The following is a 72,089-nucleotide window of genomic DNA, read 5'->3' as shown; positions in this document are numbered from 1 at the left end:
ATCTCAAAATAAATAAATAAACAAACAAATAATAAAGATACTACTGTTGACACATATAATTAGTTAACATAGCAACTATACAAACAATCAGATCAAACTTGATAAGAACAGTCTCATTCTGTGATTAAGAACAATCCTTATGATTATTACAACCATAAGTGAGCAATATTCCAGGAAAAATTGTGAAAGACTTTGGAATGGGTGAGAAGAGACTAATAAATTAGTAGATGCACCCTTCTAGGTAAACTGACTTTATGAGAGTCTGACTTTCATTGACTTTGAGCTACTTCACATTACTGAGTTGTGGAAAACCAATGGTGATTCCTATTTTAGAAATACAAAGAGTTTTATCCAGTGAAGCTACAATTGATTCTGGCCCCTGTATCCATTAGAAAATTCATTTGGGTATCCCTGATTACCTTTGTGTGTCTATTTGAATTCTCTTTCATTTTGAAACTATTATTTTTATGTTCCTGGTTCCCTCAATAATAACCAGTTAAGTATATTTCTTGACATGTGTTAATTTAAATTTGTATGATTTTTTAAAAATCCCTTATTACAACCAGTAGGGAGAGGGAAATGAAAATGCTTATCTTCTAATATTTAGGATTGACTTTCCCTAGCTTTTTCTAAGTTCAATTCCACATATAAGAAGGCTCTATATTAAAGTAGAAGGTAAATTTGGTTATTTGAGAAATTTTGGTGAATTGTTTGTTGGAACTTCTCTCAAAATTTGAGAAAATGAATATAAAGTGAGTAATAAGTGAACTTTCAAAATGAGGTAGTTCCCAATTCTTTTTTTTTTTTTTAAATATGTCTTCTGATAGACCATTAAACACGTTTTAGTAATAGATCATTATGTTCGTTTCCTAGGACAGCTGTAACCAAATATACCACCAGTGTAGCTTAAAACAATAGAAATTTATTATATTATAGTTGCAGAGACAAAAAATCTAAAAGCAAAGTCTCAGCAGGGCTGTGCTTTCTCTTAAATCTGTAGGGGGAAATCCTTCCTTACCTCTTCTGGCTCTGGCATGTGCTGGCAATCCTTGGTGTTCCTTGGCATGCGGGTGTATGACTCCATCTCTGCCTTTGTCATCATCTGCGTGTCTTTTCCCTATGTATCCTCAGAGAATTTTTGTGTTCAAATTTCCCTTTTTACTAAGGGTACCAGTCATATTAGATTAGGGGCCCACCCTCCTCCAGTGTGACCTCACTTTTAACTATACCTGCAACAACACTGTCTCCAAATAAGTCATGTTCTGAGGAACTGTGGGTTAGAACTTTGATATCACAAGTTTGAGAGAGGGAATATATTTTAAAGTATAATAAGGAGAAAGAATTCTAGAGGAAAGAAATTGCTAACTCATACCCTAAGAATGGACCAGAAAATTTGACACTTTTCACCATCTCTTCTTTTATTCAGACACAGAGTCAATAGAAATTGGGGTCTCAGTTGGGTCCCAGAATATTTATCCCTTGCTCGAGAACTGTTTGGGTGGTAGGGTCCACCAGAAGTGTAATTCTAGTTTAGAGGTGGTCTGGCAAGTAGGGTAAAGGCAGTAGTAATGTCTGGGTGACCCAGAAGTGGAGATGGGTGAGTCCAGACACAGTTGAAAAGGACCTTTCTGCTCTAGACTGACTTCCCAGAACATCACAGGAATTAGTTCCTACTGGACCTGGGAAGAGTGCCTTCTTTCCCAGTAGACTTTGACCCTCTCCTTCCAGAGTCACAGATTTATGAGTTTTCCTGTTGGTTGCTTTATTTTCATCTTTCTAGTTGCTTAGCGGAAAATCAGGATAATTCTGAAAGTAGAACTTTCAACCCAAGCTTTTTTATTGCTCCTAGGTTTGTGGTTTTGGGTATTACTCATACATTTACACCCACAAAGTAAGCTTGAGCTGTTGAAATGTGGTCATTAATTAACCAATTAATCTAAGTAAAACCTTCCCTGTTAGGCATTTCTTGTCTCATCTTTCCAGTGAGTTTGAAACCAGATTTCCAATCATTTTTGATCATGAAGGTTCCTCTGGCTTAGGATGCATGGTAGAAAAGTTCATGGAAAGCCCAGGGTGTTAACTTCTTTCCTGGCTGTCTTCCAGCTGGTTTAAACTCTCTTTGCTTGCTTTGGCTTTCCCACACTACCTCTTTATGTGGATGTTACAAGAACCTTCCTCTCAGTGTCCAATAAAATCCACCTCTTCCCTTCTCAACAAAAGGTTGGAAAAAACCTGATGGTGTTCTTACTTTCATTTAAGGCCAAAGAATCGAGAGAGATATTGAGGAGGATGGAGTGAGGAGTGGTTGTCATTTTTCACATTGAACTGCTCCAGTGAGGAGCAGTCAGGAAAGAGCTCCAGAGAACCTCCCATTCTGTAGTGAGCCCTCTGGAGGAAATATGAGTCCCGTGAGAATTTGAGGTTCACCTAGCAGTTTAAGAAAGGATTAGCAATTCACAGGAGCTAAAAGCCAAGGGCAAAATGAAATTATTCTTGTGTTGTGGGTGGTAAAATAGCCAAAAAGCTATGGAATTGTCTATAGGACATATATAGCAATGAGGGAAAAAAAGGAATTTCTAAGCAGACGTCATACTACAAAGCCATCCAGGAGAGTGCTGGGTGTCAATGGGAATGCTGCACTGTAGAGAGCACCCTCCTCAGAGTTCAGAGATTGGGGTTCTTCTCTGTTCTGCAGTGGACTAGTTGGAGGACTGAGAGCAATCCCTTAGCCTCTTGGGATCTTGCTTTTTTACTTAATACCCTTTACCATTACCATTACTTAATACCTTTACCTTTTCTACTTGTTCTGATAACTTTTCTGTGGATCTTTCCAGCTACTTGAAAGCTCTTTTGAACAAAACTTTGTTAAAATGCCCATGTACTTAATTAAGAGGAATACTGTGAGAACTGATATTATACTGTTATGGGAATTGTGAAATGGGGGTGATTGTGCTGGGCACCACAATTTGAAGGCTTTCTGTTACTTTCTTTAATCCTCCCAATGACTATATAAAAAGATATTATCATCATTGTTTTCATTTGCAGCTGGGAACTGAAACTCGGGTAGGTCATTAAAGTGTCCAAGTAGAAATGGATAGTTAAAAAGCATTCACCAGTGAACAGTGGAATGAGACTCACATAAGTTTGGGGATATTGTAAAAGTAGGAAAGTTCTCTGAAGGTGGTCCAGGAGGGCCTTCCTTGTAAGGAAGTTGGCAAAGTAAGGCATTTGGGGACAGATAAGGTTGCTGACCATTTCAAAAAGGGCCAAAAGACATGAAAAAGTATAGATAAGGAAGGTGCTAGAAACAAGATTTTATTTAGTAAGAATTGTTTTTACTTCTCTTTTTGTTTTTATCAAAACAGCACATGTACACTTAAGAATAATCCAGTGAGGCCCCAAGCAGATTCTGCCTGAAAAGAAAAAAATAAAAAAGGGCTGGGTCAATTATTTTATTACATATTACATAACTGGGTCAATTATTTTATTACATATTACCTTCTAGTTTTTGCCTATTTAATGACTCCTTTTTTCTCAAGTTGCAGTCTATTAATAAATATTTTCCCATATTGTTGGTCTTTATCATTATTTTACATGGCAGCATAATAAGCTGTCTTATTTTATGTAATTATTCATTTCTCCATTGTTGACATTGAGAGGCAAGTACTGAGATGGATAATTTGAGGGAGCCCCTCTTGGCCTACTTTCTTGGGCTCATCTACGAAATTGTTAAAAAAGAGAATTAACCAGTATATATTCCATCAGTCATTTGTAGATGATGACTACTAGAATTTTTAGAATATAAAATTAGGTTTATTTAAAAAAATAGAATTAAAAAAAGAAAGAAGTAAAAGGTACTTTTGGGGTGTCAAAGAGAGTCAAAGAGAACTTTAAAGTATTAGTAGAGAGATTAGCGAGTATAATATTGTTTTTCTGTGTTCTGCATAGGAAGGTACTCAGCATGGTCTATGCAAAATGAAGCCTGAACTTCAAGTAGAAATGCAATAACTTTAAGAAAACTTTTCTTGGCACTATAAGCTCACACATGTATTTTTATATGCTACAAAGTTGGAAAAAATTTAAAATTGTGAAGTTTTGAGGCCACAGCTATAAAAAAAAATCAAGGTTTTAAGCCAGATTTGTAAGAATAAGAAAATATGTGTTACGGTATGCTAAATGCTATTCTATACAGTACTTTTTTCATCCTGGCAACTGTTTGACTTTTGCCAATGTGAACAATTGTTTTTGCTGGCAAAAACGATTCAAATAAAAACAGAAGCAAGACACCATTTCTTAACAGAGTAAAGCTGAAAACGTCAAACTTTTAATGGAAATCATTTACACATTTATTTCATTGCTATTTAAAAAAAGTAGTAGGAATTCCATGAAAATTTGTGTTTGCAATAAAAGTAAATTGCTAATAATAAATATATTTTTAAGTTAGAAGTATGATTAATAGATGATAAGCTAGGAAGAAACCAATGTATCTATTTTTAAAATATTAGTGTCAGTTTTGGCCTTCTCTGACCCTCAGAGACTAGGTAAAAGTCTGGAAAAGACAGAGTGAGTTAACCTACCAAATATTCATTCACTTCTTTTTCTCTTTCTTTTTTTGTTCCTAGAGAAGGATCCCGGGGCTCCACACATGCTAGGCAAATGCTTTTCCACTGATCTATATCCCTGCCCCCACTTCTTTTCCTTGTTTAAGAAACTGAGTTTTCCTTAATACATCCATGGGTCCCCCTAAAGTATTTTCCCAGACTTGCTTGTAGTTCATAGTAAGTACCTGACATCTCAGCTAATGAAATAATTGAAGAATTCTGCTAAATTCTAGTTCTTTATTCTTTCTTCCTTGGCCTTGCCAGAAAGTGCAGTAAAGTTGATGGTAACAGCCAACTTGAGACTATCCCACAGCAAAGATGAGACATTGTCAGATAATAAGAAGGGCAGGATGAAAAGGAAGTAGATCTTGGGATTCTAATGACACCATGCAGTCACTGGGCTGCTTGCCTCTCTCTTCTTTCTCTGTGAGGCTGTTTGGTCAGTCTAAAATCCTTAATGATGCAGAGCCTTGATATACCCTTCTTCTGTGTACCAAAAATTATTTATAAGCTAGCCATTATGGTAATGATGTGTTTAGTGATCCTCAAATCCTCTGAACTATTAATTTCATTAATTAGTTAATATTTATAAAGTATTTCCTCTCTCTCATATTTAATGCCTAATATGTGTCTGATGCATTAAGTGCATTTTATAAATATGTATTTCCAGGTAATTGGAGAGTTTTTTTCACTTAAAAATGTACAACACACACACACACACACCCTAATGTAAATATACTTATGTGGAGACATTCTGCATAGTTATAAATTGCTTTTAGACAGTTTTGTGGATTTAAAATGCTCACACATGAAAAATGCATTCTGTGAAGGTAATTGCCACTATTTATTTCCTTTCCAACTAGAATTTGAATATTGTTGTAATAATGGACATTTGTGTGCTGCAATGAACTCTCAGATCTTGGGGGAACTAAAGAGTGCTGATATGACTGAGAAAAAGATAAAGAAACTCAGTGCCTCTGGATTTCCTCCAGTAGCATATGCCAGACTTCCTGAATAAGCACTTTGTAAAAACAAAACTCACAGCATTTTAAACTCAAATAACTTTGGGAGAATATAGTATATTATACCATGGTGGTTCTGGGGCACCTTAAAATTGCCTGCAATCGAGAAATCTGCTTAACTCTGTTTAATTCAGCATTTCTCAATCTTGTGTGATCATGGAACCCTCTATTTAAGTTACATATATTAATATCCAGTGGAAAATGTTGTTATGTGACATACTCTCTGGAAATCCTATAATACGGGGGTCAGAAAAAGAAATATTACCACTATTCTTTAATATTGATCTATAATATTTAGTGTCATTAGCGATCAGATGTGCACATATGACTTCTGGAGAGGGGGAAGAAAAGGCTTTTCAGAAGATAGAAATTTCAATTTTGCCATGAAGTCAAGACATTCATCTTTTTACTTATTTTATCTTTGGTAGCTGGAGTACCTATGCTAACACATAGGTGCTCAATAAATAACTTGTTGAAAGAAGGAACATTTGATGGAAGGAAGAGATGGGAACAGAGAAAAGAATCTCATAGGAAATCAGTACTCCAGAGAGGCACTTGGGAAAGCCGCCCAAGAGTCATAGTTTTATAAGCTTCTCAGAGACCTGAATATGCCTCACAAATAGCTTTTTCTCCAAATTCTCATTATTGGAACTTTCAAACATTTTTTACAACAATGATAGAAAAATATGTAAACTTGATAGCTATCTATCAGAATCCTTCTTAATATAGGAAGCTAGGCAACTACTACCCATTGTTTGGAGTAGGCTAGAGAACCAAAATACAATTGCCATCTCTAATTAAACCTTTAAATTCTTTTTTTCTGGCCAAATAGCTTATAATAACCAGCTTCATCTCTCTAGCATTCTCGGAGACAGATTATCTTCTTTTTTATTTCTTCAAACATGGTTGGGGTGGTTTTAAAATACCACCAATTCTTTAACCTTTCTCCTTTCCGTAGGTGGAATTTAATTCCTCTTCTTTTGACTGTGAATAATATAATGACAGTGAAAGTGTGACACTTTGAAGGTGATATAAAAGGCACAATAGCCTACTGCTTACTCTCTCCCCACCTCCTTCTTCCTCTCCTCCTCCTCCTTCTTATTCTTTCTTCATCTTCTCTTGTCATAATTCACTGAGGGGGAATCTAGCTTCCATGCTAGGAAAAGTCTTTCAGGAAAGGAAGTGAGACCTCCTGCAAATAGCCCTGTGGGTGAATCATCTGCAAGTGGCTCCTCCTGCCCAGTTAAGCCTTCAGATGAGACGGCAGCCCCTGCAGACATCCTAACTGCAACTTTAAGAGAGAGTCTGAGCCAGAGCCACTCAGGCCACTTTGGAATTCCTGACCCACCAAAACCAAATAACACATATTATTTTAAACCACCAAGTTTTGAGAAAATTTTGAAGCATAAGTGGATAACTAATACACTGAGATTAAAAACTGTTAAAGAAATAGAACTCACTGGTAGTTCCTTTTAAAACTCACCACCTACCCCTTTCCTTCCTGCATCACCACTTTGGTATGGCTAGGTTAGCCAGTTGTTCTTTGGTATTTTTTTTCTTCCAAAGCAAGGTAAGAAAATCCTTTTTATAAAGGGCCACATAAGGAATCTTTTAGGTGTTGCAGGCTATATGGTCTGTCAGAACTACTCAACTCTGCCATTGTAGAACAAAAGCAGGCAAAGATTAATATCTAAATGATCAACCATACCTGTGTCCTAATAAAAATTTATTTCTGAACACCAAAATTTTAATTTCACTTAATTTTCACATTACAAAATATTATTTTGATTTATTTTAACTACTTAAAAATGTAAAAACCCTTCTTACCTAGTAAGTCACTTAAAACCAGGCAGTGGGACAGATTTGGCCCATGGCATATTTAGCCAATTGCTGCACTAAATTAATAGAATTATTGATGTTTAGCTGGCATATGAATACTTAAAATAAAGACAACATTTTTTTTTCAAACTGTGACCACATAACAATGTTACAGGTAATAGGATGTACGTAGAAATGATATGTACAAATTCTGATTTTTTTTTTATGATACTGGAGAATCCAAGGGAACTCTACCACTGAGCTACATCCCCCTTTTTAATTTTTTTTTTTTAATTTTAAGACAGGGAATCACTAAGTTCCCCAGGCTGACTTTGAACTTGTTATCCTCCTGCCTCAGCCTCCTGTGTAGCTGGGACTACAGATCTGTGCCACCACCAAGGGGAAGTGTTGAATTCTTCTTCTTTTCTTAGCCTTTTCCTGGTTCTTGTTGGCTGGAACAAAGATCATCTTGGACTGGGTGGATGAGAAATGTCCTTGGGATGGTGAAAGAAATAGGAAGAGCCAGAATTTTTAGCTCTGGACTGTGTGTAACCACACTGTTATGAGGACGACAAAAAGAACTACAACATTGTTCAAATCTCTAGTTTTAGAATCCAATCCCCTTCACACATCACCAAATCTATATTTTAACTAATTCAGCTGGGTAGCCTTGGGCTAAGATCTCTTCTTAATGTAATAACAAGTTAGCATGTTATATTTTCAAGAAGTGCTGTAGACAGTGGTTAACAGCTATGTGTGGAGTTAAAAAAAATTCATTCCTGGTTACTTACCAAGTTGGGATAGTTTGAATATAGGATAGCTTTAACTTCTTTTTTTTTTTTAAACTAGAATTTCTTAAAAAATTGCAAGCATTGGTCTTTCCTTCCAATTGTTAATTTCCTTGGATTTGGAAGTGAACAAATGTGCCTTTGTATCTTTTTTTCTCTTACCTCTATCATACTTATGGCCAAGGGAGGAACAGTATTAATTTGGAGAAACATAAATCACTCCTTATAATCTCTGAGGAAGAATAAATTCACATTATTCTTTGTGGAGCTTATTTATATAAATGAATGAGCTTAAAATTTTGCCCCAGAGTATCTCATAGTTCCTTGGGCATTCACATTAATACAATGGGTGAAAGAAATTATAGTTAAATACTATAGATAAAGAAATTATTTTTTTTATTTTATATTTTCCACAGTAGAACTTGGGGGGTCCCAGGCTGTGAACAACAGTTAAAAAAGATTCCACAGTTCCAAAGTCTGCAAAACACTAGGAGAATCATCAACCATCCCTTGGCAGCACAAAAGCGCAAAGCATTGTCCAAACACAATGGTTTGAATTTTTGTGCTGACACAAAGTATTTCCCATTCATTTCTCTCCCCCTTTCTCTTCCTCTTTCTCTCCTTGCCAAAAACCCAACTTGATTTGAGTAGGCACCGTCTTCCAAGTCCTGGCTGTTAGTGTCCCTCTGAGGTTTCAGGGAGAAGCAGTTTTGGCTGAGAGAAGGAGAGGCTGGCCAGTGAAGGGAGCAACGTCTGGGTTCTGAGAACAGCTGGAGCTTCAGAGGGAGAAAAGCAGCTTGGTGAATGAGGAAAGAATGTGCTTGTCACTTCAAGAAGCTAGAAACTTAGACTGCCCTCCTCCCTCTGCCAGCAAGTGTTTATTGGAAAGGGCAGAGCAGTGGTGATGGCAGGTGACTTTGGGTTTGGATTTAATGGAATTTTTCATGTTTATTTTACCTTTTCAAAGAGCAGATAAATGTACAAACCCCACACTGTAACTATTCTGAATTCTGCTCATATTTTTATTGGATATTACTGTTGTTCCTCAGGGTTATTTTTAAGAATGCCGCCCCTGGCCCATTTTGAAATTCTGCTTGCTTTCCTTGCATGCAAGGTAATATTTGTTGCAGGGATTTTGGAGAAAATGAGCAGAGAGTATTAAACAGAAAGTAAAGGCCCTGTGGGGAAAAGAGTCCTGTTCTGAGAGCATGAACCAAATTTATAGTTGGGGAATGGGATGGGCTCACTCAGACAAAAAGGGGAATTTCAGCAGAAACTGGGTTATGGGAGAAGATTGTAAGATGTCACACTTTTTGGTCATGTTTTGATTCTCTCGGATTTTCCTGCTGGGCGCTTATGGAGATGTATAGAGCAATAGTGACTATTTTCTCATTCTGAATTCCATTTGTTAGAACTGGAAAAATGAGATTGATTTTGAGTGTCACTTACAAAATGAACAAAAAGGTAATCCAATATGAATATTTAAATAATAACAATTGTTGTGATTTTAAGATCTCTTGCCTAAGATCCCTTTCTTAACTCTCAACATTTTGTCCTACTTCAGGATTGGAACAAATATTCTTGAGCATCAGCAGTTGTAACAGACGTCTGTAGTAGTAGGTCTTTTCTTGTGAGGACTCTTCAAGTAAGGATTATTATGCACATTTTTAAAATAGGGAATGGAAGCTCAACGGAGGTCTTCACGACTTGTCTAATATTACCTGATAGTCTCGTAAATGAAAATCACATTGTCTGGATTTAAACTTGACTTTAATTCAAAAGCCCATGTTCTTGCCACTGCCCCAATTTTTGTCTGTGTACTGTTATTTTTTTAGAGATTGGTTGAATTTCAATTGGTTAATCATTAAAAATGTATTGATCACAAGCTATATGCAATAATATGTGATAGTATAATATATATTATATAATATAATATTAATAATATTTAATTAAATCCTTAACATTAATGTGCAATATGTAATACTAGCACTCCTTTTTTGTTGTGTTGTGATTTTAGGTGATGGGACTTCATCATAAGGATGCCATGGGCCATGGAATCTTCAACTACATAGTCACTTTGGATTCCAAAATTTTCAAGATTTACATATATACTTCCAAGAAAAAAATAATCTGGTGTGGTCTGTTTGTCACCACCCACAGTGGTGTCCCTGACCTGGCAAATTTCAGACAAATTATCTCAGAGATGGTAGCCTCTTTCATGTTCAAACTGTTTGGTTACTCGCATTCAGAGTGGCAGGTTTCACTAACACATAAAGTTAGAGTAACTTTTTGCAGAAAGTGTTTCTTGGAGTTACTGTTTTTAGAAGGGGATTGTGAGCAGAGCAGAAATTTAGGATTTCATAATCTTCCCAACACAAGAATAATGAGATAAACAACATGTAAATAAGTCAACAAACTTTAGAGAATATTCTGGGAACAAACTCTATTGCAATCTTCTTTTTCTACACTGAGAGTATTTCAAATTGATTGACACTTTTTTTTTTCCCCTCATGCTGGGGTGAACCCAGGGCCTTGTGCATGAGCACATTTTTCAGAGTCTATTTTGTGCTAGTCGTGGGGACAATAAGAATAATGTTTAGAAGTTGGCAACGTTCTCAACTCTCAAAAATCATTTTCCTTTGCTGTATTATGAATGCTGTAAATTCAGCACAAATGCTATTTAATTAGTGTCTCTCAACCATTATAGACACGTAAAAAGATTTCGTAAAATCCAGATTTAATTAATTAGGACTCCTACTTCCCTAAGCAATCTGGGTAATCAATATTTTCCTTTGTGAGTTTCAGATAAAGTTCATTTGTACTATGACATGTGTAGGTTGCTCAATGCACTTTCTTCTGAATCTTTTACATCATGTGAGGTATAGATGAGAAAGTACATTCAAATAGAGTAATGAGGGCAGTGAATTCCAAATGGGGACTGCATGCTCTAATTCCCATGAATAGAAATACTATTTTTATGTTATTGTTTTCTATAACAAGACCTAAAATAAGTTGCACATGTCTGACAATTTAAAAGTTTCAATTTACTAATGCTCGGTAATAATTCTGATCTGTTTGTCATGGGGTTAGATCAATAGAAGCTCTATTTTACAATGACTTTTTAAAAATAGCATACATGTTATAGGACTGATGCTAAGGATACTATTATGCTGTGGTATTCAGTCAATGTGTAAAAAATAATAAAAGGTTTTGTCTTTCTACCAGTATTCTACCTAGAGGGTAAAGTGAATCTGAACAGTTGTGCAAGGTGACACAAATTTACAGGGCCCACATTACTGTTGCTTTATTGTTGAAACTGAGTATGTCTTAATAAACATACTATATGTATCTACAATTAAAAATCTATTTATAGATATTACACTTAGTGGATCACTAAGTAAATTATTAAATAAAAGAATATTTATTGAGGCAATTTTTAATAGATTTCCTAGTCTGAGTGATATCATTCCCAGTATCTTTTTTTTATTTCTTATTATTTTTATTCCACAATTTTATGTTAAAAAATACTGACATATAGAAGCCTTATGGCAAAATTGTTTTAAGAAAATATGCTTAAGCCTCATTCTCTATCTTCTTGAAAACTTCAAAAACACAGGTAAATGTTGTGTAAGACAAAGGGATAGTGATTTTACTTTATAACTGTCCCTGAAGTTCTAAGAGGTTATTATATTACTGCTCTTTTCTGACTTTCAACTGGTATTTCTTTCTTCAAAACACTGAAAAATATCTGTTAGGTTTATCTTTGATATGAAGAAAGAATAAATGAACTGAGAAGACACAAAAACAAGTCGCCCAGGAATACAAAGGTAGCTATCCTATCAGAACACAAGTTACTGACCACAAACCAGTGATTTCTTAGAAGAGCAAAATAGTTTTTTTCTACAGACCAACTTAATCATGTTCTATGATAGAAGAAAAAGACATGTACACAAATCGGAAGACTTTGATCTAATCTTCATAGCCTTCAGGAAGCTTTTGCCTTCTGATTTCTACAATTCTGCCCAAGGCTGTCAACAATCCTGTCACACCTATCAAAAAGTGACCATATTCTACTGCGTGATCTTTGCACATAGACTACTCTTCTGTACCCAGAATCCCATCTCTACTGTGTCATGCTTCCTGGCACCAACATTTGTCCTGTCTCCATTCCAAGAAGCCATCCACTGAGAAGGCCATTTGGTGATTAGGACATCATGACTTTCTTTCCTTCATGATATTAATCACCGTGAATCAGGGGCTATTGTATGTGTTACACTGGTGAATCAGACATGAATACCAGCCCCAGATTATCTCTAAAGTCTCTGTGTTACTTATCCATTGTCAAAGAACAAATTACAATGAACTCAACACCTTCAAACAATAATAAATAATCATCATATCGTATAGTTCCAGTCAGGCAGGATTGAGGAGCAACTCAGATGGGTGGTTCCAGCTTGAGTTTTCTCACGAGGCTGCACTCATTTGAGGCTTGACTAGAGCTTGGTGATCCACTTTCAGAATGACTCACTCACGTGAGTGGCAAGTTGATGGCGGCTGTTGATACCCATATCTTCATTTCCTTTCCACCTGGGACTCTCCAAAAGACCGCTCCACACAGGGGCTAGATCTGACCCAAGAAAATAATCTTGAGGCAACAAAGTAAAAGCCACAATGTGACCTAGCCCGGAAAGTCTCAGAACCTTGCATTAGTTACACAGGTCAGTCCTATCCAATATGAAAGGGGACTGCACAAGCACATGACAATACAAGGCATAGACCCTTGGGAGTTATCACAACATATTTTAAGATGTGGAGTCTACTCTTGGACTATTTTGAATCTGGACTGGCCTGTGGCTGTTTTGACCAAATGAATATAGCATTTCTGCTGCTGAGCCAGTCCAATATAAGAGCCCTTCAGGAGTACTGGCAATCTGGATTTCCTGCCTTTTGGAGTCCTAAGCCACCATGTAAGAAGTTCAGGATGTCCTGCAGGAACGAATGGCCACATGATGGTATGTTGACCTCTTAGGCATGCATGCAAAAGGGGCCATGTGATTGATTATGCAGATGATTCTAGAATCTGCTCCTATATGGCAGTAACCACATGAGGAACTATAGGAAGTGAGCCCAGCCAACCTATTTATAGAACCCTAAGGCACAATACATTGGTCTTCAGTCACTCAATTTTGATATGGTTTGTTGACAATAAAAGAAAACTGAAATAATTGAGCCACATCCCTAGACCTTTTTATTTTTTCTTTTATTTTTTCTAAGTTGCTTAGGGCCTCACCAAATTGCTGAGGCTGACCTTGAACTTTTTTTTTTTTTTTTAAAGAGAGGGAGAGGGAGAATTTTAATATTTATTTTTTAGTTCTTGGCGGACACAACATCTTTGTATGTGGTGTTGAGGATCCAACGTGGGCCGCACGCATGCCAAGCGAGCGAGCGTGCTACTGCTTGAGCCACATCCCCAGCCCTGACCTTGAACTTTCGATTCTCCTGCCTCCCTCCTGCCTGGACCTCTTGAACCGCTGGGATTACAGGCATGTACCACCACACCTGGTTTTACATGCTGTGCTTTTTAAAGCTGGGTACAAATCATGATTCTTTTATCTGGTTAGCTTAATTTAAGATTTAAAAATAGGTGCTTATGCTTATAGGTACTTTTTCAACAAAAGTTTTGTGATTTATGGGATTGTCAAGAGCTCGATGCAATCTGTATATACATAGCACTTTGACATATTTTATTGAGGAATACAGAGAATCAAGAATTTGGGAGAGAGAAGCATATATGAGTGCAGATGAAAGCAAGAAAAATATATAAGGAACTAAAAATAGATACAATTTAGCTCAGAGAAGATGATATTTGAAGCAGAATTATATGGAAAAATGCTAATCAATGGGATCTTCCTTTTGATTAAGGACACACAATAAACTTAATGAATGTAAGTTAAGGATATAAATATTGGATTTAAAGAGACTCTGGTTTAGAGTCCCAGCTCCAAACACTTACTAGCAGTAGTTAACTTTGGGAAGGATCCCTTAACTCATCTGACCTTCAGTTTTCCCATATGAAAAGTATGTAATGGTCGCAATTACCTCATGAGGTTGTTGGAAGGATTAAATGAGCTCAGCTTTGCACCCTAATGCACAGTAAATGTCCAATAAATGTAAGCAAATTTTATTGCTCAAAGTCAAGGACATTGAAATACTGGAGTGGATCATCAAAGGATTAGATCCTTCTCTTGTGAACACTGAGATTATGACAGGGTCACCTCTATCCGCAAACAACATTCTTCTGCATATGATCCATTTATGTGTTTTACTAGCCCAAACTCAGAAGCTAACTATAAATAAGGAGCAGCTGTTGTAAAAGCCCTTTTTACTCTGTCAGTGTTGGTTTTCTATCTCTGGGAAGGGATTTTTTGCTATTTAAATTCCATGTGTGTTATATGTAGCGGGTTGAACTCAGAGTCTTGCTGTGATGGGGCTGTTTCAATACTTCCAGTGGGGACTCAATGCTCAAAATGTAGGTTTCTGTGTGTGCCCTCCCCCTTATCTCTTGGAATTAAGCCTCCATGGGACAGGCCAAATCTGTATCTCTTTGCTTGATATTTCCTCCAAAGTGAAGGGGGGCTACTCTTCCTGGGCACATCGTAGGTAGAAGGGCCAGGGAATTAATAAACATGTTCTAGGGCCAAAAACTATCCAGAGTTGGTGGATAATTTCTTCCACTCCTCCAATGAGGAAATTTTCTTTTATACTGTTTTCCCACATTCATCAGTCCCAGTCATCTCTGTGACAACTCTGCCTTTATTGGTTGTCTGTCCTTCCCTGATCTCATTTACTCCATTCTCTTTACAATATTTTTGGGATCACTTCTCAAATAAAATTGCTTGCATTAAAAATGCTGGTTTCAGAATCTGCTTTTGTGGGGACCAAACTGAAGCAGCATGTTGGTGCTATCTTTCGTGTTTTAAAAGCAACAAACATGGCAATGTGATTATTGAAGACTTGATTTGAATGGGAAGGGATAGAATTGATGGAGGAATCAGGAAGATGAATATTTATTCATTGTAATTAAAGCATCTTATTGAATGCTACATACTAGAGACTGATAGTAATTCTGGTGATATAATAGATGAGTCTTGACTTGGAGGGACTTATATTCTTCTAAGAAAGACAAATTTAGCAATTCATTATCAAATTCCAAATGATGTGTGACTTAAGAAGCCTTGAGCACTATGGGAGTGCAGATGAGAAATGCTCAGAAGGTCAGTAGAGGTGCACTTAGATTCATAAAATAAGCCATGTGGATGCTGAAGGGTGAGTAGGACTTTGGTGTAAAGGAAGTTCTCAGACAGACACCAGCTTGCATGGAGATTTGAAGATACGTGGAGTGTTTGGTTGGATAGTTGGAGGGAAGTTCATTGTGGGGTAGAAAAGTGGCAGGAGGTAAGGCTGAGAGAAAGGGGCAGGAGCCTGATCAGGAAAAGTCTTGCCTCCTTAATTGCAGAAGAGATTACAGGAGAGAGACAAGGGCTTGATATATCAGAACAAGGAAGTGCAGTGCCTCATCCCAACATTTCTTTTTCTCTGTGTTTCCCGGGGAAGGAGTAAAGGAAGAGGAAAGAGACACACAAGCCAAGCTAATTCACTGAGGCTAATTCGTTGCATTTCCAGCTAATTCATGGAGGCTTAGAAGAGATCTACAAACGGAGTGGGTTCTGGTCTGTGGTTGTTGGTTCCTCCTGGAGACCTTACTCGGCACAATTATAATTCCACAGCACCTCAAAGTCATCTTTTGTAAGAGCCTTAAGTACACACAATCCTAGCTTTTCTGCTATGCTACCAGTATTTTTGAACTTTAATTTTCTTGAAGTTTAAGAACTTCAGTGCCTAATGAAGCTTTGTCTTCAGAGCTATTTATTTCAATAGAAACGTTGGACATTATTTTAAATTATCAGTCAATAGTTAACACTCAAAGTAAAAACTGGGCCTAATTAGTATGAATTTTGAATTTTGTCTATAAATACCATACTTAAATCCAGATCAGAGAAAAGTAGAATTGATCTTTTTTAATTTTTTTCTCAATAAACAATGAAACCCCAGACACATAAATGCTTTTAAGAATCTTAAACAGCTTCTGTTCTTGTGCCATGCTAGTGTACCACAGGGGGTGAAATGAGGTGGCAGGTGGCTTAGTCTATTTTGTGCTGCTAGTAATAGAGTAGCTGAGGCTGGGTCATTTATAATGAACAGAAATTTATTGACTCACAGATTTGGAAGCAGGGAAGTCCAAGATCAGGATGCCAGCATCGGATGAGGGCCTTCTTGCTGCTTTATCACACAGTGGGAGGTGAGAAAGGGACAGAGCTAGAGGCAGTCACACCTATACTTTTATAATGGCAACAATCCCATACAGGAGCTAGGACACCTGATCACGCAGTCTCACCTCCAATACAGTGGCAATTAAATTTCCACATGATTACTGGAGGGGACAAACATTGAAATCATACCAGTACCTTTGAAAAACATGACCAAAACATTATTTCAAAAGCTCTCTAAATTTGGGGATGGGGTTGTGGCTCAGTGGTAGAGTGCTCACCTAGCATGTGTGAAGCTCTGGGCTCCATCCTCAGAACCACATAAAGATGAATAAATAAATGTATTGTGTACATCTACACCTAAAAAAATATTTTAAAAAAAGTTCTCTAAATTCCACAACAGTCAACTATTAATCATCTTCATATCAGATGATGATAATTTTATTTATATAGGAAATCTTAAATAGTGCAAAACCTCTTTAAAATTTTCAAGTAAAAACATTATTTGAAGCATTTCCCTCTTTTTTTTTTTGTAAGTCTTTTGGGTATAAAGGAGGAGAGGGATTCTGGGTTAAAAAAAATGATGGTTCCATTCCAAGTTTTCTGTGGAATCTCCATACTGCTTTCCAGAGCGATTGCACAAAAATTTGCAGTACCTTTTTCTCCACATCCTTACCTGCCAACATTTATTACTACTTGTATTCTTGATAATTGCCTTCTGACAGAGTATTAGACCAGGTACTACTGGTGAAATGGAATCTCAGTGTAGTTTTGTAGGTGCAGAGTCTCTGGTCTAATACCTAGGTCTTGACCCACTTTGAGTTGAGTTTTGTGCAAAGTGAGTGATAGGGATCTAATTTCATTTTGTTACATATGGATTTCCAGTTTTCCCAGCACCATTTGATAAAGAGCCTATCTTTTCTCCAATGTATGTTTATGGCACCTTTGTCCAGTATGAGGTAATTGTATTTATGTTGCTATGACTCTGTGTCTTCTATTCTGTTCATTGGTCTTCATATCTGTTTTGGTGCCAATACTATGCCGTTTTTGTTGCTATTGCTCTGTAGTATAATTTAAGGTCTGGTATTGTGATGTTCCTATGTCACTTTCTCATTAATATTACTTTGGCTATTTTGGGCTTCTTATTTTCCAAATGAATTTCATGACTGCTTTTTCTATTTCTGAGAAGAACATCACTGGAATTGTAACAGGAGTTGCATTAAATCTATATAGTGCTTTTGGTAGTATGTCTATTGTGCAATATTAATTCTGCCTATTCAAGAACATGAGAGGTCTTTTCATCTTTTAAGGTCTTCTTCAATTTCTTTCTTTAGTGTTCTGTAGTTTTCACTGTATTTTACCTCTTTTGTTAGATTTATTTCCAATTTTTTTTGAGGCTATTGTGAATGAGATAGCTTTCCTGATTTCTCTTTTGGTTGATTTGTCATTGGTGTATAGGAACACAATTGATTTATAGATGTTAATTTAATATCCTGCTACTTTGCTGAATTCATTTATGAGTTTTAGAAGTCTTTTTTTATCTTCTAAATATAGAATCATATTGTCAGTAAGTAGGGATAGTTTGAGCTCTTCTTTTCCTATTCATATCCCTTTAATTTCTTTCTTTTGTCTAATTGCTCTGTCTAGCATTTTCAAGACTAAATTGAATAGAAGTAATGAAAGAGGGCATCCCTGTCTTGTTCCAGTTTTTAGAGGGAATGCTTTCAATTTTTCCCCATTTAGCCTGATGTTGGTTGTGGGTTTAGCATATATAGCTTTTACAATGTTGAGGTATGTTCTTACTATTCTTAGTTTTTCTAGTGTTTTGAACATGAATGATGCTGGATTTTGTCAAGTGCTTTTTCTTGAAGCATCCCCTTTTCTGTAGATTTTTTTTTTTTTTTGGTATTACTGGGATTTAGGATTTGACTCCAGGGTCTCCATGTATGCTGTATATTTAAATACCCACATCTTCCGGTGTCCTAAACTACCAATCCCAAATTTACAAGACAAACATAGAACGGAGACTACATTTTGATAACATATTATTTCAGGTAACAATCCTAAAACAAACCTTCAATTTATTTGCCCAACCATTATTTAACCCCGGTCCCCCATCTAGAATGGGAATAATTTCATTCTCTTTCAGATTGTAAATAGTCAATAAGCAACAACTTGAAAATGTTAACTTGCTGATCCTGATAATAGTGGATGGCAGTTCCTCTTTAGTCTGAATAGGGAAAAAAGTCTGATGCATTCATCTGAAAACTTTATTTGCTACGGGAATTTGGTTTGGCTAATGAAACTTTTAAGACCTGTTGGTTCACTCGAAGGTCAAGGAACATTTATGTAAGGAATCCTCAATAACATTCTTTCAGCTTGGCAAGCAGAGAATGCCCTGATGCCAGTTTTTCCCTCTTTTGAGTATTAAATTTGTGTATGGCTTCATTTGACTTCCCAAATGTTTTGAAAACATGCAAAACATGCAGATAGCATCATGTAAACTGAGAGGCATTTATTTTTCTTTTATTTCCTTTCAGTGGTTTTTCTTTCTTGAATTTTCAAAAGTACTGTTTTTAAAATATTGATCATAATCAAAGCCTGTACTGTGACCTAGACAAGTCAGTTTGCATTAGAGATGCTCCTAAAGGGTGCTTATTTGCATTTACCAAGGTACATTCTGGAAACTTAATTCTGAACACTGGTTATTAGGGTGGTAGTAGGTGTCATTCCATGAAAGTATTCGGTGGTTAAATCAGTTCAGGTGACTCTAGGAATGTAGTGATCGGAACACAGCTTCCTTTTCTTCTACTCAGGAAAAGATTTCCTGTAGCTTAAAAACACAACTTGAAAACTAACATTTTCAGTACATGATGTGATGGTTTCTCTTGAGACACAAGTTAGTGGTCCAGAAGATGTAATACAAGAACTAATGTCAAACATAGAGCAGAATGCTAGATGGAAATAATGAGAAAAAAGGTAAGAGGGTAGAAGGTAAATTCAGAGACACAATACCTGGGCAGTAAGTATTCAGAGAAGGAAAGAGCACAGACGCAGGGAACCCATAGTTAAATTCTAGGGGAACACTTCTCTGTTTGAGCCTAGTCTTGAGTCTTCATAATTAAAGTGTTCACAGGGTTCCAGGCTAGACTAAAGAGAAAAACAATTATCCAGCTATTTGGTTGTAACATTCTTGAAAGCTAATGACTAAGGAAAAAACTCTTTACAACCTTCAAGAAAGAAAAAATTAAATTATCCTCTGAGGATAAAAGAATCACAATGTCATTGGACAACCTATCTGTAAACCCAAGAAACTAAAAGATGATGGAATGCAATTAGAAAAAAATGACAGCATCGCAAGGATTCCATATCCAGCCAAGATATTAGTCACCTGAATGAAGATATTCAAGGACAGGTAACAAGTCAGAATGAGTCTTTCAAGGAACCCCTTGGATACACATACCTGAGATAGTCCAGATAAAATATTACTGAGACCAAATTAAGAATTCAAGTCAGAAGAAAAGATAAAGAAGGCAAGAAATAATGATGGACATTGGACCTTGCCCTATGAACATGTTCATTCATTAATTATATAAATATTTATTGAATGGCTAATATATACTATTATAGTTTGGAGCTTTAAAACTCCCTAAAGATCTTGTGTTTTATAATCATGGTTCCCGAAATGGCAAGGTTGAGAGGTGGAGCTTTTAGGCAATGATTAGATTATGAGGAATAAAACCTTATCAATGGATTAATTCATTTGATGGAGTAATAATTTCAGTGGACTACTGGGTGGTAACTGTAGGCAGGCAGGATATGCTGAAGGAAGAAGGTCACCAGGAGCATGGCCTTCAACTAGATCTTGTCCTTGACTCTTCTCTTGCTCTGTCTCCTGACAGCCACAAGCTGAACAGCTTTCCTCCATCGCACTCTTCCACATCTCAGCCCAAGAGCAAGGAAGCCTGCCAATCATGAACTGAATCTCTGAAACTGTGAGCCCCTAATGAACTTTTCCTCCCTTAGTTTGTTCTGGTCAGGTATTTTGGTCACAGGGCCAAAAACCTGACTAACATGTAAACCAAACATAGTGTTGACAATGGGGATATTGTAGTGAATAAGATAAAAATTAGATCTTGATGGATGAATATAAAATGTCTAGAAATCAATAATATAATGCTAAATAAGGATTGTGGAAACACAGGGAGCATACTCTAATGAATATTTAAATAAATACCAAAGTATGTCAGCAAAGCCTATAAGAAGGGGATGGGAGGAGTGAATGCATCACAAAAGCCTCATGGAGGAGAGGAAAGGGACAAGCATTCAGGGTTGGGAAGGTGGAGTTGAAAGTATTCTTGAGGTTTTTCTATTAAGAAGAGTGACAACATAGCTGTTCTAATTACAGATATCATCTACAATAGGCAGAAATCTAAAGAGGGCCTCCTAATATTTCTTGCCCAAATCTTCAAGACTGTGAATATGATAGGACAACATGCCTGTGGTTATTTAATGCCTAAAAGGCAAAGGCATTTTGAAGATACAATCAATGTTACTGATTAATTGACTTTGTGTGAGTCAAAAGGGAGATTATTAGGAAAGGCCAACCTAATTGCATGAGCACTTCAAAAGCAGAGTGTATTCTCTGGCTGTTGGAAGAAGAGGGTATATTAAAGCACATGAAGGGTTTGAAGCACACCTGATGGCTTTGAAGGTGGAGGGGGCCACTTGTAAGAACTGCAGAGTGGCCTCTTATGCCTGAGAACTACTTCTTGCTGATAGCCAGCTAACAAAGACCTCAGTCCTCCAACTGCAAGGAACTAGATTTATGCCAGAAATCTAAATGAGCCTAGAAGTAGGCTCTTCCAGGCCCTACAGAAACAACCCTGGCATGGCCAACATCTTGACTTTGGCCCTGTGAGGTCAGCTGAGGTGCCCAGACCCCTGGATATAGAAATGTGGGCTAATAGATGAGGGTTATTTCACATTGCTCAGTATGTGGTAATTTGTCATGCATCAATTGCAAACTAGTACCTCAGCTTGTGAAAGTGATGACAGAGACGTGATCCTTCTTTTTTTTTTTTTTACGTTTTTGAATAACAGTCTTAAAATTGAAATTTAATGAAAATTTAGAATTATAATAAACTGAAATAAACAAGGAAAATGATGCATCTAGAAGCCCCAGGTAGAAGGTAGAGTGGTATACATTCTGTAAAAGGGTATACTTGGCCCATTAGGAGTAACTATAGAACATTCATTTGTTGGTGCTTCACCCACATTGAGGCCTTCATTGATATTGAGTATTAATGCAAATGGAAAGTGACCTTGAACCCAGTTAACATGGAGCTCTTTCACTGAAACACAGAAAAATATTAGATGTCTTTTGTAGATATTTCCCTGTTAACTAGATTTTCTTATGCTTTTAGACTTAAATATGTTATTTAAATTTTTAACATACCATTCTCTTACCATCTTCAGCTTTGTCCTCACTTTTATAGTTTATGCCCTTCTCAACTGTTGTGACATCTATTTATTCCCATCTATGGCATACAAAATATAGCATTTCTTAAACAATTTAGATACAACATCTAGATTTACCTAATCTTACAGCTTGTTAATTAAAAGACATTTCAAAATTTACAAAGCTTGAGAGACAATGCAAAATGATGAAAACAATATTGTGCTGTATTAGAAATTGGAGAACTGAGCTTAATCTTCCAATTTCCATTAGCTGGTATTGCGCCTGGGGGCAGATCTTTTCCCTTCCCTTTCAGGAACTGTCTTAACATTTGTGTTTCAAGGGAGTGCTTTCATGATGTAGAATCCCAGGTCCTTCTTGGAGGGTTCCAGGTTTATTCCAGTGATAAGAAGTTAGAAATCAAAGGGACAGCTTTTGGATGACTACTCTTGTTTAATCCATGGAATTCTTCTATTGTTTCATACACTAAGCTTTTGTATCATATTTTATTTCACTCAATAACTGGATAGGCTTTTACAGAATTAACAGCAAGGGATTAGATGATTTCTAACATTTATCCTGGTTTATATCTAAGTTTACTTTTCTACCTCTAATCTTCTTCCTAAATTCAGCAACTAAATAGATTTAAATAGCTAGGGGCATATGTTATATTACATGTCAGTCAGGCTTCTCTAGAGAAACAGAACCAACAGGGTGTTTATTTTAAGGAACTGATTCAAGTGAGAGTGGATGCTGGTGAGTTCACAGTGTGACAGTGTGTGGGGTGAGCCGGCAGGCTGCAGACACAGGAAAGACTGCAGTCTTTAAGGCCTTCAACCAACTGGATGAGGCTCACTCACTTTTTGGAGGATAATCTGCCTTATCAGAAGTCCTCTGATTTAAATGTTAATCTCATCCAAAACAAAACAAAAATGAACAAACAAATGAAAAAGAATTCTTCACAGAAACATCCAGAATAATGTTTGATTAAATGCATGGGCACAGGGGTCCACACAAGTTGATACATGAAGCAAATAGGACATTAAAGCAATGTAGTAACTCTTTCACCAATAAACAAGGGATGCATGCTGTAAGATAGAATATTGAGTGGATTTTATGTTACAAAAGATAATAGAAATAGAAAATTAGTTTCATTTGGATAAGAAGTGAAACATGCCATCTTTAGAAGTTAAAATGACTTCTGATTTTCAAGTTAAATTGCTTTAATTTTTTTCCCCCTTTCAGTATATCTTGGGAATAGTGTTATAAAAAAACAACTTCTTCCCTAAATGATACCTGCACTAAAGCACTGTCTCCATAGTCCTTAGAAATCCCTGGATTAACCAGTGTTCTGTGTAACCTCTGTACCTTTCTACCACTTCCCTGATCTTCTTACTCTTTCTCTTAAACATTCCTCCCATTTTGGTTTATTTGTTGCTATTGTCTTCAGCAAGTTTTAGTGTATCATGACATTTTTGTGAGAAATAAATTAACATAATTTTAGTACATAGTTCAATATAAAGATCATATTCATTTGTTTACATCTGTTCATTTGGCAATTGTCTTTAATGGAAAAGGAAAGGGCAAATTAAACTCATTTTATAGAACAATAGAGATATAGAGCAGATGTTCAAATTTATTGATAAGTATAATAAATAATAAAGATTCCCTTTTCTCTGAGGTCCAAATGAAATTTGCATAGTGTGGCAAATGTATATCATAGAATAAAAATTTGTGTAATGAGAGTCCCTTCCTTTGAAATAGATTTCCCTCCACAGGGTGACATCTTATTGCTTAGTTAATTATTTTGAGTGCTGTACTTTAACAGTTCTAGAGCTATTTAGATGTTAATATGTCTTTAAAGAAGAGTTTCATTATGGAGTGAGATGCATGACATATTTGCATATAATGACACCAGATTGCCAAATTCCCTAAACTGCAAGGACAAAGATTCTCAAGCTCTCTGAACAACTCATTTGTATTCTTTCAACAAGATTCTTTGCCTAAGAACTGCTTTCTTGTGTTGGGCCAAGGTCACAATTGTTGCACTACTTTGCAGCCTCAGGAAGACACTGACAACTTTCTCTCTTAGAAAAAAAAAAGATGATAAATGAGACTTCCAGTAGTAATTAAATGTGCCTGTTTATGTGTGTATGTATGTGCATGTGCACACCCACTGGGTGCTCTACCACTGAACTTACACATCTTCAGCCCCTTTGTATTTATTTAATTTTTTTGAGATGGGGTCTCATTAAATTGCTGAGGCTGTCTTTGAACTTGTGATCCTCCTGCCTCAGCTGGGATTACAGGTGTGTCACTATCCTGGGCTTTAGTAATAGATTTTAAGATTGAAAAAAAATTGATATAAATCTCTGGAATAGAAAGTAAAACTTTTTAATTCTTGCACAGTAATTAAATTTGAGGAGAAAGTAGTTGGTTAGGTGACCAGAGAACAATCTTATAAACAGTAGTCTTCCTTCATCTTTTAGGAAGTAGTCAAATGTCCCTCTGGAAACATCTCCAGCTTTTGTGAAAGACACTGTAGCCCTCAATCAACCTGATTTAGCTCTCTTTGGAAATAACAATGATATGCTCAGAGTTCTCTTTGAGATTAGTTTAGCTGTATTTGAGATAGAAAAAGAATTCACTCATTTCCAATGGTTATAGGAAAAAGGAGCAGGCTCTAAAAAAAATTAGAAAAAAATTTTTTTTAGTTGTAGATAGACACAACATGTTTATTTTGTTTATTTACTTTTATGTGGTGCTAAGGATTATACTCAGAGCTTCACACATGCTAGGCAAATGCTCTACCAACTGAGCTACAATCCAACCCCAAAAAATAATTTCTTTTTTTACAAGCTATTGAACCCAGGGATGCTTAACCACTGAGCCACCTCCTCAGCCCTTTTTATCTTTTATTTATAAGACAGGGTCTTCCTAATTTGCTTAGGGCCTGGATAAGTCGTTGAGGCTGGCCTTGAACTTGTGATCCTCCTACCTCAGCTTTCTGATCCTCTGGAATTACATGTGTGCACCACCATGCTCTGCTCTGATGTTAAAAATTTGAATGTGGTGTCCTCTACTTGATTTAGTATTTTTCTTTCCACAGGATATATTTATTTCTTCTTGCCTCTTCTATCTTTGAGAAGAGAAGAACTTTGACTTATTTATGTTTGTGTCTCTGGAACCTCCCATTAGTCTTGGAGTAAAATGGGGTGCCCAAGAAATATTTATTAATTTGAGCCAATTAAACTGCTATTTCAATGTTTTTTGCATTATCATTTCTACTTTTTGCCCAAGTTGCTGCTATGGTGGGATCTTAGTATTACTACAATTGATATCCTTTTATAGCCCAGAAAGAAGAAATTAAGAAATAGTAACATAAATAGTAACATCATTTGTGTTTTTGAATCAACATACAAGAGAAGCCTTGGAAGCAAATTTCAGAATTGAAAATATAACATCCATCTCTGCATTAAGTTTAAAGCTATGGAAACCCTGAAATACTTTGAGTGTCTACCCAAAGAAGATAAATGTTAATTTCCAGTGAGTTCAACCCAATTTAAATTTCTCAGAACTTTTTTCGTAAACTTTCCCCAAAAGCCAATCAACAAATAGTTATGCCCCGCCATGTTTAGTGAGGTAAGTGCTTTAAGGTATTCTATTATCAGCTGCATTTGGTTATTTCTAACACTGACTTTGTGAAGGGCTAGAACTAGAGATCAGAGGTTGTAAACTGATAGTTGTACCCCAATTTGGCTTATATAGTTGGTTTTATTTGGCATCCTTAAAATTAATGTTCATTTTTGGGGTATCTTTAAGACCATACTTGGGTTCAATAAGTAGCTTGAAGGACTCATAGAGCAGATAATGTTGCTATATTCATGATTATAGTATTAGTTATAGCAAAAGTGTGTAGATTAGAATCAGCAATGGAAAAACATGTGTAGGGCAAAGTTCTAGAAGACACCAAGCTCAGACTTGCAGTTGTCTTCTCCCAGTTGAGTCACGTGGATAAGTATTCAATTCTCCCAGTAATCATGTAGGACAGCACGCATAAAGTATTGCTCACCAGGAAAGCTCAGCTAAGCTATGCTGTTCAGTCACATAGCTGTGGCTGACCTTAGTGTTCAGCTCCTCTAGAGGTCAAACTGCATGGCCCAAGGCCCCAAGCATAAATCACCTGTGGCTTAGACTATCTGGTGTGGTCCAGGATCTTCAGTAAATAAAACACTTTAATCAGATAAAGCATTCCTAGGGTTTGCAGATTACCCTTCAGGAACCAGGTTAGGGACAAACCTTTCTTTGGAATGAATAGGCTGTGAATAACCCAGATCAGTTAATTCTTTATTGCAATAGTATTAATAGTAAACCTACAAGTAAGCTTTAGGAGATTTCATAGTAAATATGAACTGTGAAAAACTGTAAGACTTGACTTATGCATCCACCTGGCCACCATTAACAGGAGCCAACAAATTTTCTTGCTTTAGATTCACTTTCTACTTGCCCACAGTCCTTTAGGATTACACCATATTTGTTTCACTCCTTTATATGACCTTCCTGTTTTTTTTTTTTTTTTTTTGATTAAAGATGGTTTGGAAACCAAGAAATTTGTTAAAAATTTAAGTTCAAATAAGGAAAAGATCATTTTAAAAAATTTATTCTATTTATTAAAAAGAAAGACCTTGTCTTTATTAACAGTATAGAAAAATAAAATTATTAGCACTTTGAATATTTACTTCATGTATATGTATCAAACATAGTGTAGGCAGTGGAGATCAAATTGCATATATAATGTTGTACCCTGTGCTTTTCTTCAAACAATTTAATATTTTTCCTATGTTATTAGAAATTCTTCATGAATACAATTTGAATTAATACATGGTATTTTCTCACTAGGTTTACCATAATATGCTAAGCTAGTCTTCCATTGTTATATATTTAAGATGTTTTAAGTTTTATGGTGTTATAAATAACGCTGCACTGAACAGATTCAGCTTGTGGATAAGGTTTCCTGTTTTCAAGTTTCTGTCTTAGGATTTATCTGCTGGATTTATCTTTTATCTCCTCAAGTTGTTTTTCTGTTCTATGCAGTTCACCATTTCTTTGCCTTCTCTGTGAGACAAATTATTATTCTGGGAATACTGTCATCTGAAGAAAACAGAAGAGCCAGAAGATTCCTTTGGAGCAGTAGCTTTCATTTTTTTTTTTTTTTTTTTAACTCCAGAGGTGACTTCAACAAACTAACTATGGACCATCTATGTCTATTTTTTTTCCAAGCCCATTCATGCCTTATTCCTCCTAAGCTGCTCTCATATGAATAAAGGAATAATTTTTTCTTTTTTTAATAAGACTTTACTAAATAACAGTTTGAAATTTTTACTTGGGAACAAGGACATGATGAGTCTTAGACGACAAGTAGCAGTTTGATATCATAATGTCTCTGATGAATTATTTTAAAGTAGATTAAAGTATCATAACATTGATATAGATTTATTTTTAATTTTTTGTGCATTATAGTTGTATATAACATTTGGGTTCATTTGACAGAATTTCACAAGCATGGAATACGATTTGTACTAACTCATTTCCCAGTGCTTCCTCTTTTCATCCCCTTTCTCATTTCTTTCCCTCTACTGGTCTTTTTTCTATTTATTTAAAGTTGTTAAAATTAGTACATTATGGATATACATGAAAGCGAAATTCACTGTGGCATATTCAATACATATATAGAATACTTTGATCGGTTTCATTCCACTATTTCTCTCTTCCCGAGTCCCTCCTCTTTCTCCCTCAATCCCTTTCTTCTACTCCACTGATCTCACTTTTATATTCATGGAATTCTCCCCCACCACTCCTTTTCCCCCTTATTTTGATCTAGCTTCTGCATATGAGAGAAAACATTCAACCGTTGACTTTCTGGGTCTGGCTTATTTCACTTAGCATGATGTTCTCCAGTGTCACCCATTTACCAGCAAATGCCATAATTTCATCCTTATTTATGGCTAAGTAAGACTCCACTGCATGTATACTACATTTTCTTTATTCATTCATTTGTTGACAGGCATCTGGGCTGGTTCCATAGCTTGGTTATTGTGAATTGTGCTGCTCTAAACATTGATGAGGTTGTATACCTATATAGCATGCTGATTTTAGAACTTATGGCTATCTATCAAGGAGTGAAATAGCCAAGTCATGGTGGTTCCATTCCTAATTTTTTAAGGAATCTCCATTCTGCTTTTCAAAATGGTTGTACTATTTGCAGTCCTACCAACAATGTATGAGCATACCTTTCCCCCTACATCATCTCCAGCATTTATTATTGTGGATATTCTTGATAATTGCCATTCTGACAGGAATAAGATGAAATCTCAGTGTAATTTTGATTTGCATTTCCCTGATTGCTAGAAATATGGAAAAATTTTTCATATATTTGTTGGCCCTTTGTCTTTCTTTCTTTCTTTCTTTCTTTCTTTCTTTCTTTCTTTCTTTCTTTCTTTCTTCCTTTCTTCTTCTTCTTCTCCTCCTCCTCCTCCTCCTCCTCCTCCTCCTCCTCCTCCTCCTCCTCCTTCTTCTTCTTCTTCTTCTTCTTCTTCTTCTTCCTCTTCTTCTTCCTCTTCTTCTTCTTCTTCTTCTTTGAGAAGTATTTGTTTAGTTCTTTTGCACATTTTTAAATTGGGTTACTTGGGTTTTTTTGGTGTTAAGCTTTTTGTGTTCTTTATGTATTCTGGATACTAACCCCTATCTGAGGAGCAGTTGTCAAAGATCTCCCATATTGTAGGCTCTTCTTCATGCTCTTAATTGCTTCCTTTGCTGTGCAGAAGCTTTATAAATTGGCCATCACACTTATTGATTCTTGGTTTTATTTCTTATGCTTTAGGAATCTTGCTAAGGAAATTGTTGACTGCACCAATATATTAGAGTGTTAAGCCTACATTTTCTTCTAGCAGTTTCAGAGGTTGTAGTCTGATTCCTATGTCTTTAATCCAGTTTGAGTTGACTTTTGCACAGGATGAGAGATAGGGATCAAGTTTCATTCTTCTACATATAAATATGCAGTGTTCCCAGTTATAATCATTTATTAAAAAGAATATCTTTTCTCTAATGTATGTTTTTGGCACCTTTGTTGAGTATCAGATGACTATATCTCTGTGGAGTTATCTCTGTCTTCTATTCTATTGGTCTTCTTGTCTGTTTTGATGTCCATACTATGCTGTTTATTGCACTATATTTCTGTAGTGTAATTTGAGGTTCCATATTGTAACGCCTCTAGCATCACTCTTCTTATTCAGGATTGCTTTAGCTATTTTGGGTCCTTCATTCTTCCAAATATATTTTAGAACTGTTTTTTTTTTCTAGAAGAATGATATTGTTATTTTAAAAAACAACTTTTAGTGTTTTTATTGGTGTTTTTTTATTTGATGGGGATTGCATTGAATGTGTATAATGCTTTTGGTACTATGGCCATTTTGATAATATTAATTCTGCCTATCCAAGAATGTGGGTGGTTGTTTCATCTTCCAATGTCTTTTTCAATTTATTTCTCCATTTTTTTGTAGTTTTTGTTGTGTAGGTCTTTCATCTCCTTGGTTAGATTTATTCCCAAAGTTGTTTTTGTTTGTTTGTTTGTTTGTTGTTTTTTATTTTTAGGTTATTGTGAATGAGATAGCTTTTCTCATTTATTTTTCTAGTGATTCATATTTGGAAAGCACTTGATTTGTGTATGTTAATCTTGTATCTTGTTACTTTGCTAAATTTGTTTATCAGCTCTAGAAGTCTTCTGGTGAAATTTTGGGGATCTTCTAAATATAGGATTATGTCATCAGGAAACAGAGATAATTTGACTTCTTATTTCCATTTGTATTCCTTTAATTTCCATCTCTTTCCTGATATTGCTCTGGCTATTAAAAAGCCAAATTTATTGGGCTGGGGATGTGGCTCAAGTAGTAGCGTGCTTGCCTGGCAAGAATGAGGCACTGGGTTCGATCCTCAACACCACATAAAAATAAAATAAAAATATTGTGTCCACCTAAAGCTAAAAAATAAATAAATAAACGTTTTTAAAAAGCCAAAATTATTACAGCAATTCTTTCAGGAAAACTAAATTTGTTATTGAATCTAAAACTCTCTTACCTCAATCTCTTTTTGCTTCCGTTGAAACATTTTTTTTGCATGATTTTGTGCAATTAAGTTTTTTTTAGAAACATTAGGATGGCATTATAACAGAATAGATGTTATTTAATGTGACACTAATAGTATATATGGGACTGGAAAAAGACAGGTGGGAGGGCTTGTGAATATTGAGCCATTTCTTTTAAGCCTTGTGATTCTGTCTTATAAGCAGACTTTTTAATTTACTAACAATTAATTTCTTTTGACATTTAAAAATAGGGTTTTGTTTAAAATCTACATCACACAAGAACTTGAGTTTATTATTTATCATCCACATAAAATTAAAATTTTGTTTTGTGTATTTTAAATTGTTTTAGTGTAATACACAGAGTCATACTCTATGCATATATTCCCATCCTGAATGTTCTTTTCTTAGGAGTTCTACCTTTCCATACTCAGATTGTATTCACCTTAGGGTTTCTTTTCTTGGGGCCTCCTCAGAAGCAGCACTCACATTGAAAGATAAATGTGATCAGAATTGTGTATAAAAATACAGTTGACAAAGGAGCAACAGAAAATGGTGAAAGAAATTCTGTCAAGGATAGGGACATTCCATATGAAGGAACTACAGAAGGCACTGAGAGGTGGGTAGTGCTCCCCATCATTTGAAGAAACATCATAAAATGTGTTGATGATTAAGGAAGTCAGGCCCTTTTTGGATATCTCAAGTGTTATCTTTAAGTATGTCTGAAGCTGGTGCTTGTTCTGCTGGTGGTATCCTGTCTAATGATGGGGAGAAAAAAGTTACTTTTTTAAATTATAGTATAGTGAAGTCCTGGTCAGTAAGGCACATGGTCTTCACTTGAGAACTGTTTAATAGTTTTTATTTCAGTGATGTTAACTGCATACTTTATCAATTTTGAAAAGTTTTCAGTAAAGGTTTACTGGGTGTTGGGTGAGATTGAGCAGAATAGGTCTCAAAATTCTTTTTCCAGCCCTATCCAGAAAATTCTCTGTACTTCGAATTTTTTCTCTAGAAACAGAATCATAGGAACTGTGATATATATCTTTTAAAAATATTTTATAGGGAAAAATTATAGAATACCAGTTATTTTATTTTTTTTAAATAAAGATGTAGTCCCAGCATGTAGAGATCTCAGTTCATTTTCAGATTAAATTCAATTAGTGTAGATCTACCATTAGTGTCTAAATTTTCTACTATTTAAGCACATTCCTTTACAGAACCAAAATATGGTAAGTTTTCAGGAGATTACATTTATATATACATGCTAGCACATAAATGAAATTGGCAGAGCCATTTATGGGATTACTATTTCCTGAAATTTATAGGGATGTCACACTAAAGAGCTTCATGGTTATTAAGGTAAGAACCAGTTTAAAAACTGTTACAACTACAAGAGACCATCATCCTCACTATCTTCATCTTTGTGTTCCTAGCACCTGATGTGTTTTCTGTTGTGTAGTAGTGTTCCTGAGATCTAATATCTGTGTTGCTCTTTGCTCAACCAAAGTCTCAAGAGACAGAAGTTGGTGAAAGTAAAGCCAACTTTGAAGAAGACCAAGTAGACTTCTTCATATCAAATGCCTATCTTGGGGGAGTCTGAAGCACAAAAGGCCTTCATGTGAGAAAAAGGGAGTACAGTAAGACTTGGGGAGAAAATCCGTGTTCTGGGTGGGGGTCTAACTATCCACAGCTCTGGCCTCTGGGTAGGGTATTCTTTCTTCTCTTCTTTCCTAGAACATCCAAACTGGTCTCCACCGTTTGGAGTCAGCATCTTCCTTTTCTTTTCAGATAGACCATTACTTTTTGCAAATCAATTCATATAAGTCATAGAAAAGAGGTGGTGATCCATAGGCCTCTCTTTAGAATTTAGAAGAGTATGTGCAAGGGATGCTTCATAAAAAGATTAGAGACAAGATTAAGAAAAAGAGGGGAAATTAATTCTGTTAAAGATAACTTCCGGAGAGAGCTTCTCTGTTGTAGTAAGAGTTCAAGAAGTGTTTTAGTTTGAATAACTGACGAGGAATGCATAAATATTATGATGGACTTACACAGTGCCTTGTCTTATTTGATTTCCAAACCCTCAAGTAAGTACCATTTCAAGCTCTGTTTTATTAATGAGGAAACTTCTGTAAGTTGATGTATCTTGCCCAAGGTCATGTAACAGAAAAGTTATGGAGCTGGAATTAAAAGCAAATTCTTTAACCTTTTTGTTATACTAACTTACTTTTGCTACAGCATTCTTAATTTTTAAGTCTTTTAATTAATTTATTTATTTATATAAGAAGAAAGAAGTTCACATCTTCAGTGAGTGCACTTTGGGAGATCCAGTGTTTTTCCCTGTAGCAGTGAAAGACCCACCGATTCCCTGTCCAAGAAAGACGCACGAGGCACTGGCTGCAAACGCAAGAGGTTTATTCAGACACAGACGCCTGTGGGTGCTCAGCAAAACCTCAGCCAGAGCTTTGGTGAACTGGCACCCCGGGCTTTGGGGTACAGGTCTTTTATAGGATAATGGGGCAGGTTTCGCGCGCGCGGGAAGTGACAGGTTTCTTATTGGTTATTTTGAACCCAACATATAGATTACCTAAAGGGCAAAGTTGTTTTTCACTTTATGTTCCTGGATAAACCTCATGACAGTTACATATTAACACTCTGGTTTTTCTGCTCCTGCTTATCATTATCAGTTCCTGTTTGTTCAGGCATGCCTTGGGATCTGCTTTTCTGTTCTTCCTCAACCATCCTGTCCCCTCACAATAGACTACCCTTAACTGATTAACAGAGAGACCTCTCTTTACGTGGGTTAGCAACATGCCCTGATGGTTTCACAATGGGGCCTGGGGTTTCTGGGCTGGGGTCTTTCATTCCCCCCTTTTTCTATTTCATGGATAGAATCTTATATCCATTGTTCTGCCTGTTCAGGTTCTTGAGCCAGATCGGTCTGTGACCCTGTTTGCTGCTGGAGCAACTGATACTGCTGAGTAAGAACCATGGTCTGAATAATGGACAGTCTTTCTTTTATAAATCGTATTAATCTGTTGAGAATGCAAGGTCCAAACGTTAAGATTATCAGTAAAATAATCAAGGGTCCAGCTACCGCGGATAACAAAGTTGTTAACCAAGGGGACTTACTGAACCAGTGTTCAAACCATCCCTGTTGATTTTCAAATTCTTTTTGTCTATTCGCTAATCTTTCAGTGACTTTTTCCATGGTCTCTCTAACAACCCCCGTATGGTCAGCGTAGAAACAACATTGTTCTTTTAGGGCTACACAGAGGCCACCTTCTCTAAGGAACAGTAAATCTAATCCTCTCCTATTTTGTAACACAACTTCCGAGAGGGAAGAGAGAGATTTTTCTAGGGCTGTGATAGACTTGGCCATTGCAGTTAGATCTTCGTTCATAGCTGCTTGTAAATGTAAGAATTGGTTTCCCTGCACTAAGGCTGCAGTTCCTGTTCCTACCCCTGCGGCTATTCCTCCAACGCCCAGCAGTATGGCTATAGTCAGGCTTATGGGCTCTCTAGGGTACCACTTCTGCCCTTCTAGATGTCCTAGGACATAGTCTGATCTTAGATATGATATCCTGGGCCATAATTGTATCAACACACAAAAATCAGTGGTTGCGTTGAGGACAGCCGTAGAAATGCAGGGGGTCAGCCCAGTGTTGCAGGCCCAGTAAGTTCCAGGGGTCCCCATAAATAGCTATTTTGTGAGCCTGTCGTTGGGAGGGTAGTATTACAAAGAGGTTGGTGTGATAGGGGTACGTTCCCTATACAGACCCCTTGTCCTGATACTTCAGTGATGGTAAGCTTATAGCTGGGTAGGGATACACACTTAGGGTCAGGGTTTGTACTACTATTCCAGTTAGACATCATTGCTATCCCTTCATAATAGGGTGGACTGGAGGTGAGACACAGCCAACAATCTTGGGTGCAATCTGGGTTGGTGGCGTTGAGGGCATAAAATGCTCCTCGAATCAAATCTAATAGTTGATCTCCAGTCCCTGGGTAAACGGGTTCAGGGAAAGAACTAGAGGATTGATAGTCCATGGTTACAATTTGAGGCACAGGTGGCTTACTGGAGGGAGTTGTTGCCAAGCTCTTGGGCTGTTTAGGCGGTGAAGGGATCTTTTGGCCCCCAAGTACAGGGTTAGGTCCTATAGAGCTAATTATAGCTGGGGTTTGAGATAGTCTAATTTTGAAAATTACACCTCGATCATTTCCAGGCAAGTGCCATCTGAGTCCCCATGTTCTTCCAGTAAGCCAGGGGTCGATAGTCTCCCTGCCTTTGTCCGTGAATTGTATCTTAAGGGGCAGCGACTGGCCCGCCTGAAATTGTGAGTTTTTCCTGTAGCATGTATGGCCATCTGAATTGGGGGTCGTAAAATTTTTGGCCACCTGTATCAGGTCCCAGCTTGAGGTGGGGCTCCAGTATGCATCTCCTGTGGTTTCGCAGCCCCAGGAGGAGCAAAAGTATGCTTCATATCCCCCACATCTATAAGCCTGTGATCTGTCTCTACCGTCCCGAGGGCAGACATAAAAGTCAGTTTGGGCTAGCCGGCACCTAGGGACCTGGGTTGAGCATCCATAATTAGTGCCTTGCTGAGGCCTGGGGGCCATGTAGGTCTGGAGTTGGCCATGTGATTTGTCAGGAATATCCCATGAGTCTAATCCAGCGGCTAGTTGGCAAAAATCTGGGGTCAGGGTAGGCCACCATGTGCCAGGGGTATGGGTTGCTGTAATAGACCAAATTACCTCCCCGGTTTGAGAATATACCTGCCAAGTCAACTTCATGGGAGCATGGGGGTTACTACCTAAGACAAGGGGAGTAGAGCAAAGAGCAAGAACGGTTAACAGCGTGTAAGTCTTATCTTTAGTGGGTTTGGAGTGCGTTGTAGCTTCCATCCTGATGTCTCCGGGGTGTTGGTCAAGTCCGGTGGATGAGCAGCTTTCACGTGAGAGGCGTGGATCCAAGCAGCTATGCCGTCTACCTTCAGTGCTGTCGGTGTGGTCAGCAGGACGGTGTAAGGTCCTTTCCACCGTGGTTCAAGATTTTTGGTCTGATGTCTGCGTACCCAGACGGTGTCTCCGATCCTGAAGGGGTGTGGCACCGAAGGAGTTTTGAGTTCTTCCTTATATGCCGCTGCCAATGGTTTCCAGACCTCGTCCTGGACTAGTTGCAGTGCACGTAAATGAGTCTGCATGGATGGGGTAAGGGAGGCATAAATTTCAGTTTCATAGAAGTTAACAGCAGGTGGTGGAGCACCATATAGGATTTCAAAGGGGGTTAGTCCCTGAGAGTTAGGAGTATTCCTGACTCGATATAGAGCTAAGGGTAGGAGTTGTACCCAGTCTCTAGTGCCAGTTTCAAGCGTTAATTTAGTTAAAGTCTCCTTAATTGTTCTGTTCATTCTTTCTACTTGCCCTGAACTTTGGGGTCTATATGCACAATGTAACTTCCAATTAATCCCCAGCGAATTGGCCACTGCCTGACTTACCTGGGAGACGAAGGCAGGCCCGTTGTCTGACCCAATTGTTCCAGGTACCCCATACCTTGGGAAAATTTCTTCTAATAGCTTCTTAGCAACGACCTTGGCAGTTTCATGTCGGGTGGGAAATGCCTCTACCCATCCGGAAAAGGTATCAACAAAGACTAGAAGATATTTATATCCATACATACCAGGTTGAACTTCAGTGAAGTCTATCTCCCAATGTGTTCCAGGTTTGTGTCCTCTAACTCGGACTCCTGTCCCAATCTTAACTTTACCAGCATTTACCTGAGCACATGCTTGACAATTTTCTGCCACCTGTTGGAGGAGTCGATCCCTGTTTGGGAGATATAGAGTACCCTCTCCACGGTCCAAGAGTTTTCTCATCTTTTTAGCCCCCAGGTGGGTTAGTCCATGTAGTGATTTTATTAGTTCTTTGGCATTTTTAAGGGGCATTATGGTTTTTCCTTGATGCTCCCAGGTATTGTCCTCTGAGTTGTAAGTGGCCTCTAGCTTCTGGACGATATCTAAGTCCTTATCCTCATAGATCCATTGGTCCTTATGGTCTCGTAGTGAAGAGTCCACATGTGGGGTGTGCTGGGGCAATAGGGTCATCACCAAGAGTTGGGGCCCCAAAGCTGCCTTTCTGGCTGTTTCATCTGCCAATCTGTTTCCCCTGGCTTCTGGATTGTCTCCTTTTTGATGACCAGGGCAATACATAATGCTTAACTTTTTGGGTAGAAATAAAGCTTTAAGCAAAGCCAATATTTCAGTCTTATTCTTAATTTCCTTTCCTTCTGAAGTCAGTAATCCCCGGTGTCTGTAAATTTCTCCATGTATATGAGCCGTGGCAAAAGCATACCTGCTGTCTGTGTACACGTTTAGTTTCTTCCCCTCTGCCAATTTTAAGGCTTGGGTCAGAGCTATCAGTTCTGCCCGCTGGGCTGATGTCCCTCCCGGCAATGCATTCGCCCATATTACCTCAGATTCAGTGGTGATGGCTGCTCCCGCACGCCGTTCTCCATTGAGTAGGTAACTGCTTCCGTCCGTGTACCAGACCAGCTCTGCATCTTTCATGGGTTGGTCCGTGAGGTCTGGCCGGGTTCCCTGTGTCTCTGCGAGAATCTGCTGGCAGTTGTGAGGATTAGCTTTTCCTGGGAGCGGTAGGAGGGTCGCTGGATTCAGTGTGACTATGGGGCCAAACTGAATTCGGTCAGTGTCCAACAACAAAGATTGGTAATGGGTGAGTCGGGCATTTGACACCCAGCGATCGGGCGGTTGGTGAATTATTGTCTCAATAGCATGAGGGGTTAATAAAGTCAATGGTTGTCCCAAAGTTAGTTTGGTGGCGTCTTTGATCAGGACAGCCACAGCTGCTATCATCCGAAGACATGGGGGCCATCCTGATGCCACTGGATCCAGTTTCTTAGACAGATAGGCTATGGGGCGCCTCCATGGCCCCAATTTTTGGGTTAAGACTCCCTTTGCATAGCCCTGCTTTTCGTCTATAAATAGGTCAAAAGGCTTGGTAATATCTGGTAAGCCTAAGGCGGGGGCAGATAAAAGGGCCAATTTGATGCGATCAAATGCCGATTGGTGTTCTTCCGTCCAATCAAAAGAGTTACCCTGTTTAGTCAGTGGATACAGGGGGGCTGCTATCTCAGCAAACCCAGGAATCCAGAGTCTACAGAAACCTGCGGTTCCTAGAAACTCCCGCAGCTGCTTGGGACTCTGGGGGGTTGGTATGCTCGAGATAGTCTCTTTCCTGGCAGCTGTCAACCATCGCTGGCCATCATGAAGTTCGTAGCCAAGATAAGTAACTGTTGTCTGACAGATCTGGGCCTTCTTAGCTGATGCTCTATACCCCAATTGCCCCAAAGTCTGTAGTAATGCTTCCGTACCTGCCAGGCAATCCTCCTTGGAAGTAGCAGCCAGCAAGATGTCATCTACATATTGAAGCATAATTAAGGAGGGGTGTCTTACACGGAAATCGGCCAGATCCTGATGTAAGGCCTCATCGAAGAGCGTCGGGCTGTTTTTAAACCCTTGTGGCAGTCTTGTCCAGGTCAGCTGTCCAGAGACTCCTTCTTCGGGATCCTTCCATTCGAATGCAAAAAGAGCCTGGCTTTGGGGAGACAATCTTAGGCAGAAGAAGGCATCTTTTAGGTCCAAAACGGAATACCAAGTATGGGTAGGAGGCAAGGTGCTGAGGAGATTATAAGGGTTAGGCACCGTGGGGTGAATATCTTCTACCCTTTTGTTTACCTCTCTTAAATCTTGGACAGGTCTGTAGTCATTTGTTCCTGGCTTTTTGACTGACAACAATGGGGTGTTCCAGGATGACCGGCAAGGAGTTAGGATGCCTTGGTCTAGGAGGCGTTTGATATGTGGTCTGATGCCCTGGTGAGCTTCCCTTGACATAGGATATTGTTTAATGTTTATGGGAGTAGCGGTTGCTTTTAGGTGAATGACTATTGGAGGTTGTTGTTTAGCCATTCCCATTCCTCCAGTTTCAGCCCAGGCCTCCGGGTATGAATCAAGCCAATAGTCCATGTCCTTCATAGGTACAGAAGGTTTGTCAAAAAGTTTATATTCGTCCTCTAATTTGAAAGTCAATACGTGTAAAGGGGCCTGGTTTGGTCCCGTGATGGAGGCACTCCCATCTTTAAAATAAATTTGGGCTCTCAATTTGGTCAATAAGTCTCTTCCCAGTAATGGATATGGACAATCAGGCACATGCAGAAATGAATGGGAAACTTTACCTGTGGCAAGGTGTACTTCTCTTTTGGTGGTCCATCGGTAAGGTTTGCTCCCGGTGGCGCCTTGGACCCATGTTGTCTTGTGGCTCATAGGTCCTGGTGCCCGTGTTAGCACCGAGTGTTGGGCTCCCGTATCTACTAGGAAGGTTACAGGTTGCCCCCCTACTTGCAGGGTTACCCGGGGCTCAGGGGGGAGCTCCTGGCCCTGACTCCCCTAATCTTCATCCAAGGCTAGCAATTGAGAGGTCCGGTTTGTACCTCTTCTGGGGTTGGGGGGTTTCTTTGGGCAGTCCTTTACCCAATGTCCTCTTTCTTTGCAGTAGGCACACTGGTCTCGGTCTACACGGGGTCTGCCTTGTTCCCTTTCCCTACTTAGCTTATCTCCTTGTTGCCCTGCCTGTGTTACAGTGGCCAATATCTTACTTAATTCTTTATCACGCTTTCGATCTCTCTTGTCTAATTCTTCCTTAAATTTGAGATCTCTCTCCTCCTGCATCCTCCTGACTCTTTCCTCTTTTTCCTCTGGAGTTTCTCTCTTGTTAAAAATCTTTTCTGCTTCTCTCAATAAATCTGCTAGAGAAAAATCTTGTAAGTTATCTAATCTCTGTAACTTAGTCCTAATATCTGGAGCGGACTGCCAAATAAAGGCCATAGAAACATTTCCTCTCTGATCCTCACTGTCGGGGTCAAAAGGTGTGTACCTCCGGTAAACTTCCTTTAGTCTCTCTAAAAATGCAGTTGGAGTTTCTGTCGATCCCTGAATAGTCTGTCTTACCTGAGCCAAATTAGTGGGCCGCCGCCCTGCTCCATGGAGACCCGCTATGAGTAACTGGCGATAGAGACGTAGGTGGTTCCTACCTGCATCAGTGTTATAGTTCCAGTCTGGCCGAGTCAAGGGGAAAGCTTCATTAATCAAATTTGGGAGTTGAGTGGGGCGCCCGTCGTCCCCGGGCACATTTTTACGGGCTTCCAGGAGAACTTTCTGTTTCTCCTCAGAAGTGAGAAGGGTCTGTAGGAGCTGTTGGCAATCATCCCATGTTGGCTGGTGAGTCACTAGAATAGATTCTATCAGAGAGGTTAGAGCTACAGGGTCACTGGAAAAGGATGGGTTATGTGTTTTCCAGTTATAGAGATCAGAGGCAGAGAAAGGCCAATATTGGTACAGCCCATCGGGGCCTCCCGTCTGCCGCAAGGGGAGAACTCTAGATGTATCCCCCGAGGAGGTTGGCTCCCGACGGCTGCGGAGCCTCCCGACCATGGGGGATGGGCCCGGAGGGTTATTGGTGACTGGTTCGGCTGGTTCTTCTTCTTCCTCTGAGGAAGCCTGGATGGAATCTGGAGCCGGTACAGGCTGGGGCCCATAGGGTGGGGGTTCTTCAGTCATCAAATCTACGAGAGTGGAGTCTTCCGGCGGCAAAACCTTTTTGGGTTCTGTCCCTATTGGAGTCACCTTTTTAGATTTATCGAGAATGGGGTAGAGTCTAGAGGTTGAAGGGGGAGGAGGCGTAGGTACAGGGATAAGTGGAGCGGAAGATGGCGGAGGTGTGGAGCGGTTGGAAGTTGGCAGATGGAGGGGCTGGTTGGGAGGAAAAGTCGGGGGAGGAGATTGCGGAGTAGGCTTAGACGGAGAGAAAGGAGCAACCCAAGGGGGTGGGTCAGAGACTAAATTTTCCCAGGTAACGATGTAGGGCACTTGATCGGGGTGTCTTTGAGACCCTTGGGCGAACACCTGAGACTTCACCTGTAAAATGGGATCAAGATTAAATGTCCCTTCTTTTGGCCAGCCAACATTGAACGCCGGCCACTCCATAGTGCAGAGCGTTATCCATTTTTTCTTCTTGATCTCCACTGACAGGTTGTCAGCCCGGTTCCGGACGTCCTGCCAGTGATCAAGAGTAAGGCTCAAGGGAGTTGTTATAGATTGTCCCATGTTAGTTTCAGATGGAATGAGAAATACAAAAACAAGAAGACAGACACAAATATCAGATTGGACACAAAGAATGTTGCGCGGCCTTGGCACAAACCGAAAGTAGGCCTCCCGAAAAAATGGGCCCTCCGAATCCCTGGGACGTCTCCCAGGGTGTCAGGAATCCCCGGGACGTCTCCCAGGGTGGCAGGGGAGAAGTCCGAGTTCGTCAACTCCTTCTCGAGCTGCCCAGAAAACAGAGCGATTACGCGCAATCGTACGGACGCCGCACACAGACAGATATCAACCGGAGACTGCAAAAAGGGACACAAAATGACGGACAAAATGACACGAGCTGGCCAGCTTACCTCCCAGTGGTTATCGGGTGTTCCTCGGGCAGGGATCCGGACGGGGTTACAGGAGTTCTCCTGGCTGGCTCGCCAAATGAAAGACCCACCGATTCCCTGTCCAAGAAAGACGCACGAGGCACTGGCTGCAAACGCAAGAGGTTTATTCAGACACAGACGCCTGTGGGTGCTCAGCAAAACCTCAGCCGGAGCTTTGGTGAACTGGCACCCCGGGCTTTGGGGTACAGGTCTTTTATAGGATAATGGGGCAGGTTTCGCGTGCGCGGGAAGTGACAGGTTTCTTATTGGTTATTTTGAACCCAACATATAGATTACCTAAAGGGCAAAGTTGTTTTTCACTTTATGTTCCTGGATAAACCTCATGACAGTTACATATTAACACTCTGGTTTTTCTGCTCCTGCTTATCATTATCAGTTCCTGTTTGTTCAGGCATGCCTTGGGATCTGCTTTTCTGTTCTTCCTCAACCATCCTGTCCCCTCACAATAGACTACCCTTAACTGATTAACAGAGAGACCTCTCTTTACGTGGGTTAGCAACATGCCCTGATGGTTTCACAATGGGGCCTGGGGTTTCTGGGCTGGGGTCTTTCAGCAGCTCTGTGATTAGAGTGTAAAAGGTATCTAATATCTAATAGATTTTAAATGAATGTGTGAACCCTCTGTATTTCTGCTTTCTGCAGCAGATTTTATCTTTTAGAAAAGGTTTCCCAAAGGGAAAGGGAGGGAAAAAAAAACTTAGAAATCTTTGTTCTCTTTTGAAAAGCCTTTGAATACATGTAAAGAAAAATTTCAGCAACTTGAGGCGGGGGCTCAGCTGTGCTTACTGGAGACGGTTGATAGGTCCAATTATACCATTTATTTCAACAGTGACACCAACTTATTTTCTTTAAATTTCCTACTCAATTTTCTGTGCTATGTTTAGAATTTTGTAACATTAAACTGTTTTTGAAGCAGTTTCTAAGGAAACCTGCAAGGCATTTAAGTCAATAATTAGAAAGTCATTATGTGTAAATTAAGTAAAGCAGGCTGTGTGCCTTGAGAGACAGATGGAAAGGGGCAGTTTCAGAGCTTTCAGATACAGTAGCCTCTGTTTTTTTATTCCTCTTCCCACAGCCACCTGGGAAATAAGCTTTACAAAGTCCCCAAGGATGTTCAAGGTCAAAATGTATGAATAGATCTTATTTAATAGAGCTCATGAATAAATAGTCATTTAATATTTTCTTCCCTAGATAGCACAAACTCCATGATAGGTAAAGTGTCTGTCTTGTTGGCAAGTGAATGAATCTCATTTATTTCCATAAATAAATATTTAATAGATAAAATAATCATAGGTGAAAAATCTCTCAATAGAATTCCTGGCATATAGCACTTCCTGGTATATAGCCATCACTGAAAAATAACAGCTATTATAATTTCAGCCACCCATCTTTAACTTTTCCTTTCCCTCCCTTTAAATATTTGTATTTTCCAGGGATGCCCCTTTATTATGTCATACTTTACATATCCTTTCTAGGCAACATCATCTACTCCATGATTTTAAGTGGAGTGGATGATCTCCCATATTTTAACACTACCTTGCATATTTTAGCACTGTAATGGGGACACTGAATTTATACTGAAAGAGCAGAGAGATGACATGATGCCCTGAGTGAGACCTTCAAAAAAAAAAATGTAGGTCTGATCTCAGAAGCTAGAGGGCTGCACAATTGCTATAGAAAATTAATGACTCTGGGAAAGGCTTTGTGGCTTTAAGTCAGCTATCAAGCACACAGCATTCCAATAAATCTCCCACTTACTACTGCATTTCCATTTATACTGATGTCCCTTGTCTCATTTATTCAGGCAATGCCACTGGGTATCTCTGAGGCTCCCATCTTGTACTGCCATTCATACGAGTCATTCACCAAACTGTAGTGCTTCTTCATGATGTTAGAAGGAAAAATTCCTCCTACCTATCCACAGTGCTGTAAGCTGCTATGGATGGACATATCCATACTATTCAGGGATCCCATGTTAAATCACTTTATTATCACTTATTGACACAGTCATTGTTTCCAAAGCAAAAATAAATAGTGCTCTTTCACTCTTAGCAATATCATGGTTTGGATGATAAATTATATGGTCACCCTTTTAAAATCCACACAACTAAGAGGGATAGGGTAATTGGAGAAAAAGGAAGTTCTAATTCCAGCTCCTTGATATCCTAAACCTAGTCTCCTTTGTGACAACTGAGGCCCAGGTTTCAAGCCAAGGTCTCTAGTCTTTTTTTGTTGTTGTTAATTTTTTGTTATTTTCTTGTTATACATAACAGTAAAATGTTTTTTGACATATCATACATATATGGAGTATAATTTCCCATTTTTGTGGTTGTACATGATGTAGAGTTACACTGGTCATATATTCATATATGAACATAGAAAAGTTATGACAGATTCATTCTATTGTCTTTCCTATTCCCATCCCCTTTTCCCTTTCCCTCATTCTCCTTTGTCTAATCCAATGAAATTCTACTCTTCCCTCCCCTACTTATTGTATATTGCATATGCATATCAGAGAGAACATTCATCTTTTAGTTTTTTGTGATTGGTTTATTTCATTAAGCCTGATTCTCCAGTTCCATCCATTTACCAGCAAATGTGTATAATCTCATTTTTCTTTATGTCTCAATAATATACAATTGTGTATATATACCACATTTCTTTATCCATTTATCTGTTGAAGAGCACAAGGTTGGTTCCATAGTTTTGCTATTGTGAATTGAGCTATAAACGTTGATGTGGCTGAATTGTTGTAGTATGCTGATTTTAAGTAAGGTCACCAACATTTGTGTCTTCTGCCAACTCAAACAACTTCTTCAGAGGCCTTGATGTACCTTTTAAATAGCTGGCCTTGTTTGGGACCTCTTTAGTGTGGTAGAAATATTCTATTTGCATTGAATCCTAAAAACGAGGCTGGGAGGTTCAATCTCTTTCATCCAGAAAAACTCTCAGTCCCCTATTATGAATTGAAGTACCTTTTCTGTGGTGTACTTGCATTCTGCATACCAGAGAGTATTACTGTGCCAAGCCTAGAAACTCTCCAGTTTTACTTCTATGTTATATTACACAACAAACAAAAACGGCCCACAGATATAATTCTGTGTGAATGAAGATCTGTTCAAGATTGTCATTGCTAAACGACTTAGAAGCAACTCACAACTTTCAAATGCCAGGTGTGATGGTACAGCCATAATCCCAGCTATTCAGGAGGCTGAGGCAGAAGGATTGAAAGTTTGAAACCAGCTTCAGCAACATAGCGAGGCCCTCAGCAACTTAGTGAGAACTTGTCTCAAAAAAAAAAAAAAAAAAAAAAATTTAAAAAGGGCTGGGGATGTGACCCAATGGTAAAGTTCCCCTGGGTTCATTTCCCAATAACCCCCCGCCCCTTTCTTTCTCTCTCTCTCCCTTTTTCCTTCTCAGACACACACACACACACACACACACACACACACACACACACCACATCTCTTGGTTTTATTTATGCATACATATATACATTATGTACACATTCATATTTATAGGCATAAAAAGAAGTCTGGAAGTTTATTCATCAAGTGTTACTTTCTCCAAACTAAAGAATAAAGAAGCACATAAAAATCATCCTAGTTATGTTTTTACCAACAAACATTTGAGTACTATTTATATTCCAGACACTGTGTGAGTCACTGTCTTTTTGAATAACATAAGCAAATAAATATGGAAATTTGGGGGAGAAGTTGATTTTTTTTTGTAGTTTGTAGCTCTCTAATCAAATTAATTAGTCATTCATCATTTTTTTTCCGTAGAACATCGCACTTACTATAGCTCATATTGTGCTATATTACGGCCTTTGCTTCCATTTTTATTGCCACTGTCAGATGTGATCTCCTTGAGGGGAAACCGTCTCTTCAGCTTTAGGATGCCAACTCTGGGCCTGATGCCGGGCCCATAATATATTCTATTTTTTTTCCCTGTATACCAATTTCTTACTTTTCATTATGTAAATCAGTTTAAAGCTGAAATAACTCAGTGAAGTTGAAATCTGGGTAGAATGGCTTTAGCAGCCAGCTAAGAAAAAGACAGTTACAGAAATGATTGCTTAAGTGAAAGTGCTTAGAGGAGGATTGGAAATATACTTTCAGGCCTTGATGTAAAATTAGCTTGAAGTTCCCAGGACAATTTTAAGTTTCATAAATACTGTTCCAGAAATTTACCAGAATTAACATGTAGTGACCTTTAAGTTTATTTTGAGTAAGAACCATATCTTATACCCATCTATTCCATCTATATAGGTGCTAAATAATGTTCTAGAATAACTGGGTCTACATTTATCATAGAATTTGCATTAAATATTTTATAAAAACAGTATTTTTTCATGTTTAATGTTTATCTAATAATGAGGAAAGCTACTACTGATCATAAGTAAATCATATTTACTTACTGCTAATATTTATTATATTATAATATAATAATATATTATATTATTAATAATATAATATATTATAGCAGAGTTATGAGGTGCTCATAATAGTTTATCTCACAGGAAATGTTGTGAAGATAAAATGGGATAATGTGTATAAAAGTTACTATCATATAGTTTTCCAGATATTTGAAGTCATCTCTTCTATCTTAATGAAATGAAAGCCCTTGGTCTTCTGTCAGATAATGTGGGAAACTCAATGCCTTCCCAATATTTGTGATCCAAAAGAAATACAACAAAAGATACCTGCACGTCCATGTTCTCTGCAGCACTCTGCATAATGGCTAACATGGGGAACCAACCTAGATGTCCATCAACAGATAAATGGATAAATAAAATATGTAAATACACATAGTAGAATATTCTTCATCCATAAAGAAGAATGAAATTCGGTCATTTGTGACAAAATGGACGGAACTGAAAGACATCATGTTAAGCAAAATAAGCCAGATACAAAAAGAAGTATTGCATGTTTTTTCTCATATGCAGAAACTAAAAATGAAATGAATCTGAAAATTAAAGAGTAAGTACAAGAGACTGGGAAGGATGCCAGAGGAGAGAGGGGAGTGTGGGTAAAAGGAGAATGGATAAATATGATGAATGCATGATATATACATGTATAGAAAAATCACAATGAATCCCATTAATTTGTATTATTAATATGTGTTAGTAAAACATTATAAAATAAAATGGACTGCATTAACATAACCATATTAATAACGGGATCAGATTTATTATATCAGGCATCATCAATTATTGTACTCTTTTTAAAAAATATTTATTTATTTATTTGTTCTAATCAATTATACATGACAGCAGAATGCTCTTCAATTTATTGTACACAAATGGAGCACAATTTTTCACTTCTTTGGTTTTGTACATGAAGGAGGATCACACCATACATGCAATGATACATGGACTTAAGGTAATGATGTCCATTTCATTCTGTTATGGGCCAGGCTATATGGGCAATGACCAAACAGACTCCATTTTACTCTGAGACTCAATATCATGTAAGAAATTCTTCTCCCATGGGAAAGCCCTGACTCTGTACCCAATAATAGTTACCCAAAAAAACATACTTGGCAACACAAAATAGCAATTCTTATACAATATAAAATTGTTCTCTTTGGTTTCCATTTTTCTTGGGCAGTGTACCTTGTCAGAGATTGATTGTCTAGACGTTAGTAACCATTCTGTAAATTGCACTGAACTAGGGTCATTTTGACTTACTTCCCTTCTGCTTGCTTGCTGCTATGCCAATCTGGAAACTCCTGTGGGAAATATCAATGTACCCATTCATTGTCTCGCTAACTGCCCAATTCAGCTTTTGTACCTGCTTGCTTACAATGTGGTCTTTGCTTTTAAATATCCTATAATACTCAAGCTCGGGGCTGTTCCTTGCAGAGACAGTTATGGGTCCTGTGGGGAGTATAGTCACCAGAAGGCCGGCTGAATAAAGAATCTTCAATTTGGACAAAACTGGGACTTGGTGTGTTTTCTGAGCGACCTGCCCCACAACATTCCACCATCTTTCCTACCCCCATTCCCCTTCCCCTTTCCTCCTTCCCCTTTGCTCAATCCAAAATTCCTCTACTCATTCCATGTGCCTCCCCCATTATGGATTAGCATACGCTTATCAGAGAAAACATTCAACTTTTGTTTTTTGGAGGATTGGCTTACTTCGCTTAGCATAATATTCTCTAACTCCATCAATTTACCTGCAAATGCCATAATTTTATTCTTTTATTGCTAAGTAATATTCCATTGTGTATATATACAGTTTCTTTATCCATTTATCTAGCAATTGATGTACTTTTTAATTTGGGGATCAAAATAAAGAATGACACTATCTTTGCTGTAAAAAAATAGATCTTAAGGGTAGAATATGTGCATATAATTGTTGCACTTATTAGGAGGACCTGAATGGGTTAGATTGTTCAGAGATGTTTTGTCTGGTTGGAATAGCAGCTGGTAATGAGAGAAACTTCTAGAGGAAGGACAAAATCACATCAAGGAACCTGTGCTTATTAAACTCTCCTTGGTATATACCCTGTATAATTTTATATGAGTAGTCAGGAAGCATTCCATATTTTGCAGAAAAAAAGGCAAAAATTCAGAAAAACTGGTAGAATTCTGGAAAATGGTGGAAAGTGTTTTTATAAGATTTCCTAAGACTAAGGGCCAGGAAAGTATTCTGGGTTGTTGTCCCTGGGTTTCCCCCTTCCCTTCTCCTTCACTGTTTGTGTATATGCCAGGAGAATCAGAATTTGGTTCTTATAGAGGAAAACTAACCAAACTGAAGGATTGTTCAAATGTTAAATTCTATTAGAAATGAGCATCCTCATCCTCATCCACTCATTAATTCTAACAGTTGTGAAATTAAAAAAAAGTGACTTATACTGTCATGGGCAAGACACACCAAATTTGAATCCAGTCTGGAGATCTGGAGAAAACCAAACCAAACTAAACTATAAGAGTTATAAATCAAGAATGCAATGTTTTCCAAAATAACTTATCTTTTATGCTAATAGTGCAATTTCTTTGAGATTAAAAGCACTGTATGGCTGCTTAAATCATCATATGTTAGAAGTGGAGAAAAAAAAATCAAGGTATATCAAACTTAAATGGTTTGACAAAGATGGTCTGATGTGCAGAAAGAATCACATTTTAAATGTATTTTATAGAGTTGACCATTAGCAATAATATTATTGAGGATTTTGTATTTTCTATCTTTGAATCATTAATACAGATTTCACCACTCACCTAACAATACAGTCCTGTGGGCTGGCAGTGCAGGAAATTAAGATTTATAGAATGACCTGTATTATTTTTTCTTTTTATTAATTTTTTATATATGAGAGCAGAATGTATTATAATTCGTATTACACATATAGAGCACATTTTATTCCATATCTCTGGTTGTATACAAAATATATTCACACTCATTTGTGTCTTTATACATGTACTTTGGATAATAATTTCCATCACATTCCACCATCATTTCTAACCCCATGCCCCCTCCCTTTACCCTCCCATTCCTCTGCCCTATCTGGAGTTCATCTATTTCTCCCAAGCTCCCCCTTCCTACTCCACTATAAATCAGCCTCCTTATATCAGAGAAAACATTTGGCATTTTTTGGGGGGGATTGGCTAACTTCACTAACTCCATCCATTTACCTACAAATGCCATGATTTTATTCTCTTTTTTTGCTGAGTTTGGCTAAACTTGATTCCTAAATTAAATATATTCCATTGTGTATATATGCCATATTTAAAAAATACATTTATGTACTGAAGGGCATCTAGGTTGGTTCCACAGTTTAGCTGTTGTGAATTGTGCTGCTATAAACATTGATATGGCTAGGTCCCTGTAGTATGCTGCTTTTAAGTCCTTTGGGTATAGACCGAGGAGAGGAATAGCTTGGTCAAGTGGTGGTTCCATTCCCAGTTTTTCAAGGAATCTCCATACTGATTTCCATATTGGCTGCACCAATTTGCAGTTGACCTGTATTATTCATTAGGAAGCCACGAAACCAAATGAAACAAAAGATGAGACCCAGTGTTTCCGATTTCACCTCTTTTCCTATGTGCGAAATGGTCTGGAATAGTAAGAAACATTTTTCCCATGAAATCTTGGAACATGTTCATTTGCACTATACATTAAGAAAAATTAGAATTAAAGAGAGAAGGGAAAAGATGTATTTTAATAATATGAGTGAAAGACAGTATAGATTTACTAAGTTCTCCAATAGGGCATGGTGCATGTTTACAATGAATATTGTTGTCTTGGCTTCTGGGCAAAGTTGAGTGGGTGCCTGGGTAAGCAGGAAGACAATGGTATCAGTGAAACAGAGTATGTGGGCTCTAAACCCAGCTCTGGCTTTACCAGTCTGTACATGCCTGAGTTCTTCCACCCAGCTCAGGTATGCTTGTAATAGTTGCAGATTCTGGGATCGATTTCCTATGCTTCATGTAGCCAAAAGCCAAATACTATTCATATTTCATTCCCAGTTTCACCACAAGTGCAAGTTTTTGCCAAATATCCCAGTACCTGAATCCAGAATATATTCCTTACAAACTTTCTTATAAGGTGTTATTTATGTGAATGTCTTGGGATTGGCTAACACAACATTTAATTTAACCAAAAGGCAATAGCAATGCATGTGATGTTATTTGAGAGACAGTGTCTATATGAGAACAGTGGTATTTTCAGGAAGAATTAAAAGGGCATGTGTAGGGATGGATTGCCAATTCTTCACAATAAAATCAGACTTCTGGGCAAACAAGTATGGATAATATGTAGCTCACAATGTCCCTTTACTTACAGATTGACGGGTTACAGCTGATCTACTTAGTGATATATTACATTCCTTTTTAACAATAAGGAAAATAAATCCAGGAAGGCAGAGAGATTTTTACTATTTTCAAATTGGCAGCTACAAGGTGCCCATTGCCAGTGGGGATGCACAGCTTTGAGAGTTGTTTTGGGTTCTTGGTGGGGGCCAAGAGAGGAAGGGCAGGTAAGATCTTTTATGTTAAGATTGAAGTTTAATAGTTTAATAAACTAAGCCTTATGTGCAAGGGAAAGGGCTTGCAATTTTATTCATTTTTGGAATTTCTGTCTTGTTTTTAGAGATGATATTGGCCTGAGCTAAGCTGACAACTTATTAGTTATATAAAAAGCTGGCTGGTACAGTTGTGAAGTGGGGAAGGAGGGGTGGGAGTAGAGTTGCTTTCTGATACAAATTTTAATGGAGAAACTATTAATCTGTCTCATTTCATACCTATGAGTTTTCTCTGGGATACTAAAGCAGCTGGAGGAAACTGAAGAGAGAATGCAAAGGACTAATAATAATATCCCTTCCAACTCTGTGCATATGAATCTATCTAGAGTGACAAGAATACTCCTACCCCATGGTGGGCGATGGTAGCATGTTCAGCTAAACTTGATTCCTAAATTAAAGTTTAATATATGGAGAACTGAACCTAAGTTTATTACTAAGAAGTTATCAACATGTATCCTTAAGAAATGACCAACATATTTTATAAATTTAAGATGTTTCATTATATGATGCACTATGATTTTTTTACTCATTAAAAAAGAAAAAAAGAATCACTTCCAAACTGAAACACAATCCTTCCTATCACCTCAACCATGACATAGTTTGATTTTAGAGCTGTCAAAATCTTAAGAATACATATCTTAGAATCAATGAGATTCAGCATGCCAAAACCGAACAGAACAGAACAAATAAACAGCAAAAAAGCCTCAACAAACATGTAAACTGAATATCAAATGACAGTAAGGGGCTGTGGTAGTGGGTAGGTGCATTGCATCACCACATTCTTTGGAGGCCAACTCTAGTGTTCATACGTGGATTTCCAAAAATAACTAGTAGAATTGACAAAATCTGTGTACAGTATATTTTAGTGGACATCATATTAAAATATGTTATACATTATACTTAACCTATCATCAGAACTTGAAAAGAGCACACTGAATCTTCATTAAAAAAATTAATATAAATAACCTTACACTGCAACTCTGCAACTCAAGGTATTAGGAAAGGAAGAACAAAACCAAATCCAAAATTAGTTGAAAGAAATAATAGAGTTCAGAGCAGAATTAAAAAGGATAGAGACTAAAAACAAAACAAAATTCAAAACAAACAAACAAACAAACAAAAGATTAATGAAATGAAGAGACTGATTTTGAAAAGATAAACAAAATCGACAAGTTTTTAGTCAGGCTTACCTAGAAAAAATACCCACATGAATAACAGTAGAGATGGAAAAGGCAATAATTACAACTGAGAATACAGAAATTAAAAGTCTCATTAGAGACTATATGAATAACTGTATACCAAAAAATTGGAAACTCTAGAAGAAATGATATATTTCTGGGCATATAGAAACCTACCCAAAGTGAACCATGAAGTCAGAATACTTGAATAGACCAAAAATATGATATTGAACCAGTAAAAAAAATTCCAACAAATAGAAGTCCAATGCCAGTGAAGCTGAATTCTAGGAAAACACTTAAAGAAGAACTAATATCAATTTGAAAAGAAGAGAGTTGTGTCAAACGAATTCTAAGGCGAACATTACCCTCATACCAAAACCAGAAAAAGATATTACAACAACAAAAACAAAACAAAAAACAAAACTACAGACCAAAATTCCTGATGAAAATAGATACAGAAATTTTCAGCAAAATGCTAGCAAAACAAGTCCAATAGCATATCAAAAAGATTATATACCATAAGAAAGTATGATTTATCCCAGGGATGCAAGAATGGTTCAGCAATTAATAAATGTAATCCAGCACATCAATAGACAGATTAAAAATATGCAATCATCTCAAAAAAAGAAAGAAAGAAAAAGCATTCAATAAAATTCAATATTGCTTCACAATAAAAAAACCCTCAACAAATTAGGTGTAGAAAGCACAAACCTCAATACAATAAAGGATTTATGACAGCCAGCAACATGCCAACTGGGGAAAAACTGAGTAGAACATAACAACAATGTTCATTTTCACTACTTTTATTCAACATAATACTGGAAATGTTAGCCAAAAAAGAAATAAAGAACATCCAAGTTGGAAAGAATTCAAATTATCTTTGTTTGCAGATAACATGCTCATATCAATAAAAAAAAACTAAAGACCACCACCCAAACAAACAAACAAACAACAACAACAACAACAATAACAAAAAAACTATTGGAACTGATGAACAAATTTAGTAAAGTTGAAGGATTCAAAATCATCATATAAAAAAATGTAGTATTCTTAAATACCAATAGTGAACTGGCAAATAAAAGAAATTTTAAAAGCAGTCTCATTTACAATATCCACAAATAAAATAAAATACTTAGGAATAAATTTAACCAAGGAAGTGAAATATCTCTACAATGAAAAATATAAAACCCTGATGAAGGAAATTATAATGGACACATACACATGCACACAAAAATGGAAAGACATCTCATGTGCTTGGATCAGAAGAACCAGTATTATTCAAATGTCTATACTAATCAGACAATCTACAGATTCAGTGCAATTCCCATCAAAATACCAATGACATCTTTGAAGAATTAAAAAAAAAACATAAATTCACACAGAATTGCAAAAGACTCAGACAGCCAAAGAAATCCTGGGTGGAAAAACCAAACCAGAACAGAACAAAGCTGACATTATTATAATACCTGACTACAAAACACAGTAGAATGCTATAATAAGCAAAACAACATGCTACTGGCATAAAAACAGGCACAGTGGAACAGAATAGAGAATCCAGAAATGAATCCACATGTTTACAACCAACTGATTTTCAACAAAGATGCCAAAAACATACATTAGAAAAAGGACAGTCTCTACAAAAAAAAAAAAAAAAAAAAATGGTGCTGGGAAAACTGAATATATACATTCAGAAGAATGAAACTAGACCCCTACCTCTCACTGCACACCAAGTCAACTCATAATGGACCAAAGACCCAAATATAGGACCTAAAATTAAGGAACTACTAGAAGAAAAAAAAATAGAAGAAAGACTTGAAGACACTTTGATAAGCAAAGATTTTTTGGAGAAGATCTCAAAAGCACAGGCAACAAAAGCAAAACTAGGTGAATTGGGCTGCATAAAACAAGGAAGCTTCTGCACAGCAAAGGAAATGATCAACAGAGTCAAGACACAACCTACTGAATGGGAGCAAATTCTTGCTATTAGTCAGACAAGGGTTAATATCAAAAGGATATAAACAGAAAATAAATCTGTAAATATTCTGAATAGACATTCCTCAAAAGAAGATAGATGAATGGCCAAGTACAGGAAGAATGCTCAGCATTGCTAATCATCAAAGAAATGCAAATCAAAACAGAGTAAGATAACATCTCACGCCAGTTAGGATGGCTAGTATCAAAAGGAGAAAAAACAAACAAACAAAAACCAAACCAAACAACCAGGAAATGATGTAAGGATGTGCAGAAAGGGGAGCTCTTACACATTGTTGGTGGAAATGTAAATTAGTCCACCCATTATGGAAAACAGTATGAAGTTTCCTCAGAAAGTTAAAAACAGAACTCTCATTTGATCCAGTAATTTTAGTGCTGGGTATGTATGCAAAGAAAATAAAATCATTGTGTCAAAGATACCTGAATGTAATGCATTCCACTACTGTCATGTATGCAAGAAATAAATTTTTTAAAAAAGCAATCACAAAAAAGAAAAAAAAATACCTGAACACACACATTTATTGCAATACTAATTACAATGCCCAAGATTTGGAAACAATCAAGATCTCCATCCATAGAACAATGGATAAAAATGATGTTGTACATAATAGAGCACTATTCTACCATAAAAAAGGATGAAATTCTGTCACAGACAGAAATATGGATAGAAATGGAGGACATTGTGTTAAGTGAAATAAGTGAGAAAGAAATAGACAAATACTGCTTGTACCTACTCATTTGTGGAAGCTAAAAAAATTGATCACACAGGAGTAGAGAGTAGAATCTAGGTCACCAGGGACTGGAACAAAGAGGGAAACAGTGGAGACTATCAAAACAGTTACAAGTGAGGAAGTGATTCTAATTTTACATGGTACAACTGGGCAACTGCAGTCTACTACAATTAACTGTATATTTAAAAATAACAGACAGGTTTGAAGTATCCCAATGCATAAAAATGCTAATATTTGAGGAGATGAAATTACCCTAGTTTGATCATTACATGCTGCATACATGTATTGAATTATAACACTATATCCCATAAATAAATACAAATGTTATGTTAGTTTTTAAAATTAATAAAAATGAAGGTCATTTTCAAGCCCTTACCAAGTTGAAAAACTCTGCTTTTATATAATAACTCAAAGTCGTGACAATAAATGCCCCTTGACTTCCAACACACCATTGTCTTTGTTTTATTCTTACTTTCATCGCTGATCTCTGTCTCCTCCTTGAGCCCCTTCTCATTTCCCTCAGTTCTAAGTCTTGGAGCCTCTGGGCTCAATTCCTGCACATTTTCTCATGCAGGCCTCAGGTGAGCTCACCTAGCTTTATAATTCAAATACTAATTAATTCCAATGAATTTCTCTTTCACATCAAATTATATACTTGTTTCTTCCATTTGGATGCCTGATGAGCATTTCAAACTAAATATCTATAAATGAATGTCTTACTTTCCCCCTAAAACTACTCCTGTGTTTTTTTTAATTTTAATAAATGATATTTCCATTCTTCATGTTGTATAAACAAAAACAAAACAAAAAATTTTTTGGATTATTTTTGATTCCTCTTTTTCTTTCAGCTCACCTGTCTAAAACCATCAGTAAATTCTTTTTATTCTACTCCAAACTGTGTTCAGAATCCCACCACTTCTTACCACCACCATCTACCACCATCACCATCAAACTTCTGATAGCTTCTCCACGCCTCCACCTTTGCCTCCCTAGAACCTATTCTCTACAAGGTGGTTATAAAGAGTCCTTAAAAATGTGATCAGATCATGTCATCGTGCTGGTCAAAACCCTGCAGTGGCTTTACAACTCCTTTAGAGTAGATCCCCAATCTGTAGCATCATCTGGGAGGCTTCATGTGATCTTGGCCTCTACTTCCTCTCTGAGCCCATCTTTAGTTTATTCCACTGACACACTGTTTCATCACTATTTTCTCTGTTTGTGGCAATAGGTTTGTCACCCATGGTGCTATCAGCATATGATCTGTCATGGGAAAGTTGTCCTATGGACTATAGGATATATGATAGCTTATCTGGTCTGTACTCTGTACATTTCCGAGTTGGGACATCAAAAACATCTCCAAATATTGCTCCTGTTGATAACCTCTGCTTTAGCATACCAAGCACAGATACTCCTTGGCCTACAACACCCTACTGTGAGATAACACAGTCCTCGCTCCCTCAGTCTCTGAACCAAGTAGCACCTTAACATGAACTAGTCATCTCAGACTCATTCCCTATCAACCTTATATGGTTTGTTATTTTCTCTGTTTCGGTTCCATTTATTCTTGCCTTGTTAAATCCACTGATGGTAGCCAGGTGTTTCCATTAATGTGGAGAAAGGCAATTACTCCACCCCAGGGAAATGGAATGACTTATTTTGTTGGCAAATTTGATAAGAATATTCTGTTTTTAGCTTGGTTATTATTATTTTTTCTCTTGGAGGTATATTTCCCACAGCAACGGGACCTGTTCTGGTTTTAATTCTGTCTGTATTGCATGGGTAAATTTTCCTCAATCTGAGGTTGATTGATTTTTTTAATGGCCTCTAAATAAGCCATTACCATTAATAAAGGGGTATTCATGGCTCCATATGCTTTGCCACTCATATTTCATTTTGTTCAGAACTTAGTCTGGAATAGTGGAAAAGGAGTAATATCTATAAGATCCCTAATGTTTAGAGGATGTATAATAATATGTGAACAATGGAGGATTCTGATTCCATAGGAATATGCAGATTTTGATCTAGGGTTTTATTATGTGGGCAGGGTATCCCGTTTCAGAGGATCATACTTGGGAAGGTTTTCACTACTGAAGTTTGGAAGACAGACTGTAAGCCTAGGTCAGGTGATATTTTGCGCATGGTGGATGAGCACTTCATTGAGGGATGTTTTTAGAGTCCATTCTGTACATATAGAGTCCAGGCTGCAGGTTCCAAACGTCAGAGGGCTGAAACACCTTCTACCTCAGCAAGGGCACAGAGATCCCTTGGCCTTTGCCAGATGCTGATTGTGTGGGCAGACCTAGCAAAAGCAACCTGTGAAGGTGCAGCTGTGGTAAAGGTGAGGCCCCCCGCAGGTCTATAGGGCGTCAGGTGAAAGCTGCTGCAGTGTACTGTTACATGTGCTTTGCCTCTGGTGTTATTGAGGCAAAGGTCTGACAAGGAGTCTTTCCACACACAGTCTTCTGAAACACAGAGGGAGGGAACATACTCAATGCCTGGAAGTAGCCAGGACCCTGAGCTCCACGTGTACTTCAGAACAGGCTGGGGATTAGTGGTTTAGCTTCTTTTGTTGTTAGTGCAGGTGGGCAGCACTTCGCATGTTGCTCTACATTCTGTTCAGGATTCTCAAGAAAGAGATTGTGTGGTTAAGTTTTGGTTAATGTGTTTGGTTAATGTGTTCAAGATGGTTTTTGATTGGTTAGTTTTGTAGTTTTGTATGAGGGAGAAATCCTATAGAGGAAGCTGCTTTTCCTCCTCCTCCTCTTTCTCTTCCTTTTCCTTCTCTTCCTCTCCTTCTTTTTTCTCTTTCCTTCTCCTTTTTTTTTTAAATCTAAGTAATTTCTTGACCTAAAGTAGAGAAAATGGTCATTGTAGCCTAGAACCCAAAATACCTGTTCACAGCAGAGTGCACTTGATAGACCTAGCCAAAGAGTCCACACTCTTTCTACCATAGGGGTGCCATAATTAGGGTCTCAGAAAGGAAAAGGAAATTAGATGTGCACAAAGGAAAAGTAATTCTTTGCTTTAAAAAATTGGTGATTGGAACTGTCACTAATGCAAAATTGTAACCATGTAAGAAAACAGCAATTTCTCAATGCCATTTACTCACATAAGAGACAGAATAATAGGTAGATTCCCCCTCCCCTATATACTAAATGTAACCTCTTAATGGGAGATTTCTGCCAACTGAGGATAAGGCTCCAAGACTTGGACTCTGGACCCAAGTTTAGAGTGACTGACACCCTGGTGAATCCATCTATGCTCATTGTTTTAGATGACACTGACTCTCTGTAACACTAACTATTCAGTTTAGGAAACTTTATTTCTCCTGGGATAATGTTCTGATGGGTAGAGATTTGTATAATTTCTAACTCAGTAGGTGCTACCTGTGGCTGTGATGTACTTGTATCCAACTAACTTTTTTAACTTTATAATTTGGGAGGTACAGCAAAGACTTGCCATTATTCTTCTGCAGCCCCAACACAGCCACTCTCCTGTAAGAGAGCACAAACTGTAGCTGAATAAAGGACCCTCAGATTCATGGAGGCATCATGACATCTTGGAGCAGAATTAGAAACTCTGAAAGAAGAATTTTATATCTGAATTTTTTTGACCTTTAATTTCACTACAAAAGTATTTGATTCCATTGAATCTAAATACTTCTATACATTAAATTGCAGAAATTTTATATTTAAACTTTTAATTTTTATCTGAAGTTATCTAACAGTGGAGTTTTTAAACCAATTATGAAACGTGTCTATATGGACATGTTTTTAAACAGTGTCCTAAACTGTGTACTTTTATGAAAGAATTTCTAATATTCTTTCTTGGGCAATGGGATTTATCATAACTAGGTATAAGAAGTAGAAAGGGAGGGAATTGCCAACCTTGGTACAGAGTGACTCTGGAGATGATGTAGCTATTGTATTGTTCTAATCCATTTAAGGGATTTCTGGGAGAAAATTCTAACCCTCCTATTTGTTATCCCAAGGATATGCTCCCCAAATTGGTGCAGATATTGAGAGTCACCTCACATGAGGAAGTGGCAGATGTGTACCTTAAGAGGATGGCAATATCTGTGGCTACCCATAGAGTTAAGCCCAAACAAAAAATCTGCAGAACGTTGGGGAAAGGTCCAGAAATGCTTCTTCAGTGCAATGGCTTCTTTCACATCTAGGGAGTTATATTAATGTAATGCTAATGACATCTCTGGAACCCTTTACTCCCAGATATGTCTGATTAAAAACTTGGGAAGGATGAATTGTGCATGCTTGGGGTCAGACCCTCCCATTTCTCTCTTGGGAGAGGGGGCTTCCAATTGAGCACTCAGCTTCCTCCTGATTCTTTTTGCTGTAAGCCTTAACCTGGGAAGTTCTCCAGAAGGGGATGTGCTCCCTTGCCTAGGCTTGTGTATGACTGGGTGTGAAAGCCTGTCCAATTTGGGGGTTCAGAATTGTGTGCTTAGTTCCCACATTCTCCAACTTGGTCTTTGTAAATTTAATAAGGCTGATATTTTGATCTACTATCAATCTTACTCTTTCATATTTCAATTTTCTTAGAACCAGAGCAGAGAGATGTCATTTATTAAAACTACCCATTCTTACCACTGCCTGATATAGTCCATGTTTATGTGTTTATGTTTCTCCCTAGCAGAACTCTAGCTCCGGGGCAGGAATTAATGTTGTTCTCTGGTATATTCCTAATGCCCACGACCAATACAAGGAAGCTCTCAATAAATATTTGTTAACTGAGAACATTGATTATTTTGCCAGGATGAAGTAGGGTGATGACTCTAGGGATGATTGAGGTTTTCCTGCATTATCTCCAAATATACTGTGGATTGCTGATTTTCTTTGTACTCATTTCTTAGGAGTATTCATATGGTGCCTAAATTTACTTGCTTCCACCATTTTATTTTCTAAGCTCCTACATAATTAGAATAAATAGCTTTAAAATAAAATTCTAAGACTCTTTCCTTGGTAATTTTTGCCTCCAAAAGCAAAAACATTTACTGACCTCTAATAGAGGAAGGACAATAAAGTGTATTTTCCAGGTGTTCACCCAGAATCTTGGGTATTGAGTGTTCTGTGACATTTTTGTTGCTTTTTGACTTTTAGTTGGGTTTCTGTAACTTAAATTTGCTGAACAAATGGCATCTGGATGAGCAAGGTGTTGTGTTCATTTTTATGAAGTTGAGAAGAATACATACATGATCTGAAGCTGACATGAAGATTCTGATTTATTTCTGTCAGGGCCAATAAGCATTCAGATTATCACATTTGCAAGGTTGGCTTTAGTTTACACTGGGCCTTGTCTTTAAATGCTCTTTTTTCTTCTTCCTTCTTATTTTTTTTTTTAATTTTTATTTTTGGTTCTGGGGATTTAACCCAGGGGTGCTTTACCACATGAGCCACATCCCAGCTTTTTAAAAATTTTTTTTATTTTTATTTTGAAACAGAGTCTCATTCATTAAGCTGCCAAGGCTGGCCTAGAACTTGTAAAATTTGCCTTAGTCTCTTGGGTCACTGGGATTACAGGTGTGTGCCACTGCCCTTGGCCTATGACCTCTTAAAAACTATTTGTCAGACTGAGATTCTTCATTGTTTTCTGGATTTAGGTATGTATATATTTGGATATTATCATGTGTACTTGTATTCTTGGACACTTTTATCTCTTCAGTTCTCTTACCTTCCATGTGGTCTGCCCTTGGAAATGTTAGGATTTTGAGCTAGGAATGATTATGAAGCAAAATCACAGGTTCAAGCTTATTGTGTGTGTGTGTGTGTGTGTGTGTGTGTGTGTGAGAGAGAGAGAGAGAGAGAGAGAGAGAGAGAGAGAGAGAGAGAGAGTTTCCACTTCAATTTTAGCTAAGAATAAATTTTTATATTGCTTGTTGTTATTCTTACTTATGATTACATTCTTTTTGGAACCTCAGAAAAGGGGTAGCCATATGATATTCCTTCATTAAGTGGTCATAATGCCATCTTCATATCACCAAAATTCTACAACAGACCTAATTAGTAGTTTGTTTTAGGTTTTTAGTTTACTTTGACATGATTTTTGTACATGGTGAGACTTAGGGATCTAGTTCCATTTTTCTGCATGAGGATATCTAATTTTCTCATCAGCATTTATTAAAAGGATTGTCCTCCTTTTTATTTATTTTTATTTTTGAGTAACAGAAACCAGCTTGTAGTAGGCAGCTTTGGAGATGGCCTCAATAACCCCTTGCCTACTATTTTAGTCAGCTTTTGCCTTGCTGTGACAGAAAAAAATCTGACAAGAACAATTTAGAAGAAAAGAAAAGGGGGGCTCATGATTTTAGAGTTTCTGTTCACAGTTGGCTGACTCCATAGCTCTGGGCCCAAGAAGAGGCAGAATATCATGGCAGAAGGGCGTGGCACCAGAAAGTAGCTCAGGTATGACAGCCAGGTAGCAGAGAGAGCTCCTCTCACCGAGAACAAAATTTTTACCTCAAACACATGCTCCTGATGACCTACTTGTTCCAGTCATACCCTACCTATATATGGTTACCACTTGGTTAATACATAAGTAGATTCAACCACTGATTAGGCTACATCTCTCATAATTTTAATAATTTCACCTCTGAACATTCTTGTATTGTTTCACACATAAGCTTTCTGGGGACACCTCATATCTAAACCATAACGTCGGTTGATATGCACACCTGTGTGTTCCCTTTCTCTTGAGTGTAGACTGAATTTAGTGACTTGTGAAAAATGTGATGGGAGTCACTTCTGAGATTGGGTTATAAAAGACTGTGATTTTATTTGGCACTCCCTACTTTTTTAGCTGTTCACTCGGAAGGAGCCAGCTGCCATGGGAGGAACTGTTCACAGGGCACAGAACTGAAGGCAGCCTCTGGCCACTGGTCAGTGAGGAACAGAGACCTTCACTCCCACAACCTGCCAGGAACTCACTCCTGTCCACAGGAGTCTCCCTGGGACTCTGCCTCAGTTGAGCCTCTGAAAAATTAGAACCCTGCTGATCTCTTGATTGCAGCCTTTGGAAATGCTCTCAGCTGCTAAGTCATGATCAAAGACACTAGGAGCTGATCAAAGTGCTATTTAAACCAATAAGCTGTATGGGTTCTTCACTGTGCACCAGAGAACTAATACGTATTCAAATATCTCTCATGAAAAAGTATTTAAAATAATTTATTAACTCACAACTTGGGATCTCAAGCATTGTTGTTAAAAGCAAAGGACAACAAATAAATTAAATTGCAAAAAGATCTGTTACCCAGTCATTACAATCATTTATTTTCTAGGTCTCTAGGAATCATAGACTTAGCAAAAAAATTAGTGGTAAAAAGTGATACATTTTAATTTATTAGCACCTTATTTAATTCAATATGTTAAAAGAGAAAGAATAGTAATTTTATGCATTGTCATCAATGTAGCACTTTTGATGTAATATTTTTATCTTCTCATATTGCTTTACATAGATGTTTCTCAAAAATTTTCAAATTATAGATTTATTCCATTCAATTTATAGAACATATTTGCCAGAAACCTAATTTGTAAAGTCATTCTTCATGTTCAAATTAACCAAGTTAAATTTACTTTCTGTCAGAAGAAGCCCGATTTAAAAACTTTAAATATGTTAATATATATTTTAAGAATATTATATAAACCACAGAGGAATAAATTATGATACACACTGTGTAAGATCCTATTCAAGTCCCAACTAAAAAGCGTTGGGTTTATTTTTGCCTCCAACAGCAGAAAGACAGATTGGCCTCAGATGGAAGAATGAGAAGAAGGTGAGTTAGCCAGGTGTTTACCTGGGAAAAGGAGCTAGGGAAGAATTTCTAAATTTGGTAATAGATAATGTTAAGGTTTCTGCCTTATCAACAGTGTCACAATATATAATTTTTCAAAGTGGAGCTTAAATCTCTTTGGCATGTCTGTCTTTAGGAAAAATAAAATTATCTTTTAAAATGCTAGTAATTTTATTTTTAAAAAGAACCAATTATTGCTATTATGTGGAGAAGATACCTTTCACAGAATAGGAAAAACATTATGGAGAACATAGTTATTAATTTTTTTTACTAATTGGCTTTAGGAATTAAATGAGATGCTTGATGTGAAAATGGCTAGCATAAGCCCTAATACCATAGGTACCATTGTTTTTAAATGCATGAATTGAAGCCCACGAGTCTGTGTTCTACGGGTGAGTGTAAAGGCAACAAGGGTTAAGTTATCTGGGGATTTAAGATTTTGAACAAAACTTTGAGGTTGCTAGGGAAATTTCAACCTCCATAGCTCAAAATATTTTTTAAAAATCATATTTTGTCCAAGATCCTAGATTTTTCTTCTCTAGAAAGAACAGAATACTGGCCCTAAGATAACATGGGATAAAGCTGGCTGACCCAATAGGCTGTTGAACTTTGGAATGGGCTACTAAGTGAAATTGTGAAATCCCAGTCTCTGGCTGCCTACAAAAGTAGAGTATTTTCTCATCTGTCTGGTATGTTCGGACTGAGATCGGCTAGCAGGGCAGGGTGATGAAGATGACCTCTCAAGCTCCATCTAATCCTAAAACTGTCTAAATTTTGTAATGGAATGCACAGTGTTGGGTAATAAGGAAATAAAAACATCTCCTTTGAAGAAGTCATTTTATAAAGAAGAATGATAATTCTTGGGAATTTTCTTAGGAACTGATGAGTAGAAGATCTATAATATATCATTGCTCTTATTTATAATCTTGTTTGTAATTTCTTTTCTTCTTTTTGTGGTGCTGGGGATTGAACCCAGGGCTTTGTGCATGATAGGCAAGCACTTGACCACTAAGTCACATCTCCAGCCCCTTATTTATTATAATCTTTATTTAAAAATTATGTCTATTTTTATACCTGATACATTTTGTTATTTGTACATGATGTTATGTAGTGCATCTTGTTGTAATTATCATCTGCCTGGTTTCTTTTCTCTTTCAGACTGTGTGTTCTATCTAGGTAGGTACCACATCTTTATCTTTACAATCCTAGACCTTACATAGTCCTGGTACATAGAAGACACAAATCCATGGAATCAGCTCTTGAACTTTAATGGACAAACTTACTTTGTAAAACCCATTCTGTGCCTATCCTATAATACTCTGTACCTTTTCTTATAAGAATTTGTTTTATTCAGTGTTTTCTGTTCAGTGTTGTTTTTTTTTTTTCTTATGACTAAGAGAAACAGTATATTTTAGTGGCAAGGCATGGACTCTGCCAGAATGAAAATCTTCTTGCATAGCCTGTTAGCTGTGTGAACTTGTACAAGTTTCCTTATCTCTCTATGCCTCAATATCTTTATCTATAAAATGGAGATATTGACAATACTCACCTCAAAGGGGTTTAAAGAGTACTAATGCAATGAAGTAGCCAATGAGTTTAGCACAATAATGATAAACATTGGGGAGAAAAATAATATTTATTGTTGACTTGTCCTCGTAGCCTCACAGTTCTTGATACTTACCCCTTATAATCTTATAGCATAGGTTGAATTGAAATGAGTCCAGGTTTGATGAGAAATATGCAATGACTGCAGTTGGTAGCGGCTTGTACTAGAAGATTACTAAGTTAGCATTTAACTTAGTGTTTAACATGTTTTAATTCAACATATTTAATTACTAATTTTACCATAATTATTACTTTTATTAAAAAGAAAGGCTCTCACCAAAACCCTCATCTGTCCTCTCTGCACTTTAGTAGATACATATAACTTCCTTAATACCAGGTGTTTTCATATGAATTTTCTGCATTAGTACCTTACACGTTCCTAGGGAGCCCATTCTTGTAGGCCCTCATGAAGTTCAAGGACTTCCTTCCAGAGAAACATAATTGTTATACTATGTGGGATACATTTATGATGCTATGTAAATAAAAATTGCTAGTATGTATTTTTTCATGGTCATAGTCTGAGAGTGGTTTAAAAACAGTTTTTAATATAAGAATAGATTATTTATAGAAACTACTATAATTTATTAATCTTTATAAATAAAACAGTATAGCTCTTTGTATCCTATTGCATTTTAATGTCTCAAAGAACACTTAAAACAAAAACAAAAATTGCCTATTTGCTCTCAGATCAATTTCCCAATTTCATTCTTACATTCCATAGTTTTGGGCTCTTTCAAAGATGTTTTCTGGCTAGGGTTGGGATAGGCAAGTTAATAGCAGGAGAATGGAGGACAGAAAACCTGGGCATAAGGCACCCCTTGCTTGCTTGGGTTGGAGAGCCGTGGGTGTGTATGGCAGTGGGTATATCTCATCATGAACTTAACTCTCCTAGGACTGGAACCTCCTCATTGTCAAGTTACTCCAGGGCAGCCAATCCATGGAACACCACTTAGCTTTTGGGATTGTCCCCCTCACATGTTCCTCTTTTGTTTCACTGGACCTGAGGTGATTATAACTTCCTTCTGTTGTTGATTTCTGCGTTGCCTTACCCATGTATTTTCCCCTACATTTATGGTTACATTATAATTTTATATAATGGTGGGATTCATTATTATATATTCATAGATGCACATGAAATAACAATATAATTTGGTCAATACCATCCCTCAGTATTTCCCCCTTCTCTCCTCTCTTCTCTCCCCAGGTCCCTTTCCTTTACCAATCCGTCTCCATTTGATTTTCATGAGATCCCTGCTCCCACCTCCCACCATTCTTTCTTCTCCTTTTTCCTTTCTAGCTTTCACATATAAAAGAAAACATATGACCCTTGACTTTCTGAGTTTGGTTTAATTTACTTAATGTAATGTTCTCAAATTCCTTCTATTTTCCTGCAAATGACATAATTTCATTCTTCTTTATAGCTTAATAAAACTCCATAGTGTATTTATAGCATATTTTCTTCATCCATTTATCCATTGATAGATATCTACCTGATTCGATAGTTTGCTATTGTGCAAAGTGATGCTTTTACATGGGTATGCCTGGGTTTTTATAGAATGGTGACTTTAATTCTTTAGGATAAATATAAAAGAGTGGTGTAACTAGGTCATATGGTAGTTCCATTCCTAGTTTTTTGAAGAACCTCCATACTGCTTTCTATAGTGGTTATACAGCCCCACCAACAGTGTAAAATGTTTCTTTTTCCCCATATCCTCTCCACCATCTATTATGTTTGTGTTTTTGGTGACTGCCATTCTAACTGCAGTGAAATCTCAGTGAACTTTTGATTTGCATTTCCTTAACTGCGAAAGATGGTTGAATATCTTTTCATATGTTTGTTGATCATTTGTATTTCTTCTTTCATCTGTTTAGTTCATTTGCTCATTTATTAATAATTGAGCTCTTACTTTAGGTTTTTTTTTTTAGTTCTTTCTATATTCTGGTTATTAATCCTCTGTTGGAAGAGTAGCTAACAAAGATTTTCTCCCATTCTGTGAAGCCAGTATCACACTCATACCAAAACCAGATGTCTCTGATGAACTTAGATGCAAAGAACCTTAATCTTCATATATTGAATTGTTTACTTTGCTGTGTAGAAGCTTTTTAATTTGATGCCATCCCATATACTAACTTTTGGTATTATTTCCTGAGCTTTAGGGACCCTATTTAGGGAGTCTTTGCTTGTGCCTATATGTGGAGTGTTGACCCTACATTTTCTTCTATTGGTTGTATAGTTTCTGGTCTACTTCCTACATTTTTGATCTATTTTGAGTTGATCTTTGGGCAGGGTGAGAGATAAGGGTCTAATCTCACAGAATGAATTTGGAAGTGTTCCATCCCTTTCTATTTCATGGAACAATTTGAAGAACATTGGCATTAGTTCTCCTTTAAAGGTCTGATAGAATTCAGCTGAGAATTCATCTGGTCCTGAATCTTTCCTTGCTGGCAAGTTTTTTTTTTTTAGTTTTTTTTTTATTATTATTACTGCTTCTATCTCATTACAAGTTATTAGTCTGTTTAGATTCTCTGTGTCCTCTTGAATCAATTTTGTCATGTCATATGTGCTAGAAATGTATCCATTCCTTCTAGATTTTCCAGTTTATTAGAATATAAATTTTCAGAATAATCCCTCATGATCCTCTGGATTTCTACAACGTCTGCAGTGATTTCTCCTTTTTTATCTCAAATTTTACTAATTTGAGTCTTCTCTTTTTCTTTTGGTTAGTTTGGCTAAGCATTTGTTGATCTTGTTTAACTTTTCAAAGAACCAACAATTTGTTTCATTGATACTTTGTAATTGTTTCATTCTCTCTTTCATTAATTTTGGCTCTTATCTTATTTACTTCTTTCTACTGATTTTGGAATTGGATTGTTTGTGTTTTCCCAGGGCCTTGAGATGCATCATTAGGTTGTTTATTTGGAATCTTTCTGATTTTCTTATGTAGGGGCTCATAACTATAAACAGTCCTCGGGGAGCCACCTTCACCCTGTCCCAGAGATTCTGGTATGTTGTATCATTATCCTCACTTAATTCTAAGAATACTTAAATTTCTCCTCTGATTTCTTCTATCACCCATTCATCATTCAAAAGCATATCATTCTTTTTCCATGTCCTTATATAATTTCTGTAGCTTTTTTTGTTTTTGTTGATTTCTAATTTCATTCCATCATGGTCAGATAAGATGTGAGGAGCTTATTAGCCAGGTGCAGTAGTGCATGCCTGCAATCCCAGTGGCTCGGGAGGCTGAGGCAGGAGGATCAAGAGTTCAGAGTCAGCCTCAGCAAAAATTGAGGCGCTAAGCAATTCAGTGAGATTCTGTTTCTAAATAAAATACAAAAAAGGGCTGGGGATGTGGCTCAGTGGTTGAGTGCCTGTGAGTTCAGTCCCTGGTGCAGACACACACACACACACACACACACACAAACATGCAAGGAATCAAAAAAAATTATATTTGCTAAGAGTTGTCTATTTTGGGACTAGGGATATAGCTCAGTTGGTAGAGTGCTTGCCTCACATGCACAAGGTCCTGGGTTCAATCCCCAGCACCACAAAAAAAAAAAAAAAAAAAAAAATGAAGAAGAAAAGAAAAAAAAGAAAAGGAACAAAAGAGTTGGTTGGCTGTTTTGGAGAAGGTTCCATGCTCATCTGAGAAGAAACTGAAATTGGTGTTGTTGAATGAAATATTCTAAAGATGTCTATTAAGTCCATTTGATTCTTTTTTTCCCTCTCAGGGATGTTCACAAGGGGTACTTGAGCCCCGCTCCCCACCAGCTGATCCTACTTGAAGCCAGATTGTTAGTTTGGGAATTTTGTGTTTTCTTTTGTTGGTATTAAAGTATCACTGAAGTATAAGCATGGCTAGTTTGTGGGTGGAGCGGGTGCACCATCTCTTGACTGGGTTTAGCTCAGCACGGTACCTCAATTTCACTGTCAAGAGTCCTGTATGGCTGGAACAGACTTAAGACTGGCTTCACCCTGTGCTGACTTTAATTCCTGCAACCAGGTCAGTGGCTTCCGGTATAACCTCTAAGGACCACCTGGGGGCCATGCCTTCCAACCCTCATGCCAGTTCTTGCAGCCTTGGTACCTAGGGACCACCCAAGCAGTCTGTAGGTCACAGATAAAGACTGCCAAATCACTACTCACAGATTCATCTTTGATTTCTCAGATCTTCCAAACACCTTTTAATTGTTAAGTATTTCTGTTGGAATACCTGACATGGATCCTGATAGTCACAGTAGGTTATTTAGAAATTTGGATAGGTAAACAGACACCTTTACATTTTTACTTATATACAGTAAGTATAGCACAGTAGGGAATATAGACATTTCTGGAAACTCTTTTCCTTTGAATGCAGGGAGCAATGCTTTATTTATTTTAAGAATGTAGGGCGTTAAACAAAGATCGATGATGTTGTAGCTTTCCCCTTATCAAAATTCCTGTGCCTCATCTCTATAGCTGAAAATTTGTATAACCATACATTTTAGTTGATGCATAAAAGGACAGAGGATAGAGGATATAGAGGCTCTGTACATCCCACTTGTCAGCTCACTCTATTTCAATCCCAGACACTTTTGAGCTGATCTTTAACTTTCATGGAATAAAAAGTATCTCTTATCAGAAATGGGTGGAGGTTTTGTTGGGCAGGTGAGAGGGTGCTTTATAGGTCAGGGAGCAGGCAGATTAGTTTTGAAAGTCTTTTCTCCTCCTGTCCCTAGTCTTCTCTTTTACAAGGAGGCATATTAAAAGTATTGATTTATGCCATGGGAATGTTATCAATGATGAACTGCTCAGAATGTTCTGAATATATGTACTAATCTTAATCAAACAAAGTGCCAGAAGCAACGGCCAAGAACACCAGGTTCTTATTTACTGTTATGTGATTTATGTAGTATCAAGAATTGGATTGAGTGCATTTGCTGCCTCTAGGCACTCCTTTTGATTGCTTCTAATTCCTTTAAGCTCCTTTGAAAGAACACAAAGTCAGATAACCAGGCAATGATGATTTCAGCCTGAGGAGGATTAATTCCTTCCATTTAATGATATTATGCTTGATAGAAAGGATGTTGTTTGGAGATAAAGAGCCAGAGAATCACAAGTATTCCCAAGACTCAGGTCCATAGCCCAGGCTCATAATTTCTTCTACCAAAAAGGAACTCACAACCACTACAACAAGAAAATTCTTCCAAGTTTCAATAAGTATTTTCTGCAAATATCTTCATGGTCTTGATGTGACTTAAATTTATGATTTGAGATCAGTTTTTTGAAGAGAAACATATATTGATATTAAATTCAGGCATGGGCCCCATATTCCTAGAAACATTATTATTGTTAGGTGCAGGACAGACTGAATAAGTTGTCTGCAGGGCATGCCAAACAAAGTTAGCTGCAGGGTGACCTGGCCACTCAAACCCTCTGTCTGGTTCTTTATCACCTGTTAGCTTCAAGCCAAACGCCCAAGCCCCGACTCAAGGCTGAACACTCAACCCCCTGCTCAAGGCTAAACACTTAATTCCCCCTGTGCCAACAAGGCAGCAGACCCAAAGACCCTGTTAGATTTTGGCAGCACAGCAGAAGGGCTAGAAAAACCTTCCCCTGCCGTCCCCGCCCCCTTTCTCTCTTTTTCTCCTCTGTTGCACTGCTGCAATAAAGATCTCTTGGTTGCTCCGAGTGTTGTGGTCACTTTCCTTTCACTTATGAATATATATCTAGCTATAAAATAAAACTATTTTCATTGCCAAAATGAATTACCCAAGCATTAATTGTCTTTAGTCCAGGGTTAGTCTTTGTTTTTCTTTCTTTCTTTTTTTTTATCTGGGGAAGTCATCCAGAAGACCAATAATGGTTTTACTGAATTAAATAATTAGAAGTTAATGTCATTTCAGTAAACACTTGCATATTATCTACTTTGGCTAGGCATTTGGAAAATAAGATGATAAGGCAAATCTTTGAGACAGCATTTATGAGAATCACCTGCAGGTACTGTTCCATCACTGGCTGCTGTGTCCCACCTCCAGAGTGGTGATTCAGCAGGTCTAACATGGAGACCAAACATACACATATCTAAAAAGTTCCCAAATAACATTGATGCAGCTGCCCTATGAATCATAAAAAGTATATTATTAAACATTTCATTAAAATGTGACTTGTGTGCCTAAAAATTCACAGGTGAGATTAATGAGTTTCACTAAGTCCATGATAGGAAGGAGATAGGAAATAGAAAAAACTTCCAGTAAAGGATGATTACTGAACAAGATTTGGGAGCATGAATAGGAATTAAAGGAGGAACAATAAGGGAAGGAGAGGGAGTGTTTAAATTCTGTCTTAGTCCTTTTATGCTGCTATAACAGAATACTACACTGGGGACTTTATCAGAAAGAGAAATTTACTTCCTCATAGTCCTGGAGTCTGGGAAGTTCAAGATTAATATGTCAGCATCTGGAGTCTGGTGAGGGTCTAGTGTCTGCTTTCAAGATGACACCTGGTGTGCTGCCTCTTCTGGAACAAACACTATCCCTTACGTGGCAGAGAGCAAGGACAGAGAGCACACGCCTACAAGCCCTTCTTACAGTGACTCTGATCTGTTCACTGCATTCATGATCATTCCCCTCAAATCCCTACCTCCCAATACTGTCACATTGGGGGTTGAACTTCCAGTACATAAGCTTTGGAGAGGTCAAAACATTCAAACCATAACAAGCACCAGTGTATAGAAATATGCAGATGTATGCTGGGGTATGACTTGTTCATTCATCAAACACATTTTGACTGATAATCTATTGTATCTTGAGAATAAAGTAGTGGAAAATAATGTGTTTAAAACAACACTCACTATCACTAGTAAATGACTGAAAGGAAGGATAGGAGATGGGCCTAAAAAAAGGTTGAGAACCATTAGTGGCTCCTTGTTAATGTGTGCCATGCTAAGGAACTCAGGTTTTACCCTCTTGTAGTAAGTGTACTACCCTCTTGGTAGTAAGTGAAAAACATGGAAAATGAACACCCCCAGGAAGAAAGGAGGACAGTGTAACCTGTGGAAGAAGGCAAACATTAGTCCTTCCCAGTAACAATGGGTCCTGAAGGGAGGAGGCAAATACTGAGCCCTGGACTTTCCCCATTTCCCATTGCTAAAGAGTCCTAGAAGGAGAAAAGCAAATGGTGAAGCTCCGGGTCACAACAGATCCAGGGGGAGGAAAATAAGCAATGAGCACCAGGCTCTGAGCTTTCATCCATTCCCAGTAACACGAGTTTTGGGCTTTTTACAACTTTTTTCCTGACTGCCCAAACTGACATGTTCTGCTTCAGTCTCCAATGATTAAGCCACCTTCATTGTAAACTATAAAACACAGAACTCTTCTGTAACTGGTGGCCATTTTCAACCCCCAAAATGAGCCTCTCTGAAGCCTGACTGACTCTGCAGCTTAATAAACAGCACTGCTGACTCGGTCGAGGTCTGCTTCCATCTTGGTTATTTGTGCTTACCGTAAGGGTATTTTGGAAACAACACTTTGGCAGTAGTGCAGAGAATGGACTGGGTAGAATAGTAAAAAGGCTACTCTAATAATCTGGGTAGGAGGGGACTAGAGGTCCAGCAAAGTTGCTTTCACTGTAAGCCATATGATATTTGAACATGATTTTTGTGCATTTCTCCTCTGTAAGTCCACACCACCTATCTCCTCCCATTAGAATGATCATTGTTCAGAGTCTAGGTGATTAGTTTTATGTCAAAGGTTGTAGGATTACACATGGGCTCAATCATGTGAGAGAAATTTTATTCTTGCATAATCATCTTAATAAGTAATTCAGCCAATAAGGAAAATCAAATTGACTAGGTGTTGTTTGAATATCTTAATCATTTCAAAATAAGTTATTTATCATTGATTTCTTATAGTTAAGATTTTCCAGTGACTCTGCTAGCAATCTAAATTGAAAACTGTCTTTAGATATTATAAAAGACACTGGTAAAGTTCTCTATAGAGTATAGATCACAGCCTATTTTTCCTTTGGTTAACCTCTTGGAGTACCCTATCAAAATGATGAAAATCACACGGACCTTCATTCATACACAAATCTTTATAAGTTAATTTATGTCTTTGATTATATTTTTAACCTGAATTAGCTTGTGTTATGGGATAAATTTTCTCTCTTTCCAAAATTCATAGTTGAAGTCATAACGTCCAGTGCCTCAGAATGTGACTGAATTTAGAGATTTTTTTTAAAGAGATAATTAAATTAAAATGAGATCTTTAGAGTGAGTTCTAATTCCATACGATATCCTTATAAGAATAGTTATATAGGTTAGGGCACAGACATGCATAAAGGAGAAGATAACATTCTGAAAGTCAAGGAGAAAGGACTCAGAAGGAACAAACTTTGTTGACAGACACCTTAATCTTGGACTTCCGGCATTCATATCTGTGAGACAATATATTTCTATTTCTTAAGCCATTCGGTATGTGGAACTTTGTTATTGCAGTCTTAGCAATTGAATGTAACTAGAAGTGTATTTCTTCCCAAATAGGCTGACACCATGCTTTTGGTCTTGGGAGACAATATGGACTTCTAACCCACAGAACTTTGAAATAATAAATGAGTGTTTTAAGCCAATACATTTGTGGTGACCCATGTAATATTCCTAAATTATTAATTCATGCATGCATCAATTAAATATTTTAAGATTCTATTTTAATATTTTGACATCTTGAAAATGTCAATAAAATATTAATTCAGGTAGAAATTTATCTGTTTTAGAATTAATAGATTTTCTTTCAATTTAAAAATATGTTGACACTTTTCTTTATGGTGGGGACAAAGGCAATACCTATAGATTAACGCCATCTTTATTGCTGTAAACTAAGTATATGCTGAGACTTTGTGGAAGGAGGTGACCTTAACACTAAATCCAGGTTAAATTAAAATGAGTAATTTTAATTTCATTAATTAAATTAATTTTAATTAATAATTTCAGGGGAAAGAAGTAATGGCTCAGATTGGGCAGAAATTTACACCAGATAATTTCTAATTTCTTTGAGACTTTAGATA

The sequence above is a fragment of the Callospermophilus lateralis genome, chromosome 8 (assembly GCF_048772815.1).
Source record: "Callospermophilus lateralis isolate mCalLat2 chromosome 8, mCalLat2.hap1, whole genome shotgun sequence".
Taxonomy (NCBI): domain Eukaryota; kingdom Metazoa; phylum Chordata; class Mammalia; order Rodentia; family Sciuridae; genus Callospermophilus; species Callospermophilus lateralis.
Note: the sequence above shows the minus strand (reverse complement) of the source record.